The sequence below is a fragment of the Pleuronectes platessa genome, unplaced genomic scaffold (assembly GCF_947347685.1).
Source record: "Pleuronectes platessa unplaced genomic scaffold, fPlePla1.1 scaffold_50, whole genome shotgun sequence".
NCBI lineage: Eukaryota > Metazoa > Chordata > Actinopteri > Pleuronectiformes > Pleuronectidae > Pleuronectes > Pleuronectes platessa.
The window spans coordinates 294,875-366,963 of NW_026519049.1; the positions used below are offsets into that span (position 1 = coordinate 294,875).

Consider the following 72,089-nt stretch of genomic DNA (forward strand, 5'->3'; position numbering starts at 1 on the left):
TTAAGAGAAACGACAGTGAGGAGCTAGGTATACAAGCCTACAGTGATGCTGACTGGGCGGCTGATACAAGTGACAGACGCAGTACCACAGGATACTCTGTCAGTCTTAGTCAGAACAGCTCTCTAGTCTCGTGGAAGACTAGAAAACAACCCACAGTTGCGCTATCAACCTGCGAGGCAGAATATATGGCACTGGCTTCAACCATACAGGAGTGTCTATACCTGGAGCAGTTACTAGGGGGTATAGATAACTACAATTACACACAAACTATTGTACATGAGGACAATCAGGGGACAATAGCTCTTGCCAAAAACCCTGTACACAGACAGAGGTGTAAACACTTTGACATAAAGTACCACTTTATCAGGTCAACTGTGATTGAGGGAAGGGTGATTTTGATGTATTGTTCTACTGATGACATGGTTGCTGATGTAATGACCAAACCTGTAAATAAGTTGAAACTGAAGAAGTTTGCAAATGCTCTTTTTGGAGATTGATATGTGTATGACAGAGGTTCACATTCATTCTGTTTTCCTGTGTTTCTTTTGCTTGAAGTATAGCAACCTGAGTACAAGTGGGGGTGTTGAGATATATTCATTATGTACTCAGATGTATATGTAATGCTGTATTGTAATATGTATATATGGTTACGCCACAGGATGGCGCCAAGGTACAGGCTATAAGAGCCAACCTGCTATATGTTAGTGTGTCAGTTAAAGTAGCTCTGACCGTGAGACTGATGTGTCAGCAGCCTGTTAATAAATACGCCAACAACGGCTAAAGATAACGCCATCATTTATTCTTTCCTCCGAATGCAACGGTAGCTGCAGCAATAGTGCAACACAACTCAACAGAAACAAACATGTTGTATTTAGGTCATACAATTTGAACCAGTTTATCAAAATGTTTCAAAAACATTTACAAACATTAAACACATCATTATGTCATACCTTTAATTCATTCAAATAAAGCAGGGACCCACCCCGTCCTTATTGTCTTGAGAACAATTACTAAAACAGGAAAAGACAACTTAACTTAATGTCACGGACACAATAAGAGAGGGGGAGAAGGGAAGAGCTACGGTGTCCCTAAATAGACTGCGCCGACTTCCCGCAGCCTATAGGAATCACCGTCCTGTCAGGTAAATTAAAACATCAGCAGAACGGGGAAAATAATACTGCCAAAACTATAAAACTTTATTCAGAATTGACCCCGTAACATTCACGCCCGCCCCCATGTAACTCAGTGGCGCTGTTCACTTCGGCTGCGATCGCGTTCGGCACCGATGGTTTCGGGGCATAGTTCGGGGAAACACACTGGGAAATGATTTTAAACGATATTAATGACATATTATATTTAAATGTTAAAATATGTGTCCCGTACTTTAGAGTTCCCTGCGGTTCTCCTGGAGTTTCAATATCCCCGAGTGTTTCCCCGAACATGATTAAATGCTATGAAGATCATCATTTACCCCGAACCCCTTCATTGAACGGAGCATACACAACCAGCGGAGAAAGCAGAATCACGGGCTGACGGGCGCGGAGCAATGCGCTTCCGCTTTGCTCGTGTGTTCCCACAGGAGCTGATGTCCTGCGCGGATGCAACTTCCGTCCGTGCGCTCGCTTTATACTCCCCGTAGACCGGCGGCGAGGACACCGCATAAAACCCACAGCGCGAGTGTGACGCAGTCTGTTACAGTGTAACTTCCGCACTGTAAACAATTGTCATGTAAATTAACTTGTCTGTTTATTATTGTTTTAAATAAAATTCAACATAATCCCAAATACTGTACAATGTAATTTAAGGTAATAGCAGCATGATGACAGTCAGTTCCTATAAATTAAACTCCTCTTTACCAAAACCTTGGTTCCCTGTGTTGATGTGATATTCTGAACAACGTATACTGAATGATTACGGTAAATGAAATGCAGCTACTGAAATACTAATACTGGTTTTGTTGTCCATTACTGATGTAGATTTCAGAGCATGACAGTTATCAGTCGGTTCATTACATTAATATATCATACATTAAACAACCATAGCACACTTTAAGAATCGTAACAATGCAAGCATGTGTAGTGATTAAAAATGGTTCAGAGATGACAGTTAATGTCAATTCGGTTCAACAAGTATCCAGAATAAGACGGGACGGGAGGCTGAGATATCAATACAAAATACAATTTATTTAATAAATGCAAATGATTTAAAACAGACTGCTCAAACAGTAAAGTGACATGTGCAAAGGTTGGAAAGGCTGGCCTGGACTTGATATAAATGACAGTTTAAAATAGAGAGAAATTAGAGGCTCCAGACCCAATTGTACAATGCTGAAATATCATGCATTAAAAACCAAACACAACACACTTTAAGAAAATCACTGCAAACGATATACAACAACAAAATGACAAAAGAGGGCCTCTACTTTATGGAGCCAATAATTCACCACCATTAAAGTCACTACCGCTGAATTGCACAGTCCCAGTCAACCATATATATTGCACCTTGCAATAGAACAAAACAAAACACAAAGAAACAAATAATCAAACCAAATAATCTAAATAAAATCTAAAGTGGGAAAAAACCGTGACCGTAACTATTTAGCTGGAGGCAGCCCTATAAAACAAACATGTTATAGTTAGGTCACACAATTTAAACACATTTATAATATTTAAAAACATTTACAAACACAAAAACACATCCTTATCTCATACTTTTAATTCATTAAAATAAAGCAGGGACAGCGTGCATCCACGGTGACGCCGTCACAGTCGCACACAGACACAGCTTCACGCTGGGCTCTAAGGACAAACTTCAGTTACAATTTGCGGACACTTTCTCTGTGATCGCCGTTAACATTATATAACTTCCAGCAACTTACTGCGACAAACAATTGCGACCACACGTGCTGCGCTCACGCTAAACTTCCGCACACACCCACAGGACCGGCAGTGGGGAGAGAGAGAGAGAGGACAAGGGAGAGTGCTAAGGTGTCCCTAAATAAACTCCTCGGCCTCCTTGCAGCCTATAGGAGTTGCCGTCCTGTCAGGTGAATTAACACATCCAGAGCGGGGAAAATGACACTGCTAAAAGTATAAAACTTTATTAAGAACTGACCCGCTACACATGTAATAGCGACCCAGCGCGCAGAGCCACCCAGCGCAGAGCGCATAGAGCGCACAGGAGATGACTAACAAGAAATGTAGAAACTTTCCAAATAATATCCCAGAGTGGAGGCAAGGATCCACTGATGTGAGGGAATCGGTCCGATGCTCTAAATGGATAAATACTGCCGTGACACCGATGCGGGGTTCTGCACGATTTGTGCATGCGAATGGAAGGATGAGGAGGAGGAAGCGAGGGTTCAGCGATTTCTGATCTCCCACATTGTGTTATACACAGCAGCAGCGGCAGAGTATCAGTGTATTTTCTTTATTAGTGACATCACTGCTGTCCCATAAAGTCGCTCTTCACCTCCACCTCACTAACAAACAACTCGATGTCAGTGTCAGAAAGTTTCACTTCCTCTTCACATAGCTTGATGCCGTGCCTCGGTCAGGACTCACGGTGGAAACCCATTGGTCGGATTCATAATTTAATATTCGTGACGTGCTTTGCATTGACCATTTATAGTAGAAATTGGGGCTGTGGAGGGCGGATTTGGAGTTGAGGTTTTGCGTGCGCATGGTTTTGTAAATCGGAATTAGCTTTGGCGTACGCCATTTCATGCTTTTTTATTTAGAATGTGCACACTTTTTTTATTAATTTGATACAATTGTTTTTATTTTTTATGTTTTATTTTTAAATATATTTTTTATTTATGTGCGCCGCAGGATGTGCGCGCACAGTTTTTTTATTAATTTGATTTAATTGTATTTATTTTTTATTTATGTGCGCCGCAGGATGTGCGCGCGCAGTTTTTTTCATACCTTAAAGAGCTCATTATCATTCCTTATTAGCGTATGATAGCCTTTTTGTAACACTTCTGAATATAATTTATTTTTTAAGTTTCAGAAACGTCTTCTAGGATTTTTCACTCAAACCGTTATTAAGTTTGAATTTAATGAAACTTCTTTTACATTTAAAAAAAAAGAAGCATTTTCTGTATTATTATTTTTTACGTTATCAGGCTTTGTTCCTTTGACGTATGTCACTGCAGGTCACCAAGGCAACAGCCTTATACCTTTGAAGTCTGTCGTTACTTAAACGTCAGTTTTCATTTTTCACTCAGTTGTCTTCTCACTATTGGCTGGTTGCACCGGAACTTGTTTCCTGCTCCTGAACTTGTTTCTTGCTCCTGAACTTGTTTCTTGCTCCTGAACTTGTTTCTTGCACCGGAACTTGTTTCTTTGGATTTGCCTTGAAGACAACTTCGATTTATTGGAATCAACATGATCCCAAAACAAAATAAAAGCGTGGAATTAACTTGCAAGCCAGCTCCTCTTCTGCTGGGAGAGATGAGGAAGAAGTCCGTCAGCTGCTTCACCGAAAACTTTCAAGCTTTCATGACGGATCTGAGTCACGAGGAGTTGGACGGTGAGGAGTATGGAGCCAGAACAGTCTCAAAAGGATTAAATGCACACAGAAATGAATACATGCACAAAAAAGATCCACAAATACATTTTCAATGCACACACAAATGTTTCATTCCATATATAAGTAAAAAAAATTCACATGTAAAATATAAGATTCATAAACATATTTCCGATGCACACACAAATAGAAAAAAAATTCACAAATATATGCATGTAAAAGTATTTGCAATCTACATCAAATACATATTTGGAGCTTGTTACATTCATATATAAACTGTTGGACCTGCATTTACAAAGTGCTTTTAATTTGTAAACCTCGCTGCATTTGTGTGTGAGACTTTTGAGACTCCCCTGACGCGACTCTGTTTCACGAATGCATTTTTTCTAAGAGGGGATCGTCTGTAGCCAATCAGATGTCTCACTCCTGTACAGCCAATCACGTGAGTGCCATTACACGACGTCATTAAAACGCCCGCAGGCAGCCTGGAGGTTTTTAGCCCGCCAGCCAATAGACATAGAATTAGTAGACGCTGATCCCCGGCTCCTCACACACAGTGAACGATGACAACAGAAAAGGGCTGTTGATGACGCAACAGTTTTGCTGAAATAAAGTGACACCCAGCGGGTCAAAGTGCTTGTTATCGTGTCTTAACGCAGCGGTTCCCCGGTCTTGTTTCCAAACTGCGTTGCTAATTCAACAGCTGCAACAGCTTGAAGCTACACGGAGGCAGCTAGCTTCCCCCCCAGCTTCCACACACAGTCAGCACGGACACCCGATACTAACTACTACCAAGTGTTTGCTTCTAACCTGACGGTGTTTGAGAAACAGTGTCATGAGAGCCTTGGGATTAAGTCAGCGGGTTTTGGCGCTGTTCCCACCGCAGTTAGCATGGTGGCTAGCCCGCTATCCCCGTTATCAAAGTTCGTTATAACCGTATGTGACCGTACACACATGAAGTGCTCTAACCAGCCACAGTCAGCCGGACAACGCCGCTGATTAGTGTGACAAGTGTGTTGAGCCAGCGGCGTTGAAAATGTATTTGTGGATCTTTTTTGCGCATGTATTCATTTCTGTGTGCATTTAATCCTTTTGAGACTGTTCTGGCTCCATAGCGGAGCAGTTGCAGGAAATGGTTGAGCTCGTTTTCAAGAGGGCCGTGCAGAAGCCACACTCTGCTGCAGTCTTCGCCGAGCTGTGCCAGCACCTCTCAACAGTAAGTGATGCATCTAGATAGATAGATAGATAGATAGATAGATTACTTTATTCATCCCGAGGGGAAATTAAGTCGTCATAGCAGCCGGTACATTTGAATACAATAAAATACAATACAATAGAATAAAATATAAAATATAAAATATTGCGGTAGAAAGAATAAAAACAGAAACACAAGATAAAATAGGTAGATAAGGTGCAGTGGCAGATGATGGTAATAGTACTGATGATATGATGGTAATGTTATTGTTAGACAGTATATCAAAAATAGTACAGTATATATAGTATATAATATATATTTATATATGATAGTAATTATACCAATATAATAGCAGTATATAGTAATAATAGCAGCAACAGTATATATAATAATAATAATAGTAAAATATAATATTAATAACATGTACACATGTATAAATAAAATATGTGTATATAGACTTATATATACAAAGAATATACAAAGAGTATGATATAATATATGATATATAGTACGGGTATAAATATAAGTATTTGGCGATACAATAGATAATATAATATACTGTGAGTGTAAGAATATGTAGACAGAGTGTGCAAAAGACAATATTATTGTATAAAATGATGAATTGAGACAGGTATATTTAGTGCAGTTCTGTGATGGTGGCTCTGACAGAGGTAGATGAGTTGTATAGTCTTATTGCGGTTGGGAGGAACGATTTCCTGTATCGTTCCTTAGAGCAGCGGGGTTGAATGAGTCTGTGGCTGAAGCTGCTCCTTAGCTTGTCTAGTGTTTTGTGGAGGGGGTGAGAGGGATTGTCCATGATTGCCAGCAGTTTTGCCAGCATCCTGTCCTCCACCACCTCCTCCAGGGTGACAAGCTTAGAGCCAACCACAGACTCTGCCTTCCTAATCAGTTTTTTCAGTTTGTTGGCGTCCTTAGCCTTGATGCCCGCACCCCAGGACACCACAGCAAAGAAGATGGTGCTCGCCACAACAGACTTATAAAACATCTGCAGCATCTTGTTGCAGACGTTGAAGGACCTGAGCCTCCTCAGGAAATAAAGCCGGCTCAGGCCCTTCTTGTAGACGGCCTCTGTGTTGGTGGACCAGTCCAGTTTATTGTCTAGTGCAGTGGTTTTCAATAGGTGAGGCGCGCCTCCCCTGGGGGGCGCCAAAGAGCCAAAGGGGAGGCGCGACACGAGACACTCGCAAAAACAAAATACACATCTGTATGCAGCTCTAGTGATATCGATAATTGTGCGTGCGTGTATTAGTTTTAAAATGCATCGTTTCCCTGTCCCAAGTCAACAGGAGTCAGCATTAAGGGAGGAGACAGGACCCAGCAAAAAACGTAGGAAAAATGATCTTGAATGCGTTTCTGGTTGTCTGTGGAGAGCGAGTTCCCCCAGATCTCCAATAGGGCTATGGAAGTCTTAATCCCCTTTACCTCCACGTACTTGTGTGTGTGTGGGTTTTCCACACTGACCGTGATTAAAAACAAATACAGATCAAGGCTGCAGGTGGAGGACGACTTGTGTATATTTCTCTCTGCACTGCAGCCCCGCATCGAACACCTCTGTGCATCAAAAGCGAGGCCTCATTGTTCCCACTGATATGGACGATTCAATTGAAAGTCAATGTTGTGTTGTCTTGAATCCATGAATTGGGTGGGCCATAGGGTTGATGCCGCTCGTAGCGCAAATGATGTGAATTTGACGCATTTTGTTTGTTGTTTAAATTTGAGGTTGTACGTGGCTGAAATCGTTAACAAATTTCATGAAAATATGTGAATCTGTTCGATCTGATAATATGCCGTTGTCGTTCATTGATCAGAGAGTTGTCCATTGTGCAGATTCTTTTCGAGACGATGTGCATCTCCTTCAAATGTGCGCTTAAAGCCCGGTCACACAGCACCGATCAGCCGTCGGATGTCGTTGGTTGTAGCTTTGGCGCCGATTACACATGTTAAGCATGTTTTGTTGACTTGTGGATAGGCCTAATTTTAAAAGTAGCCTCAATTAGGCCTGCATGAAGTTGGAAATGATTTGCTGTTGCAAAGAATCGTTTATGAATGCACTTTTAAAAAAGTTGTGGAAATAAAATGTCTTCAACATTACATTTGATTAGTTATTGAAAATCATCATTGCCTGGAACACACAAAAGATGTCATTTACTGAAGAGGCGTGTGTGGGTTAGGTCAGGCGGACGGGATTCATTTTTTTGGAGGGGAGGCTCGGCTGTCCTTACCTACTCTAAGGGGAGGCTCACATTCACCCAATTTGAAAACCCCTGGTCTAGTGTGACACCCAGGTACTTGTAAGCAGGGACCACCTCCACAGCCGTCCCACCGATGCAGACAGGAGAGGGCAGGGGCTTGGTCCTCCTGAAATCCACCACCATCTCCCTCGTCTTCGCCACGTTGAGCTGCATGCGGTTCTCCCCACACCACTTCACAAAGCGGTCAACCAGGTCCCTGTACTCAGCCTCCCCTCCGCCCTCAACACACCCCACAATGGCCGTGTCATCAGAGAACTTCTGCAGATGACACGTCTCTGTGCAGTGCTTAAAGTCAGCAGTGTATGTGGTGAAGAGGAAGGGGGACAGCACAGTTCCCTGGGGGGCCCCGATGTTACTGATCAGATGATCAGACACACAGTTCTGTAATCTCACAAACTGTGGTCTGCCCGTCAGATAGTCATCGACCCAAGCGATGAGGGGAGCACTCACCTGCGTGCCCTCCAGTTTGGCCTTCAGCAGTGGGCTGGATGGTATTGAAGGCGCTGGAGAAGTCGAAAAACATGATCCGGACTGAGGTGTTGGGTCTGTCCAGGGAGGAGTAAGCCTTCTGCAGCAGGTAGATGATTGCATCATCAACCCCAACATGGGGCTGATATGCAAACTGCAGGGGGTCTTGTGATGGGCACACCAGCGGTCTGAGGTGGGCCAGGACCAGTCTTTCCATGACCTTCATGATGTGAGAGGTCAGTGCCACCGGCCTGTAGTCCTCCAGTGCAGCAGGACGTCCTTTTTTGGGCACTGGGACCAGGCAGGATGTTTTCCAGAGCACTGGCACTCTCTGAAGGTGTAGGCTCAGGTTGAAGAGGTGCTGGAGAACTCCACAGAGCTGGCTGGAACAGGCCTTCAGCAAACGAGGGCTGATGCGGTCCGGCCCCGCAGCTTTCCTCGGTTTGAGCCTCTCCAGCTCTCTCCTCACCTGGCTGGCTGTGATGTGGAGTCCAGACTGGGGGGTGGGGGATGTCAGCGATGGGTTTGAGGGTGGTGCAGAGATGTTTGTGTTGCAGGAGGTGGTGGGGGGCTGTGGGGGATGTGAGGATGTCCTGGGGGTGGGAGGTGTGAGAAGGTCTGTGGTAAAGGCCAGCGGGGGGGTGGGGGGAGATGGTGACTGGGGTGGTGGGGGGAGGTGGGGGGTTGTTGCTCAGAGACGCAGTAGAGGCAGTCGTAGAGTCAGTGGAGGCAGTGGATGGTCCGCTGGGGGCTGGGGGGTTGGAGTTGAACCTATTGAAGAACGTGTTCAGCTCATTCGCACGTCGTTCATCCCCAGCTGCTCCCCCATCTCTCCTCTTGAAACCAGTGATCTCCTTCATACCACTCCAGACGTCCCTGGTGTTGTTTTCCTCCAGTTTGTGCTCCAGTTTTCTTCTGAAGTTGTCCTTGCTCTCCCTGATGCTGCGCTTGAGCTCCCTTTGAACCCGTTTGAGTTCTGCTCTGTCCCGTGATCTAAAGGCCCTCTTCTTCTCATTGAGAAGGGCCTTCAGGTCGCTTGTAACCCACGGCTTGTTATTTGGGTAACAGCGGACCTCTTTAGTGGGGATGGTGTTATCGATGCAGAACCCAATGTACTCAGAGACACAGTCAGTCAGGCCATCAATGTCCTCACCATGTGGCTCATACAGAGCATCCCAGTCTGTGGCCTCCAGGGCCCCACGCAGTGTTTCCATGGCCTCATGAGACCATTTCCTCACTGTCCTCACTGTGACTGGGTGCTGCTGAATCACAGGCTTGTAAGATGGTGAGAGCAGGACTAGGTTGTGGTCTGACCTGCCCAGTGGTGGCAGGGCAGTGGAGCTGTATGCATCCTTAACATTTGCATATAGGTCCAAAGTCTTATTTTCCCGGGTGGCACATTTTACAAACTGGAAGAAGGTTGGGAGTGTGGATGAGAGGGAAGCATGTTTAAAGTCACCTGTGATGATGATGAAGGCCCCGGGGTGTTGTGTCTGTAATCCTGCAGTCACAGTGTGGATGACGTCACACGCTGCTTCTGCGTTCCCAGATGGAGGAATGTAAACATTGATGGCGAAAACACTGGTAAACTCCCTCGGCAAATAATATGGACGAAGTCCGACGGCGACGAGCTCGATGTCCGGGCTGCAGACACGATGTTTAACGGTGACGTGCCCGGGGTGACACCACCTGTTGTTCACGAGCACGGCGAGTCCCCCTCCTTTCTTCTTGCCGGTCGCGATGGTGTCTCTGTCGGCTCGAACCGTCTGGAAGCCAGGAATGGTGACGTTGGAGTCCGGTATCTGCTCGTGCAACCACGTTTCCGTGAGACACACAATACTGGACTCCCTGTACTCCCTCTGTGTCCTGATGAGCGCTTCCAGTTCGTCCACTTTATTTGCCAGCGACCTCACGTTTCCAGTGATTACTGCAGGGATGAAGGGCTTAAACTTCCTCTTCTCCTTCCTCCGTTTAAGCCCCGCTCTGCAGCCCCGCCGTCTCCTCTTTAGTTCCTCCGGGATGGTGGGTCTCTCTCCGGCCAAGAGGGTAGTGTGCCTCAGGGCGATCAGCTGGTCGCGGGTGTAAACAATGCCGGCGTGTGTTGCAGGCATTCTCCCAGTGATCCGAAGAGACCGAAGTGCGGTTAAAAGTTATAAAAAGTGTCCAATAAATTTCAAAAGCATCTCGTCATTGTGCGGGACGGAGATGCACAGAGCAGTGCAAAAATAAATATAAAAAACAAATCGCAAACGTTATAAAAACACAAAAAAACCGACAGTAGTACCAGGAGCTGCTACGACAGGCACCCGTTAGTACGGCGCCATGTTGCGTTGGAAGCTACTTTATCCTGTTTCTTAATTAGTTGGACAGCTTATCTTTTGTATGCAGGTTGTAACCTTAATTTAGCCTTTTGATAAACAAGCTATGCAAACCCCTTGGGTAAATTATAAATTATCTTTCTCACTAGTAATAGATTGTAAATAAGACTTAATAAGAATGTATTTTACAATACAACATTTTTGACCCATGTTGTGAATTAGAAGGGAAGTGAAAAAAACAGTTATTTGAAAAATACCTGAAATACTAAATGACGGAAATAATTTACTGCAAAGATATAAATAATAAATACTGAGTTGGGTCACTTTTGACCCATGTTGTCTTATTCAAATAATGAGTTCACTTATTTTCATTCATTTGTGTGCTGATTTAATCCTCAAATCAGAACACACTGATCACTATGTATGTATGTGAGTAGCATTAATGTTAATATTTCCTTATGGTTTTCTCCTCTTCAGGTGGAGGTCCAATCCTTGTCCGACTGGTCAGCCAGCGTCTCCTTCAGGTCTCTGCTGGTCAAACACTGCCAGGCAGAGTTCAGGAAGAACTTTGAAAGGGAGGGCATTTATCGGAAGAGTGGGTCCTGCCTGGAGCCAGTCAGGGACGTGAGGGTCATCGACCGGCTGAGGGAAGAGCAACTCAACGCAAAACCTTCCGGACGCCTCCTCAATAGCATCAAGTTTATTGGGGAGCTGTTCCTCTCAAAGGTTCTGGAGGAGAAAGCCATGTACTGCTGCATCAGGAGGCTGCTGCAGAACGGAGACGGGCCATCTCTGGAGAGCCTCTGTGAGCTCCTCCAGCTCATCTAGCAGGACCTGGAGGTGGTCACGTCTCTGGACTCCTACTATAACCAGCTGAGGTTCATCGCAGAGGAAGGGAAGAGGGCACCAAGGCTCTCCCTTTTGTTGAAGGACACAGTGGATGCACGGAAGAGGGCAGGCTCCACCCCCACTAAGTTTTTAATGAAAACTCATGTGGGAAATACAACTCATACACTTATAAAACTTATACAGAGATATTTGTAAATGGACAGAAACCCCCTACTGCAACCCCTGCTCCTACTCTGTATAATGTACACTGGGTGACATCATGCCCTGAACAAGTCTTTACTCTGTTAGGGGTTTATAATATGTTGTCGACTAATGAATAAAATGTTTTAAATTTTATTTGGGTGTTTTAATGTCTTGCATGCAGCTGCCCTCACATTTCAATTAAAACACATGTGGGAAATACAACTTATACATTTCCCCTTTTCCCAATAATCAATGATAAGCACAGATGACTGGAGAATTTCTGGGACAACATTTGACAAAAGTACTTCCTGAACTGAACATCAAATCTAAATGAGAATTCAGTAAAAAAAAAAAAACAAAAAAAAAAAAACATGTTTGATATACAGGAGCCAATTAGACTTAATTAATGAGAAGCTTTTACAAAAGAAGGCTTGTAAGTGTTACGATGAACTAAAGTAACTTGAATGTGCTGCCATGGCAGAGCATCATTAGTTTGGTTTATGAAAAAAACTTTGAACATTAGAATAGTTAACTCCATGGACATTCTGTAACCAGGTAAAGATCTCATTGAGTTAAATCTCTCACAAGACAGATGTGGCCAAGAAGGCAGTAACACATTGTTACAACAGACAGAATACGAACACACACATACAGCGGTCATACAAAACATACACAACACACATGCAATCTTCTGAGCATAATTAACGTGTTACGGATCATCATAACGTGAAATATGATCACGTTGTAATGTGAAAACTTTCCAGTTATCTTATCACCAGCCCTCGAGTGGTGGTACACCCCCCCCCCCCCCCCTTACATATTGTACACAGGTAAAGAGGAAACAACTCGGACAGAGTTTTATATATAGAAAACAGCCCATGTGTGAAGTCTGCGGAGATACAGAGATGACAAGTTGGCAACATCAAACAACGTACAGAGTGTAGATTTCCATGGGCTTTAATAGAACACAAAGCACTTGGGCCTACAGACAGAAGGAGGATTTGTCTAAGGCTGCTTTGATTCAGTCTCTACAGTGAGGGGGAAAGCAGTGGCTCTCTCATAGAAGCTGTGCTTTCATCTTATTTTGCCAGTTTGAATCTAGTTTACATGCTTGTTGCAGTTGTCATCTTATTTTTCAATTCTCTATCCCTCTGTCGGATCACCACTTGTCTCTTTTGGCATTTCAGAGATGATTTACATTAATGTCTGCATTTTGTCTCTGCTTTATTTAAACAGGTGATATTTCAGTTATTCCAGGCTAAGTCTCGTAAATTATATAAATTGTCCCTGTCAACCCATCAAAATTCAGACTCGTGTTTGAAAGGGAAAGTCCACTTGCTCCACAGGTTTCACACACAGGGTTTTATTGAGCAGAGGCCAATCAGGCTGTTTAAAGTGTGTTTGTTTGAAGGGACTGATCACAGCTGCAGCTCTGTGGAGATAAGATATATCTGAGGTCCAGATCAATACATGTGACTGCTGCAGCGACTGGAGGTCAAATGTACTGAAGTTAGACAGAATAATTACAATGTATAGAAGAAAAACACTGTGAAGGAAACTTTATTTTTTAATATATCTTATTCTAAGATTTAGAATCTGATAGATAGGTCAAATGACCAAAAGGAGAGAGTAAAGTGTTAAACATTTCTAAAATACAGTTTCTGTAATCCAACACCCACCTGTGAAAGTTTTCTCATGTTCAAAAAGCACTGAACAGAAAAAGAAAAGAGAGGAATAGAGGGTTCTGTTGGAAACTCCTTTTCACAAAATTACCAGATTATGATGGAACATGCCTACCCCCTAGTGGCCAAAAGAAGGAAAATCCAAAACTGATTTTGACCACTGTTGAAGTTTCTGACTGATGATGCTTTCAGAATAAAATCCAATTTCATGACTCACTAATGTGAAATACAATTTTTCCCATGTCAGATATTAATATTTTTTAATTTGCCAGTCTTATCTTTTACATGTGTAGATGAATTGTCTGTGATCTTTTGTTTTCTTTCCAGCTTGCTCTGAACTGCTGGCTTGGGAGACAAAATAATCATTTAGAAAATCCAGAAGCAAAAGCTTGTTGATTAAATTATCAATCAAGCATTTCGTTAGAATATTGAAAAGTGAAGAATTCCTGATCTCCTCTTAATGTCTGTTTATTTTCTAAATGATTCGTCTTTGAGTTTTGGATCACTGGTCAGTCTCAAAATAAGTTTAGAGATCATCTTGAGCTCTCAAAACTAAAATGTTACTTTATTGACTAAATAAATGTATATATTGATACAAATAAATGACATGACCAAGATTCTGACCATAGAAATAATATAATTTGCAGTTTAGTTATGACACGAGGAGGTGGCTCTATTGTGGCGAGCATAAAATCCACCTAATTAAGTATTATGATTAAAAGTCATAAATCATAACCAGCATTACTGCTCTATTACCAGCTAACGGAGGTCTTCACCTCCATATTCAACCTCTCCCTAAATCTCTCGACAGTCCCCTCCTGCTTCAAGCAGGCCACCATCATCCCCATACCTAAGAAATCATCCATCACCTGCTTAAACGACTACCGCCCTGTAGCACTGACCTCCACCATCATGAAGTGCTTCGAGCGGCTGGTCAAAAGCCACATCTGCTCACCGCCCAAACCGATCCACGGACGATGCCATCGCCCCGACAACACACACCACCCTCTCCCACCTGAAGAAGGCCAACACATATGTGAGGATCATGTTCGTGGACTACAGCTCCGCATTCAACACAATTGTGCCTGCTAAGCTCGTCCCCAAGCTCAGGAGCCTGGGTCTTAAAACCCCCCTGTGTAACTGGATCTTGGACTTCCTGACGAGCAGACCCCAGGTGGTGAGCTCCTCGGTGTGTTCATCACAGATGACCTGACCTGGTATCATCGGCTGCCATCTCCCTTCCGTGCAAGGCATCTACAGCACAAGATGCCTGAGAAGAGCACTGAAGATCATCAAGGACCAGAGCCACACAGGCTGTGGACTTCTCACACTGCTGCTGTCTGGCAGACGTTACCGGAGCATCCGAGCACGGACTACCAGACACACAAACAGCTTCTTCCTCCAGGCCAGTAGGCTTCTGAACAATCAACACTGACCCTCTGAACAGTCACCATATACATTCTGCTCCCCCACTCATACAAATACACTTACTTCACATATATTCATATTATTTAATTTAATATTCCCCACTCCTTCACCCTGTAAACTGCTGCTTCATTTGACTATGTTTTAAAGAGTAGAGTAGGAGCCAGAGCTTTCAGCCATCAAGCCCCTCTGCTGTGGAATAATCTACCACTTTCAGTTCGGGAAGCAGACACCATCTGTATGTTTAAAAGTAGGCTTAAAACCTTCCTATTTGATAAAGCTTATAGTTAGAGCTAATTAGTGCGGCAGAACGTTACTTGTCCTATGTTCTAAACTAGGAAGCATTTAGTTGCAGCAGGACTGCTTGACATATAGTTTTGAAGTTATCCTTCAAAATGTTTACCCTCACTAATGCTGCTAAAAACTTTAATCTTGATGATGTTTTCGTACACTTGACATCTATTGCCCTTCTGTCAGTCCTGGGAGAGGGATCCCTCACATGTGGCTCTCTCTGAGGTTTCTACGTATTTTTACCCTGTAAAAGGGTTTTAGTAGTTTTTCCTTACTCTTGCTGATGGTTAAGGACAGAGGATGTCAGACCATGTTGAAGCCCTATGAGACAAATTGTGATTTGTGAATATGGGATATACAAATAACGATTTTCAATTTCAATATTTAATAAAATCATATTTAGTGGCTTGTGTGTATATACACACAGTATATGCATATAGATCTATATATCTATATGTATATATATTCCCTGATGCTGTCAGAACACAAGAACCTGCTGAATGTTGCATCAGTAAATTCTGTTGTAATGTGCACGACTGGCAGATATGATATAGAAAGTCCCAGCAGCAACACGCACAGTATTGTAATCACACAAGAACACTTTGATGAATGTTTTGTTGTAATTTGAAATTAATCACAGGGCTTTTACATTTTGGTTTGAATCCAATCAATCATTGATTGTTAAGATATGACTCAATAATCTCATTATGTGTCTAAGACAACATTTGATGACTGAAAACCTTAATTCACCAAAGTGTCGTGTTTGATTTATAAGGAAAAGGTCTTTGTACAATGTACTCAGTACTTGTGTTAAATAAAAAAACGGTTCAATCACATGAACTGTGGCTTCAACATAACAGACAAATTCAGTAGTGATACAAGTCCTGTCCCGGTCTTCTACTTCACAAACTGACACACAACGCAGGTAGACCACAAAGGATAGACCGGTTACAAATAGAGCCAAATCCTAATATACATAATATCAAGGCTTTTTACTTAAAATGTCAAGACTTAAACAAATTATAGAGAAACACATTGAAAACAAACTCCTCATGAACTGAAAGAATCAGAGTCAGTGGTGACGTCTGCCTGCAGATGGCGGAAGAACTGTATATGAACATGAAAACAAGTAGAATAGAATAAAGAAGAAACGTGAGACAGAAGTTCTCTGTTGTACAGATTTTATAATAAGACCAGTGATCCTGGTGTAATGAGATAAAAACATGTGCATCAGTGTCTGTATCTTTACTGATGCAACATTCAGCAGGTTCATGTGTTCTGACAGCATCAGGGGATATATATATAGATATATAGATCTATATGCATATACCGTGTATATAAACACAAGCCTATATCTTAAGGGTTGTTTCAGTATCATTGAAGAACATTTTGGACAAGCTGCAGATTTTTTAACGACTTACTGCTGGAGCATGATAGTTATGAATTACAATAGTCCAGTCTGGATGTAACAAAGGCGTGGACTAGTTTTTCTGCATCTTTTTGCGAAGTACATGTCTGATTTTTTAGATATTACGCAAGTGGAAAAAGGCGGTCCTAGAAATTAGTTGTAGGTGAGAATTAAAGGACAAATCAGGATCGAAGATCACTCACCAGTTCCTGACTGTTTCATTGAAAGCAAGGGCAATGTCGTCTAAGATACAGGTTGTTGGTTTAGAACCTGAGATTATTTTGGTAAACTGATCCTGGGTGATCAGAGTACTGTTAAATGTTCAATTCCGACACCGTATGATAATACAAGGTCAAGTGTGTGGTTACAACAATGAGTAGGTTGGTGTACACACTGACTGAAACCAATTGAATCTAGTATCGAAATTAATGCTACACTAAGGCTATCTTTATTATTGTCAACATGAATATTAAAGTCACCAACAATAATTATGTTATAGGTCTTTCGGACTAGGTTTGAAAAAAACTCGGGGAATTCCGTAAATAATTCAGTTTAAGCCCCCGGAGCACGGTAAACTACAGCAAATATGATTGGCTGTTGGTGTTTCCTGGATTGGCGTGGAAGAACAAGACATTCAAATGAGTTATAGTTTAGTTTAGGATTAATTGATAGACTGGGGTTAAAAATAGCAGCAACTCCACCTCCTCGTCCGAATTCTCTGGGAACCTGTGAATTTATATGACTGGAGGGAGTAGATTCATTTAGACTGACATATTCATCAGGATGCAGCCACGTCTCAGTGAGGGATAATACATCTATGTTGTAGTCTGAGACTAGTTCATTAACTAAAATAGCCTTTGATGACAGTGATCTAATGTTTAAAAGACCACATTTCAAAGTCTTGGTTTCCTGTGTTGTTTCAGAGGTTGTGTTAATTTGTATTAGATTATTGTGTGGATTCGGACGGTGGACAGACACAATCTCTATGGGGTTGTGTGACTGTCCCAGAGGGAGCGCAGAGAAGTTTTTAGCACTGCAGCTCTGCTTCCTGGTCCCAACTCTGGGTTGTCATGTAATAGACTGAGTAATATTCCTAGATAAGAGAGCTGCTCCATCCCAAGTGGGATGAACGCCGTCTCTCCTAACAAGTCCAGGTTTCCTCCAAAAAGTTTGCCAGTCATCTACAAAGCCCACACCGTTTACAGGACACCTCGACAGCCAGAGGTTAAAAGACAACATGTCATCACCTGTTGTGTTAGGTAGAGGGCCAGAGAAAATTACTGTGTCCGACATCGTTTTTGCAAAAGCACACACCGACTCAACATTAACTTTAGTGACCTCCGACATGCGAAGCCGGGAGTCGTTGCTGCCGACGTGAATTACGATTTGAACAGTGTTGTGCACGTTCACACCTCTCATGAACTAGTTCAAAGTTCAGTTCATACAAGTAAACATGAATAGTTCACGTTCATAGTTCACCATTCAAAATCTGAACTACTTCATAGTTCAGTTCATTTCATCGTTTTTAGGTGGCTGTTCACACCGGATGTGCATTTCTCAGCGACGGTCAGCCCGCGATTCTGCTTTCTCCGCTTGCTGTTGAATGTAACCCGTTCAATGTACTCGTTTGGGGGTATATGATGATGGTCTCATAGCCCCCCCCCTCTATTTGTATCCATATGACTGCTTGTGTAGCTGTAGTGGATGGGCAGGGGGGAATTTAATTATGTGATTGGGAAAATTGGGGAAATTAAAACTCTAGGACAACAGATCGTTTAAAATCATTTTCAGTTTGTTTCTTGGCGCGTTACGCTCGCGGCGAGTGAAAAAAATAGACTCTACGCCGAAACCATTGGTTCAGGGCGCGAGTGAAGCAGCGCGGCGCAGCGCATCCGATGTGCACCGCACAAAGGTTTAACAGGGGGTGGATAGGAGGCGCTTGATTTCCTTGGCGCTGCACTGCGCTTCCACGCCCCGGGGTAAACTCGGCGTTAGACAGTGCCTCTCCTTTCTCAGAGTAAGGACTAAATCGCAGACCAAGATGCAAAAAAATACTTATTTATTTCCAAAAATAGAAAAAACAAGGATCCAAAAAGGCAAAAAACACAAGTGCAAAAAACAGAGAGTCCAATTCAAAAACAGAATTCCAAAAGGGAAAAACAGAGAGGATCAGAAATCTGAGTCTAGTACCATACCAGGTAAAACAAGGTTCAAACACGGCAGAATCTTTACATAGATTCTCACAAACAAACGATACAATCCGACAGGGGACAACAGGAAGACTGGGCTTAAATAGAAGGGGGAACAAAGACAAGAAACAGGTGAACAAATCAGGCAAACAATCAGGTTGATGACCGGGAACAGGTGAGGGACAAAAAGAGGAAGCAACAGAGGGCGGAGTCTCCGGACAATAACAGAACACACATGGCCTGACATTGGCGATTTCTTTACCTTCTCCAGATGTTGAGGGTCATTTGCAGAGCCGGTGGCAGATTCGTCATTTTCACAAAGCGCTTGTGAGTGAAGTGTGGTGACCTACTGAAGGTCTCGCTGAAATAAAAATCCTACAAAAACCCATCCCGAGTTAACGTGTCCGTGTCAGCATCACGTTGAGGCAGCAATATAAATGAAATGGTTTAAAAAAAACATAATATTACAAAACCCAGCCGACCACTGTGTTTATGCCAAAGAGTCAAATGAAGGGAAGGTGATCATAATCACATGGGTCGATGACTTGATCATTGCAGCAAGCAATGAAGAAAGACTGAAAAAGGTGAAAGAGATGCTCGCAGAAAAGTTTAAGATGAAAGATTTAGGCAAACTCAAACATTTTCTGGGTATTGATTTCAGTCAATCAGATGGATGTGTAAAGATGTCACAGGAAAGATACACTAACAAGATACTACAGCGTTTTAATATGCAAGATTGTAGGACCAGAGAAACACCCTGTGAGCAGAAGCTAGAGTATACTGAAGATGCAGTAAAGATGGAAGATGTCAGGATGTACAGGGAGGCTGTTGGTAGTCTTATATACTTGACTACTTGTACCAGACCGGATTTAAGTTTTGTGGTGAGCAGATTATCACAGTATTTTGCTGAGCCTACAGAGGAGCAGTGGGTCACTGTGAAGCATGTTTTAAGGTACAGTGCCTTGCATAAGTATTCACCCCCCTTGGACTTTTTCCCATTATGTACTGTTACTAACTGGAATTCAAATAGACTTAAATAAACTTTTTCCCGTTTGACCAACAAAACATGCATAGTACTTTGGAGGTGCAAAATAAATTTTATTGTGACACAAACAATAATGAGAACAAAAAAGTTGACATCTGTTGGGTGCATAAGTATTCACCCCCCTGTGTCAATACTTCGTAGAACCCCCTTTCGCTGCAATTACAGCTGCAAGTCTTTTGGGGTATGTCTCTACCAGCTTTGCACATCTAGAGATGGAAAGGTTTGTCCATTCTTCTTGGCAAAAAAGATAAAGCTCAGTCAGATTGGATGGAGACCGTCTGTGAACCGCAATCTTCAAGTCTTGCCATAGATTCTCTATTGGATTGAGGTCTGGGCTTTGACTGGGCCATTTTAAGACATTAACACTCTTTAATCCAAACCATTCCTTTGTAGCTCTGGCTGTATGTTTAGGGTCATTGTCCTGCTGGAAGATGAACCTCCGCCCCAGTCTCAAGTCTTTTGCAGACTGCATCAGATTTTCTTCAAGGATTTCCCTGTATTTGGCTCCATCCATCTTTCCCTCTATTCTGACCAGTTTCCCTGTACCTGCTGAAGAGAAGCATCCCCACAGCATGATGCTACCACCACCATGTTTCACTGTTGGGATGGTGTGCTCAGGGTGATGGGCAGTGTTGGGTTTTCGCCACACATAGCGTTTTGCATTGAGGCCAAAAAGTTCAATTTTGGTCTCATCTGACCAGAGCACCTTCTTCCACATGTTTGCTGTGTCTCCCACATGGCTTCTGGCAAACTCCAAACGGGATTTTTTATGGATCCCTTTCAACAATGGCTTTCTTCTTGCCACTCTTCCATAAAGGCCAGATTTGTGGAGTAGACGACTAATAGTTGTCCTGTGGACAGATTCTCCCACCTCAGCTGTGGATCTCTGCAACTCCTCCAGAGTAACCATGGGCCTCCTGGTTGCTTCTCTGATTAATTTTCTCCTTGTCCGACTCTTCAGTTTGGGTGGACGGCCTCCTCTTGGTAGGTTTGCGGTTGTGCCATATTCTTTCCATTTTCTTATGATGGATTTTATGGTGCTCAGAGAGATGTTCAAAGCTCTGGATATTTTTGTATAACCTAACCCTGCTTCATATTTCTCCACAACTTTATCCCTGACCTGTTTGGTGAGCTCCTTGGTCTTCATGATGCTGTTTGTTCAGTAATGATCTCCAACAAACTCTGAGTCCGTCACAGAACAGGTGTATTTATACTGAGATTAAATTGCAGACAGGTGGACCCTATTTACTAATTATGTGACTTGCAAATGTGACTTGTGAATGCAATTGGTCGCACCAGATCTTTGTTAGGGGTTTCACAGTAAAGGGGGTGAATACATATGCACTCAACACTTTTCAGATTTTTATTTGTAAATAATTGTGAAATCCATGTAATATTTCCCCCCACTTCCAAATGATGCACTATTTTGTGTTGGTCCATTACATAAACTCGCGATGAAATACATTTTAATCTGTGGTTATACCATGACAAAATGTAGAAAAGTCCAAAGGGGGTGAATACTTATGCAAGGCACTGTATCTCAAAGGCACTGCAGAGAAAGGGTTAAGCTTTAAGAGAAACGACAGTGAGGAGCTAGGTATACAAGCCTACAGTGATGCTGACTGGGCGGCTGATACAAGTGACAGACGCAGTACCACAGGATACTCTGTCAGTCTTAGTCAGAACAGCTCTCTAGTCTCGTGGAAGACTAGAAAACAACCCACAGTTGCGCTATCAACCTGCGAGGCAGAATATATGGCACTGGCTTCAACCATACAGGAGTGTCTATACCTGGAGCAGTTACTAGGGGGTATAGATAACTACAATTACACACAAACTATTGTACATGAGGACAATCAGGGGACAATAGCTCTTGCCAAAAACCCTGTACACAGACAGAGGTGTAAACACTTTGACATAAAGTACCACTTTATCAGGTCAACTGTGATTGAGGGAAGGGTGATTTTGATGTATTGTTCTACTGATGACATGGTTGCTGATGTAATGACCAAACCTGTAAATAAGTTGAAACTGAAGAAGTTTGCAAATGCTCTTTTTGGAGATTGATATGTGTATGACAGAGGTTCACATTCATTCTGTTTTCCTGTGTTTCTTTTGCTTGAAGTATAGCAACCTGAGTACAAGTGGGGGTGTTGAGATATATTCATTATGTACTCAGATGTATATGTAATGCTGTATTGTAATATGTATATATGGTTACGCCACAGGATGGCGCCAAGGTACAGGCTATAAGAGCCAACCTGCTATATGTTAGTGTGTCAGTTAAAGTAGCTCTGACCGTGAGACTGATGTGTCAGCAGCCTGTTAATAAATACGCCAACAACGGCTAAAGATAACGCCATCATTTATTCTTTCCTCCGAATGCAACGGTAGCTGCAGCAATAGTGCAACACAACTCAACAGAAACAAACATGTTGTATTTAGGTCATACAATTTGAACCAGTTTATCAAAATGTTTCAAAAACATTTACAAACATTAAACACATCATTATGTCATACCTTTAATTCATTCAAATAAAGCAGGGACCCACCCCGTCCTTATTGTCTTGAGAACAATTACTAAAACAGGAAAAGACAACTTAACTTAATGTCACGGACACAATAAGAGAGGGGGAGAAGGGAAGAGCTACGGTGTCCCTAAATAGACTGCGCCGACTTCCCGCAGCCTATAGGAATCACCGTCCTGTCAGGTAAATTAAAACATCAGCAGAACGGGGAAAATAATACTGCCAAAACTATAAAACTTTATTCAGAATTGACCCCGTAACATTCACGCCCGCACCCATGTAACTCAGTGGCGCTGTTCACTTCGGCTGCGATCGCGTTCGGCACCGATGGTTTCGGGGCATAGTTCGGGGAAACACACTGGGAAATGATTTTAAACGATATTAATGACATATTATATTTAAATGTTAAAATATGTGTCCCGTACTTTAGAGTTCCCTGCGGTTCTCCTGGAGTTTCAATATCCCCGAGTGTTTCCCCGAACATGATTAAATGCTATGAAGATCATCATTTACCCCGAACCCCTTCATTGAACGGAGCATACACAACCAGCGGAGAAAGCAGAATCACGGGCTGACGGGCGCGGAGCAATGCGCTTCCGCTTTGCTCGTGTGTTCCCACAGGAGCTGATGTCCTGCGCGGATGCAACTTCCGTCCGTGCGCTCGCTTTATACTCCCCGTAGACCGGCGGCGAGGACACCGCATAAAACCCACAGCGCGAGTGTGACGCAGTCTGTTACAGTGTAACTTCCGCACTGTAAACAATTGTCATGTAAATTAACTTGTCTGTTTATTATTGTTTTAAATAAAATTCAACATAATCCCAAATACTGTACAATGTAATTTAAGGTAATAGCAGCATGATGACAGTCAGTTCCTATAAATTAAACTCCTCTTTACCAAAACCTTGGTTCCCTGTGTTGATGTGATATTCTGAACAACGTATACTGAATGATTAAGGTAAATGAAATGCAGCTACTGAAATACTAATACTGGTTTTGTTGTCCATTACTGATGTAGATTTCAGAGCATGACAGTTATCAGTCGGTTCATTACATTAATATATCATACATTAAACAACCATAGCACACTTTAAGAATCGTAACAATGCAAGCATGTGTAGTGATTAAAAATGGTTCAGAGATGACAGTTAATGTCAATTCGGTTCAACAAGTATCCAGAATAAGACGGGACGGGAGGCTGAGATATCAATACAAAATACAATTTATTTAATAAATGCAAATGATTTAAAACAGACTGCTCAAACAGTAAAGTGACATGTGCAAAGGTTGGAAAGGCTGGCCTGGACTTGATATAAATGACAGTTTAAAATAGAGAGAAATTAGAGGCTCCAGACCCAATTGTACAATGCTGAAATATCATGCATTAAAAACCAAACACAACACACTTTAAGAAAATCACTGCAAACGATATACAACAACAAAATGACAAAAGAGGGCCTCTACTTTATGGAGCCAATAATTCACCACCATTAAAGTCACTACCGCTGAATTGCACAGTCCCAGTCAACCATATATATTGCACCTTGCAATAGAACAAAACAAAACACAAAGAAACAAATAATCAAACCAAATAATCTAAATAAAATCTAAAGTGGGAAAAAACCGTGACCGTAACTATTTAGCTGGAGGCAGCCCTATAAAACAAACATGTTATAGTTAGGTCACACAATTTAAACACATTTATAATATTTAAAAACATTTACAAACATAAAAACACATCCTTATCTCATACTTTTAATTCATTAAAATAAAGCAGGGACAGCGTGCATCCACGGTGACGCCGTCACAGTCGCACACAGACACAGCTTCACGCTGGGCTCTAAGGACAAACTTCAGTTACAATTTGCGGACACTTTCTCTGTGATCGCCGTTAACATTATATAACTTCCAGCAACTTACTGCGACAAACAATTGCGACCACACGTGCTGCGCTCACGCTAAACTTCCGCACACACCCACAGGACCGGCAGTGGGGAGAGAGAGAGAGAGGACAAGGGAGAGTGCTAAGGTGTCCCTAAATAAACTCCTCGGCCTCCTTGCAGCCTATAGGAGTTGCCGTCCTGTCAGGTGAATTAACACATCCAGAGCGGGGAAAATGACACTGCTAAAAGTATAAAACTTTATTAAGAACTGACCCGCTACACATGTAATAGCGACCCAGCGCGCAGAGCCACCCAGCGCAGAGCGCATAGAGCGCACAGGAGATCACTAACAAGAAATGTAGAAACTTTCCAAATAATATCCCAGAGTGGAGGCAAGGATCCACTGATGTGAGGGAATCGGTCCGATGCTCTAAATGGATAAATACTGCCGTGACACCGATGCGGGGTTCTGCACGATTTGTGCATGCGAATGGAAGGATGAGGAGGAAGCGAGGGTTCAGCGATTTCTGATCTCACACATTGTGTTATCCACAGCAGCAGCGGCAGAGTATCAGTGTATTTTCTTTATTAGTGACATCACTGCTGTCCTATAAAGTCGCTCTTCACCTCCACCTCACTAACAAACAACTCGATGTCAGTGTCAGAAAGTTTCACTTCCTCTTCACATCGCTTGATGCCGTGCCTCGGTCAGGACTCACGGTGGAAACCCATTGGTCGGATTCATAATTTAATATTCGTGACGTGCTTTGCATTGACCGTTTATAGTAGAAATTGGGGGGGTGGAGGGCGGATTTGGAGTTGAGGTTTTGCGTGTGCATGGTTTTATAAATCGGAATTAGCTTTGGCGTACTCAATTTCATGCTTTTTTATTTAGAATGTGCACCGCCCGCAGGATGTGCGCGCACAGTTTGTTTATTAATTTGATAAATTACATTTTTATGGTTTTTAAATATATTCTTTATTTATGTGCGCCGCAGGATTTGCGCGCACAGTTTTTTTTATTACTTTGATTTAATTAAATTATTATATATATATTTTTTTTTTTTTATGTGCGCCCCAGGACATGCGCCGCAGCACGCGTCCGTAGGATGTGCGCGCGCAGTTTTTATATAAATTTGATTTAATTTAATTTTTTTATTTTTTATTTAGGATTTGCGGCAGCCGCAGGATGTGCGCGCACAGTTTTTTTATTCATTTGATTTAATTAAATTGTTATATATTTGTTTTTATTTATGTGCGCCCCAGGATATGCGCCGCAGGACGCGCCCGTAGGATGTGCGGGCGCGTTTCCCGTTCTGCTGATATTTTAATTTACCTGACAGGACAGTGATTCTTATAGGCTGCAGGGCTTTGGCGACATCTATTTAGGGACACCGTAGCGCTCCCTCTCGCCCTCTCTCTCTCTCTCCACTGCCGTTTCTGTGTGTGTGAGTAAGTGCAGCGTGGCCGCAGCAGGTGAGGACGCAAATTGTTTGTTGCGAGCCAGCGTATAAATGAGCGCTGTAATCTTCAGTCGTACGAAAAACTATAGGCCCTCTTCTGTAATCCAGGAGAAAACATGGGTTCAACTCAGTTGATACCCACCCCCCAAATCGGGCTGGAACATCAACAAGAAGATCTTAAGACACTTTACAAGGAACAGTTCTGAACCGCAGTCTGACTTTTTGTAACGTGATGGTTTTCACGGAGACTTGGCTCGACCCCTGGATCCCGGACTCCGCCATGGTTCCCGAGGGGGTCTCCATTCAGCGTCAGGACCGGACAACACACTCTGGGAAGAGCAAGGGAGGAGGTGTCTGCTGCATGGAGAACAATGTGTGGTGCTCAGATGTGGAGATTATTTCTTCGGGCTGTTCTCCGGACCTGGAGCAGCTCGTGATCAGATGCCGACCTTATTACATCCCGAGGGAGTTTACATCGGTCGTTATAACAGCGGTGCACATTCCGCCACATGCCGACATCAGGCCCTGGACGAGCTGCATGAAGCTGATGTCCTGACTCCTGCGCGGATGCAACTTCCGTCCGTCCGCTCACTTTATACTCCCCGTAGACCGGCGGCGAGGACACGGTCTTATTAGTTTAATGTAATAGCAGCATGATGACTGTCAGTTCCTATAAATTAAACTCATCTTTACCAAAACCTTGGTTCCATGTGTTGATGTGATATTCTGAACAACGTATACTGAATGATTACGGTATGAAATGCAGCTACTGAAATACTTGCTGTTTTTTTGTTGTTAGAAACAAAGTTGTCCATTACTGATGTAGATTTCAGAACATGACAGTTATCAGTCTGTTCATTACATTTGATAAAACAAATGAACCTTGTAAAACACTTGGAGAAATGATGCAAGTATCAGGACAAAACATTAATCCCACAAAGAGAATGTATAACACGTGATAATTAAAAACAACATGAAATATTCCTTTCTTTATTCATTTTGAATGGTCCTGGTCAAATAAGACTGCCTCTATCAGACGAATCTCTTTAAAACTATTAATTCAACAACACAAGCTCTGCAACTTGATTACATGGAAGATCAACAAGTGACATTCATGAAGTAAATACATCCAATAACTGATCCTAATTTCTAACAGAGAGAAATAAAGAGATCAAATCCTACATTGGATTACGTGCCCTTGGACAAGGGAGCATGTTCCCTTTTGTGTACATGGAAAGGAAGCATACCCATATTTGGAAATGAATTGATTAATATTTAGTGGACAGGAGAAGAACAATATGATTACATGTACAAAATTAAAGAGACAAATTGACAAATGACCTAGGGAGAGAGCTCTCACTGACCTATATGAAACTCCACTCAAAGTCTACAAGGTTGATTGAGACAGATTTCTTGTGAATGTCTCTTCCTGTCCTCTTGGAGACGAGTCCCACAAACAGCTCTCGTTCCTCTTGATTCAGAAGAAGCTGCAGAACACAGGAATCTGAGATTAGAGGTTGAGAAGAAATAAAGTCTCTGATATATGATGTCTATACAAGTGTTTATGAAGTTAGGGTTGAAAATACATGGGAGAAAATCTACTCAGACTTGTGTTAAACAAATAAACGCTTCAATCACATAAACTGTGGCTTCAACATTTTAATATCAGAGGTTAAGCAGACACTTCCTCACGTATATCTTAGTCATACTTTTAAAGTGTGACTAAGTTATAACATTTGTTATAGAAGTCGTTTTAGGTTAGTTGTTTCATTTCATCATCAACGCGTCAGATACAGAGGAAGACGTAGCGGGTCTAGCCGCGCGTGTTGGTGTCTGCTCCTTCTGCTTCAGAGGAGAGGAGCGGAAGAGGATTGATATCAACAGACTGAGTTCACAACACTTCATGTCGTACTTGGTGACACGTGCTGAGAGACTGGATCCACTGATGTGAGGGAATCGGTCAGATGCTCTAAATGGATAAATACTGCCGTGACACCGATGCGGGGTTCTGCACGATTTGTGCATGCGAATGGAAGGATGAGGAGGAGGAAGCGAGGGTTCAGCGATTTCTGATCTCCCACATTGTGTTATACACAGCAGCAGCGGCAGAGTATCAGTGTATTTTCTTTATTAGTGACATCACTGCTGTCCCATAAAGTCGCTCTTCACCTCCACCTCACTAACAAACAACTCGATGTCAGTGTCAGAAAGTTTCACTTCCTCTTCACATAGCTTGATGCCGTGCCTCGGTCAGGACTCACGGTGGAAACCCATTGGTCGGATTCATAATTTAATATTCGTGACGTGCTTTGCATTGACCATTTATAGTAGAAATTGGGGCTGTGGAGGGCGGATTTGGAGTTGAGGTTTTGCGTGCGCATGGTTTTGTAAATCGGAATTAGCTTTGGCGTACGCCATTTCATGCTTTTTTATTTAGAATGTGCACACTTTTTTTATTAATTTGATACAATTGTTTTTATTTTTTATGTTTTATTTTTAAATATATTTTTTATTTATGTGCGCCGCAGGATGTGCGCGCACAGTTTTTTTATTAATTTGATTTAATTGTATTTATTTTTTATTTATGTGCGCCGCAGGATGTGCGCGCGCAGTTTTTTTCATACCTTAAAGAGCTCATTATCATTCCTTATTAGCGTATGATAGCCTTTTTGTAACACTTCTGAATATAATTTATTTTTTAAGTTTCAGAAACGTCTTCTAGGATTTTTCACTCAAACCGTTATTAAGTTTGAATTTAATGAAACTTCTTTTACATTTAAAAAAAAAGAAGCATTTTCTGTATTATTATTTTTTACGTTATCAGGCTTTGTTCCTTTGACGTATGTCACTGCAGGTCACCAAGGCAACAGCCTTATACCTTTGAAGTCTGTCGTTACTTAAACGTCAGTTTTCATTTTTCACTCAGTTGTCTTCTCACTATTGGCTGGTTGCACCGGAACTTGTTTCCTGCTCCTGAACTTGTTTCTTGCTCCTGAACTTGTTTCTTGCTCCTGAACTTGTTTCTTGCACCGGAACTTGTTTCTTTGGATTTGCCTTGAAGACAACTTCGATTTATTGGAATCAACATGATCCCAAAACAAAATAAAAGCGTGGAATTAACTTGCAAGCCAGCTCCTCTTCTGCTGGGAGAGATGAGGAAGAAGTCCGTCAGCTGCTTCACCGAAAACTTTCAAGCTTTCATGACGGATCTGAGTCACGAGGAGTTGGACGGTGAGGAGTATGGAGCCAGAACAGTCTCAAAAGGATTAAATGCACACAGAAATGAATACATGCACAAAAAAGATCCACAAATACATTTTCAATGCACACACAAATGTTTCATTCCATATATAAGTAAAAAAAATTCACATGTAAAATATAAGATTCATAAGCATATTTCCGATGCACACACAAATAGAAAAAAAATTCACAAATATATGCATGTAAAAGTATTTGCAATCTTCATCAAATACATATTTGGAGCTTGTTACATTCATATATAAACTGTTGGACCTGCATTTACAAAGTGCTTTTAATTTGTAAACCTCGCTGCATTTGTGTGTGAGACTTTTGAGACTCCCCTGACGCGACTCTGTTTCACGAATGCATTTTTTCTAAGAGGGGATCGTCTGTAGCCAATCAGATGTCTCACTCCTGTACAGCCAATCACGTGAGTGCCATTACACGACGTCATTAAAACGCCCGCAGGCAGCCTGGAGGTTTTTAGCCCGCCAGCCAATAGACATAGAATTAGTAGACGCTGATCCCCGGCTCCTCACACACAGTGAACGATGACAACAGAAAAGGGCTGTTGATGACGCGACAGTTTTGCTGAAATAAAGTGACACCCAGCGGGTCAAAGTGCTTATGTTATCGTGTCTTAACGCAGCGGTTCCCCGGTCTTGTTTCCAAACTGCGTTGCTAATTCAACAGCTGCAACAGCTTGAAGCTACACGGAGGCAGCTAGCTTCCCCCCCAGCTTCCACACACAGTCAGCACGGACACCCGATACTAACTACTACCAAGTGTTTGCTTCTAACCTGACGGTGTTTGAGAAACAGTGTCATGAGAGCCTTGGGATTAAGTCAGCGGGTTTTGGCGCTGTTCCCACCGCAGTTAGCATGGTGGCTAGCCCGCTATCCCCGTTATCAAAGTTCGTTATAACCGTATGTGACCGTACACACATGAAGTGCTCTAACCAGCCACAGTCAGCCGGACAACGCCGCTGATTAGTGTGACAAGTGTGTTGAGCCAGCGGCGTTGAAAATGTATTTGTGGATCTTTTTTGCGCATGTATTCATTTCTGTGTGCATTTAATCCTTTTGAGACTGTTCTGGCTCCATAGCGGAGCAGTTGCAGGAAAAGGTTGAGCTCGTTTTCAAGAGGGCCGTGCAGAAGCCACACTCTGCTGCAGTCTTCGCCGAGCTGTGCCAGCACCTCTCAACAGTAAGTGATGCATCTAGATAGATAGATAGATAGATAGATTACTTTATTCATCCCGAGGGGAAATTAAGTCGTCATAGCAGCCGGTACATTTGAATACAATAAAATACAATACAATAGAATAAAATATAAAATATAAAATATTGCGGTAGAAAGAATAAAAACAGAAACACAAGATAAAATAGGTAGATAAGGTGCAGTGGCAGATGATGGTAATAGTACTGATGATATGATGGTAATGTTATTGTTAGACAGTATATCAAAAATAGTACAGTATATATAGTATATAATATATATTTATATATGATAGTAATTATACCAATATAATAGCAGTATATAGTAATAATAGCAGCAACAGTATATATAATAATAATAATAGTAAAATATAATATTAATAACATGTACACATGTATAAATAAAATATGTGTATATAGACTTATATATACAAAGAATATACAAAGAGTATGATATAATATATGATATATAGTACGGGTATAAATATAAGTATTTGGCGATACAATAGATAATATAATATACTGTGAGTGTAAGAATATGTAGACAGAGTGTGCAAAAGACAATATTATTGTATAAAATGATGAATTGAGACAGGTATATTTAGTGCAGTTCTGTGATGGTGGCTCTGACAGAGGTAGATGAGTTGTATAGTCTTATTGCGGTTGGGAGGAACGATTTCCTGTATCGTTCCTTAGAGCAGCGGGGTTGAATGAGTCTGTGGCTGAAGCTGCTCCTTAGCTTGTCTAGTGTTTTGTGGAGGGGGTGAGAGGGATTGTCCATGATTGCCAGCAGTTTTGCCAGCATCCTGTCCTCCACCACCTCCTCCAGGGTGACAAGCTTAGAGCCAACCACAGACTCTGCCTTCCTAATCAGTTTTTTCAGTTTGTTGGCGTCCTTAGCCTTGATGCCCGCACCCCAGGACACCACAGCAAAGAAGATGGTGCTCGCCACAACAGACTTATAAAACATCTGCAGCATCTTGTTGCAGACGTTGAAGGACCTGAGCCTCCTCAGGAAATAAAGCCGGCTCAGGCCCTTCTTGTAGACGGCCTCTGTGTTGGTGGACCAGTCCAGTTTATTGTCTAGTGTGACACCCAGGTACTTGTAAGCAGGGACCACCTCCACAGCCGTCCCACCGATGCAGACAGGAGAGGGCAGGGGCTTGGTCCTCCTGAAATCCACCACCATCTCCCTCGTCTTCGCCACGTTGAGCTGCATGCGGTTCTCCCCACACCACTTCACAAAGCGGTCAACCAGGTCCCTGTACTCAGCCTCCCCTCTGCCCTCAACACACCCCACAATGGCCGTGTCATCAGAGAACTTCTGCAGATGACACGTCTCTGTGCAGTGCTTAAAGTCAGCAGTGTATGTGGTGAAGAGGAAGGGGGACAGCACAGTTCCCTGGGGGGCCCCGATGTTACTGATCAGATGATCAGACACACAGTTCTGTAATCTCACAAACTGTGGTCTGCCCGTCAGATAGTCATCGACCCAAGCGATGAGGGGAGCACTCACCTGCGTGCCCTCCAGTTTGGCCTTCAGCAGTGGGCTGGATGGTATTGAAGGCGCTGGAGAAGTCGAAAAACATGATCCGGACTGAGGTGTTGGGTCTGTCCAGGGAGGAGTAAGCCTTCTGCAGCAGGTAGATGATTGCATCATCAACCCCAACATGGGGCTGATATGCAAACTGCAGGGGGTCTTGTGATGGGCACACCAGCGGTCTGAGGTGGGCCAGGACCAGTCTTTCCATGACCTTCATGATGTGAGAGGTCAGTGCCACCGGCCTGTAGTCCTCCAGTGCAGCAGGACGTCCTTTTTTGGGCACTGGGACCAGGCAGGATGTTTTCCAGAGCACTGGCACTCTCTGAAGGTGTAGGCTCAGGTTGAAGAGGTGCTGGAGAACTCCACAGAGCTGGCTGGAACAGGCCTTCAGCAAACGAGGGCTGATGCGGTCCGGCCCCGCAGCTTTCCTCGGTTTGAGCCTCTCCAGCTCTCTCCTCACCTGGCTGGCTGTGATGTGGAGTCCAGACTGGGGGGTGGGGGATGTCAGCGATGGGTTTGAGGGTGGTGCAGAGATGTTTGTGTTGCAGGAGGTGGTGGGGGGCTGTGGGGGATGTGAGGATGTCCTGGGGGTGGGAGGTGTGAGAAGGTCTGTGGTAAAGGCCAGCGGGGGGGTGGGGGGAGATGGTGACTGGGGTGGTGGGGGGAGGTGGGGGGTTGTTGCTCAGAGACGCAGTAGAGGCAGTCGTAGAGTCAGTGGAGGCAGTGGATGGTCCGCTGGGGGCTGGGGGGTTGGAGTTGAACCTATTGAAGAACGTGTTCAGCTCATTCGCACGTCGTTCATCCCCAGCTGCTCCCCCATCTCTCCTCTTGAAACCAGTGATCTCCTTCATACCACTCCAGACGTCCCTGGTGTTGTTTTCCTCCAGTTTGTGCTCCAGTTTTCTTCTGAAGTTGTCCTTGCTCTCCCTGATGCTGCGCTTGAGCTCCCTTTGAACCCGTTTGAGTTCTGCTCTGTCCCGTGATCTAAAGGCCCTCTTCTTCTCATTGAGAAGGGCCTTCAGGTCGCTTGTAACCCACGGCTTGTTATTTGGGTAACAGCGGACCTCTTTAGTGGGGATGGTGTTATCGATGCAGAACCCAATGTACTCAGAGACACAGTCAGTCAGGCCATCAATGTCCTCACCATGTGGCTCATACAGAGCATCCCAGTCTGTGGCCTCCAGGGCCCCACGCAGTGTTTCCATGGCCTCATGAGACCATTTCCTCACTGTCCTCACTGTGACTGGGTGCTGCTGAATCACAGGCTTGTAAGATGGTGAGAGCAGGACTAGGTTGTGGTCTGACCTGCCCAGTGGTGGCAGGGCAGTGGAGCTGTATGCATCCTTAACATTTGCATATAGGTCCAAAGTCTTATTTTCCCGGGTGGCACATTTTACAAACTGGAAGAAGGTTGGGAGTGTGGATGAGAGGGAAGCATGTTTAAAGTCACCTGTGATGATGATGAAGGCCCCGGGGTGTTGTGTCTGACGTCACATGCTGCTTCAGCGTTCCCAGATGGAGGAATGTAAACATTGATGGCGAAAACACTGGTAAACTCCCTCGGCAAATAATATGGACGAAGTCCGACGGCGACGAGCTCGATGTCCGGGCTGCAGACACGATGTTTAACGGTGACGTGCCCGGGGTGACACCACCTGTTGTTCACGAGCACGGCGAGTCCCCCTCCTTTCTTCTTGCCGGTCGCGATGGTGTCTCTGTCGGCTCGAACCGTCTGGAAGCCAGGAATGGTGACGTTGGAGTCCGGTATCTGCTCGTGCAACCACGTTTCCGTGAGACACACAATACTGGACTCCCTGTACTCCCTCTGTGTCCTGATGAGCGCTTCCAGTTCGTCCACTTTATTTGCCAGCGACCTCACGTTTCCAGTGATTACTGCAGGGATGAAGGGCTTAAACTTCCTCTTCTCCTTCCTCCGTTTAAGCCCCGCTCTGCAGCCCCGCCGTCTCCTCTTTAGTTCCTCCGGGATGGTGGGTCTCTCTCCGGCCAAGAGGGTAGTGTGCCTCAGGGCGATCAGCTGGTCGCGGGTGTAAACAATGCCGGCGTGTGTTGCAGGCATTCTCCCAGTGATCCGAAGAGACCGAAGTGCGGTTAAAAGTTATAAAAAGTGTCCAATAAATTTCAAAAGCATCTCGTCATTGTGCGGGACGGAGATGCACAGAGCAGTGCAAAAATAAATATAAAAAACAAATCGCAAACGTTATAAAAACACAAAAAAACCGACAGTAGTACCAGGAGCTGCTACGACAGGCACCCGTTAGTACGGCGCCATGTTGCGTTGGAAGCTACTTTATCCTGTTTCTTAATTAGTTGGACAGCTTATCTTTTGTATGCAGGTTGTAACCTTAATTTAGCCTTTTGATAAACAAGCTATGCAAACCCCTTGGGTAAATTATAAATTATCTTTCTCACTAGTAATAGATTGTAAATAAGACTTAATAAGAATGTATTTTACAATACAACATTTTTGACCCATGTTGTGAATTAGAAGGGAAGTGAAAAAAACAGTTATTTGAAAAATACCTGAAATACTAAATGACGGAAATAATTTACTGCAAAGATATAAATAATAAATACTGAGTGGGGTCACTTTTGACCCATGTTGTCTTATTCAAATAATGAGTTCACTTATTTTCATTCATTTGTGTGCTGATTTAATCCTCAAATCAGAACACACTGATCACTATGTATGTATGTGAGTAGCATTAATGTTAATATTTCCTTATGGTTTTCTCCTCTTCAGGTGGAGGTCCAATCCTTGTCCGACTGGTCAGCCAGCGTCTCCTTCAGGTCTCTGCTGGTCAAACACTGCCAGGCAGAGTTCAGGAAGAACTTTGAAAGGGAGGGCATTTATCGGAAGAGTGGGTCCTGCCTGGAGCCAGTCAGGGACGTGAGGGTCATCGACCGGCTGAGGGAAGAGCAACTCAACGCAAAACCTTCCGGACGCCTCCTCAATAGCATCAAGTTTATTGGGGAGCTGTTCCTCTCAAAGGTTCTGGAGGAGAAAGCCATGTACTGCTGCATCAGGAGGCTGCTGCAGAACGGAGACGGGCCATCTCTGGAGAGCCTCTGTGAGCTCCTCCAGCTCATCTAGCAGGACCTGGAGGTGGTCACGTCTCTGGACTCCTACTATAACCAGCTGAGGTTCATCGCAGAGGAAGGGAAGAGGGCACCAAGGCTCTCCCTTTTGTTGAAGGACACAGTGGATGCACGGAAGAGGGCAGGCTCCACCCCCACTAAGTTTTTAATGAAAACTCATGTGGGAAATACAACTCATACACTTATAAAACTTATACAGAGATATTTGTAAATGGACAGAAACCCCCTACTGCAACCCCTGCTCCTACTCTGTATAATGTACACTGGGTGACATCATGCCCTGAACAAGTCTTTACTCTGTTAGGGGTTTATAATATGTTGTCGACTAATGAATAAAATGTTTTAAATTTTATTTGGGTGTTTTAATGTCTTGCATGCAGCTGCCCTCACATTTCAATTAAAACACATGTGGGAAATACAACTTATACATTTCCCCTTTTCCCAATAATCAATGATAAGCACAGATGACTGGAGAATTTCTGGGACAACATTTGACAAAAGTACTTCCTGAACTGAACATCAAATCTAAATGAGAATTCAGTAAAAAAAAAAACAAAAAAAAAAAAACATGTTTGATATACAGGAGCCAATTAGACTTAATTAATGAGAAGCTTTTACAAAAGAAGGCTTGTAAGTGTTACGATGAACTAAAGTAACTTGAATGTGCTGCCATGGCAGAGCATCATTAGTTTGGTTTATGAAAAAAACTTTGAACATTAGAATAGTTAACTCCATGGACATTCTGTAACCAGGTAAAGATCTCATTGAGTTAAATCTCTCACAAGACAGATGTGGCCAAGAAGGCAGTAACACATTGTTACAACAGACAGAATACGAACACACACATACAGCGGTCATACAAAACATACACAACACACATGCAATCTTCTGAGCATAATTAACGTGTTACGGATCATCATAACGTGAAATATGATCACGTTGTAATGTGAAAACTTTCCAGTTATCTTATCACCAGCCCTCGAGTGGTGGTACACCCCCCCCCCCCCCCCTTACATATACATGTATGTACACAGGTAAAGAGGAAACAACTCGGACAGAGTTTTATATATAGAAAACAGCCCATGTGTGAAGTCTGCGGAGATACAGAGATGACAAGTTGGCAACATCAAACAACGTACAGAGTGTAGATTTCCATGGGCTTTAATAGAACACAAAGCACTTGGGCCTACAGACAGAAGGAGGATTTGTCTAAGGCTGCTTTGATTCAGTCTCTACAGTGAGGGGGAAAGCAGTGGCTCTCTCATAGAAGCTGTGCTTTCATCTTATTTTGCCAGTTTGAATCTAGTTTACATGCTTGTTGCAGTTGTCATCTTATTTTTCAATTCTCTATCCCTCTGTCGGATCACCACTTGTCTCTTTTGGCATTTCAGAGATGATTTACATTAATGTCTGCATTTTGTCTCTGCTTTATTTAAACAGGTGATATTTCAGTTATTCCAGGCTAAGTCTCGTAAATTATATAAATTGTCCCTGTCAACCCATCAAAATTCAGACTCGTGTTTGAAAGGGAAAGTCCACTTGCTCCACAGGTTTCACACACAGGGTTTTATTGAGCAGAGGCCAATCAGGCTGTTTAAAGTGTGTTTGTTTGAAGGGACTGATCACAGCTGCAGCTCTGTGGAGATAAGATATATCTGAGGTCCAGATCAATACATGTGACTGCTGCAGCGACTGGAGGTCAAATGTACTGAAGTTAGACAGAATAATTACAATGTATAGAAGAAAAACACTGTGAAGGAAACTTTATTTTTTAATATATCTTATTCTAAGATTTAGAATCTGATAGATAGGTCAAATGACCAAAAGGAGAGAGTAAAGTGTTAAACATTTCTAAAATACAGTTTCTGTAATCCAACACCCACCTGTGAAAGTTTTCTCATGTTCAAAAAGCACTGAACAGAAAAAGAAAAGAGAGGAATAGAGGGTTCTGTTGGAAACTCCTTTTCACAAAATTACCAGATTATGATGGAACATGCCTACCCCCTAGTGGCCAAAAGAAGGAAAATCCAAAACTGATTTTGACCACTGTTGAAGTTTCTGACTGATGATGCTTTCAGAATAAAATCCAATTTCATGACTCACTAATGTGAAATACAATTTTTCCCATGTCAGATATTAATATTTTTTAATTTGCCAGTCTTATCTTTTACATGTGTAGATGAATTGTCTGTGATCTTTTGTTTTCTTTCCAGCTTGCTCTGAACTGCTGGCTTGGGAGACAAAATAATCATTTAGAAAATCCAGAAGCAAAAGCTTGTTGATTAAATTATCAATCAAGCATTTCGTTAGAATATTGAAAAGTGAAGAATTCCTGATCTCCTCTTAATGTCTGTTTATTTTCTAAATGATTCGTCTTTGAGTTTTGGATCACTGGTCAGTCTCAAAATAAGTTTAGAGATCATCTTGAGCTCTCAAAACTAAAATGTTACTTTATTGACTAAATAAATGTATATATTGATACAAATAAATGACATGACCAAGATTCTGACCATAGAAATAATATAATTTGCAGTTTAGTTATGACACGAGGAGGTGGCTCTATTGTGGCGAGCATAAAATCCACCTAATTAAGTATTATGATTAAAAGTCATAAATCATAACCAGCATTACTGCTCTATTACCAGCTAACGGAGGTCTTCACCTCCATATTCAACCTCTCCCTAAATCTCTCGACAGTCCCCTCCTGCTTCAAGCAGGCCACCATCATCCCCATACCTAAGAAATCATCCATCACCTGCTTAAACGACTACCGCCCTGTAGCACTGACCTCCACCATCATGAAGTGCTTCGAGCGGCTGGTCAAAAGCCACATCTGCTCACCGCCCAAACCGATCCACGGACGATGCCATCGCCCCGACAACACACACCACCCTCTCCCACCTGAAGAAGGCCAACACATATGTGAGGATCATGTTCGTGGACTACAGCTCCGCATTCAACACAATTGTGCCTGCCAAGCTCGTCCCCAAGCTCAGGAGCCTGGGTCTTAAAACCCCCCTGTGTAACTGGATCTTGGACTTCCTGACGAGCAGACCCCAGGTGGTGAGCTCCTCGGTGTGTTCATCACAGATGACCTGACCTGGTATCATCGGCTGCCATCTCCCTTCCGTGCAAGGCATCTACAGCACAAGATGCCTGAGAAGAGCACTGAAGATCATCAAGGACCAGAGCCACACAGGCTGTGGACTTCTCACACTGCTGCTGTCTGGCAGACGTTACCGGAGCATCCGAGCACGGACTACCAGACACACAAACAGCTTCTTCCTCCAGGCCATTAGGCTTCTGAACAATCAACACTGACCCTCTGAACAGTCACCATATACATTCTGCTCCCCCACTCATACAAATACACTTACTTCACATATATTCATATTATTTAATTTAATATTCCCCACTCCTTCACCCTGTAAACTGCTGCTTCATTTGACTATGTTTTAAAGAGTAGAGTAGGAGCCAGAGCTTTCAGCCATCAAGCCCCTCTGCTGTGGAATAATCTACCACTTTCAGTTCGGGAAGCAGACACCATCTGTATGTTTAAAAGTAGGCTTAAAACCTTCCTATTTGATAAAGCTTATAGTTAGAGCTAATTAGTGCGGCAGAACGTTACTTGTCCTATGTTCTAAACTAGGAAGCATTTAGTTGCAGCAGGACTGCTTGACATATAGTTTTGAAGTTATCCTTCAAAATGTTTACCCTCACTAATGCTGCTAAAAACTTTAATCTTGATGATGTTTTCGTACACTTGACATCTATTGCCCTTCTGTCAGTCCTGGGAGAGGGATCCCTCACATGTGGCTCTCTCTGAGGTTTCTACGTATTTTTACCCTGTAAAAGGGTTTTAGTAGTTTTTCCTTACTCTTGCTGATGGTTAAGGACAGAGGATGTCAGACCATGTTGAAGCCCTATGAGACAAATTGTGATTTGTGAATATGGGATATACAAATAACGATTTTCAATTTCAATATTTAATAAAATCATATTTAGTGGCTTGTGTGTATATACACACAGTATATGCATATAGATCTATATATCTATATGTATATATATTCCCTGATGCTGTCAGAACACAAGAACCTGCTGAATGTTGCATCAGTAAATTCTGTTGTAATGTGCACGACTGGCAGATATGATATAGAAAGTCCCAGCAGCAACACGCACAGTATTGTAATCACACAAGAACACTTTGATGAATGTTTTGTTGTAATTTGAAATTAATCACAGGGCTTTTACATTTTGGTTTGAATCCAATCAATCATTGATTGTTAAGATATGAGTCAATAATCTCATTATGTGTCTAAGACAACATTTGATGACTGAAAACCTTAATTCACCAAAGTGTCGTGTTTGATTTATAAGGAAAAAGGTCTTTGTACAATGTACTCAGTACTTGTGTTAAATAAAAAAACGGTTCAATCACATGAACTGTGGCTTCAACATAACAGACAAATTCAGTAGTGATACAAGTCCTGTCCCGGTCTTCTACTTCACAAACTGACACACAACGCAGGTAGACCACAAAGGATAGACCGGTTACAAATAGAGCCAAATCCTAATATACATAATATCAAGGCTTTTTACTTAAAATGTCAAGACTTAAACAAATTATAGAGAAACACATTGAAAACAAACTCCTCATGAACTGAAAGAATCAGAGTCAGTGGTGACGTCTGCCTGCAGATGGCGGAAGAACTGTATATGAACATGAAAACAAGTAGAATAGAATAAAGAAGAAACGTGAGACAGAAGTTCTCTGTTGTACAGATTTTATAATAAGACCAGTGATCCTGGTGTAATGAGATAAAAACATGTGCATCAGTGTCTGTATCTTTACTGATGCAACATTCAGCAGGTTCATGTGTTCTGACAGCATCAGGGGATATATATATAGATATATAGATCTATATGCATATACCGTGTATATAAACACAAGCCTATATCTTAAGGGTTGTTTCAGTATCATTGAAGAACATTTTGGACAAGCTGCAGATTTTTTAACGACTTACTGCTGGAGCATGATAGTTATGAATTACAATAGTCCAGTCTGGATGTAACAAAGGCGTGGACTAGTTTTTCTGCATCTTTTTGCGAAGTACATGTCTGATTTTTTAGATATTACGCAAGTGGAAAAAGGCGGTCCTAGAAATTAGTTGTAGGTGAGAATTAAAGGACAAATCAGGATCGAAGATCACTCACCAGTTCCTGACTGTTTCATTGAAAGCAAGGGCAATGTCGTCTAAGATACAGGTTGTAACTGCCGCACATTGGCAGTTTGTTTAGTTGGTTAACCTCCCGTTTTTGGTTCCTACTGGTTATAATGGCACTGGGGCGGAACTAATTGCCGCCGTCATATGTTTCCTACACCACACCTTTAAGCGACGTACCTAGCCAAACAGCGCGAAAGAAGCAGCACAATCAATAAGCTATAAATTAAAGTTAAAAGTAAAAGCACATAAGAAGAAGAAGAAAAAACTATAAAGGACAAGCAATAAGATAAGATTCCCTCAAGTAGTAAGCAGTGGACGAGGTATGTTTATCATTTATTTATATCTAAGAAGAATGTGAACGATTTTATTGTGTTGCTTTCAATTGCATGGTTGTGCGTGATAGTGATTTGCATACTATGTAAAGTTGTGAATATGTTTATGTAAGTTAATTTTGTAAATGTGCAAGTTAATATTGAGCTGCGGGCTGTATGTGAGGTGTGTGTGAAGTGTTTTTTGGTGTAATGTAACACCTGTTGTGCTGCTGTAAAAACGGACATTTGCATATTGTGAATTTGTATTTATTTTCATTTATTTTTCTCTCTAAACCCAGTTCTCACGGGTTGGTTCGACCTGGAAATAAAACCCCGTTTTCTAACAAAGACCTCTGGCCTCGTGTGAACTACTTGGGAGCTACAGTGAGAACTCGACTGCTCTGCATGAGTAGCCGAGGAAGACGCAACCAGACAGCAGCGGCCATCTCCATGCCGCGTGTGTATCCTTTACCACCAGGACGGCGTGAACATGGCTGCAAATAAAAGACTTAAGTGTTTTGCACTGAGAGACTGAGATCATTTGTGCATTTTTCAGTACAGTTTATTTAAACCATTGACTTTAAGTGCACAAGAGACTGAAACTTTATTTTCATTTTCATATAACAAGTTGATGTTTACCTACCTTTTATTTGATTATTTGAAGCGCATTGATACTCACATTGTGTTGATATTGAGATTGTGTATATTGGTGGTTACACTGTAAAATTTCTGTTAAACCAATGACACTAAATTAAGAGACAACTGTATTACTGTGAATTTAAAAGTGTATTGCTGTTACTTAGCAAGTGTTTAATATGTCTGTAGCTTACCTTTTGAAAGAGGCAATGTCTTTGTGTTTATTTTTCACTCTGAGTGATTTAAGTTAAACACAGCTGTAAACAAATACCTAAAAAATATTGTAAGCTACCCTGAACCCAACTTTACTACTGAGTTAATTACTAAGCTAAAGATAATTTTGGATTTAAACCAAACTAAAGTAACCCAAGTAAAATGTCAGAGTTTGAGCTAGCCCCTGAGAGTGACGAAGAACGTGTCAGTGATGATGACATGAAGCAGCACTGCACAGAAGCACAACCACAAACGACCGAAGGCACTGAAGCTGATAACCCCACTACCTCACAAGAGCCACAAAGAGGCCAAAGAGTTCGTAAATTGACGGAGAAGGGCCAAGAACTGCACGATGAGCAAGTAAGAAAGGTTGCACACCGTTTCAGCCTGAGCTACGAGAAGTGGAAGACTATCATTAAGGACGCCAAAGGTACGCTGAGTGGTCAATGCTCAAACAACCTGCTGCATGAACACATTACCAAGGTCAGCAATGCCTCAAATAATCTAAATGATGTTTATGAAGAGCTAAGACACATCAAAATTCCAGACCAAGACACACGTCGCAGAGTAGACACCTGTGAAGCAGTAACAAAGAAGATAATCAAAACTGCAAGAGGTTATCTAAAAACTGAAAGGGGTGAATGTCAAGTGGATGATAAACAAGGTGTTGAAGAAACAGGATCTGTGAGCAAGTCTGTAGTCTCAGATAATATAAGCATTAAGTCTCAACACACCAAGTCCTCCAAGTTCTCTGCCCAAAGCTCTCGAAGCAGCTCAAAAATCACATCCAGACGTTCAAGTCAGTCTTCTTCACACAGGCAATACGCCGCTGCCGAAGCTGCTGCCAATGAAGCCGAATTTCAAGTTCTGCTCGAAAAGGAACGACATATCGAAGAACTTGAAAAACTTGAAGCCGAAGAATCAGAGAGGAAGAGGGTTCTTGAAGCCGAAGAATCAGAGAGGAAGAGGGTTCTTGAAGCCGAAGAATCAGAAAGGAAGAGGGTTCTAGAGGCCAAGCGCAGGCAAATAGAGCGAATGGATACATTAAAGAATCTAAAGGCTGCCAAGGCCCGACTGCAAGTATATGAGCAGAATGAAGGCTCAGATGAAGAAGTGGAACCGCTGCTCCATCAACATGTCCCCTTGAAGGAGGAAAGGAAGGAGGTCAAACAGGAACGTAACCTGTCAAAGCATCACCCTCAACCACAAGCTATGCCACTTCTGAACAAAGAAGATACCACTGCAGCCCTCGTGAAAGTGTTTGCAGACTCCATCAGCGCGAGTCGTCTTCCCATACCTGAACCATCAATGTTCAACGGCGATCCACTCAGATTCAACGACTGGAAGGTTTCATTTAAGACACTTATTGACCGGAAAAACATACCAGGTGACGAGAAGATATATTACTTGCGAAGGTATGTGGGTGGAGTTGCAAAAAGGGCCATAGAGAGTAATTTCCTTCTAGGCACAGAGTCCGCCTATTGCGCAGCGTGGACCATCTTAGAAGAGAGATATGGCAATCCATTCCTCATAGCCAAAGCCTTCAGAGACAAGCTTGATTCATGGCCCAAGATAAGCTCCAAAGGAAGCTCAGAACTCCGAGAACTTGCTGACTTCCTCCGTGGCTGTGAAGCCGCCATGTCTCAGATTGAGGGTCTTGAGATACTCAATGACTGCAATGAAAATCAGAAAATACTTGCTAAACTTCCAGACTGGCTGAGCTCAAGATGGAATAGGAAGGTTATGGAAGAGGAAGAACATAGTCGCAGGTACCCAAGCTTCAGTCAGTTTGTCATGTTCGTTACACGTGAAGCAAAAATCGCTTGCAACCCGATATCATCCCTCCACGCTCTAAAACCAGTTGAATGTGAGAAGAGCAAGGATCCAAGGAACAGAGGTCCTGGAGCAAAGGTATTGGCGACAAATTCAGACGAAAAGGCTGCCGCCACAAGCTGTGTGTTCTGTGAAAGGACAGGGCACAGTCTTCACCAGTGTTATAAATTCAAAGATGAAACCGTCTCTGACCGGGTCAAGTTTGTGCAAGAAAATAAGTTGTGCTTTGGCTGTCTGAAGTCTGGCCACCGCTCAAAGGACTGCGAAAACAGAATGATCTGCAAAACGTGTGAGAAAAAACACCCGACTTGCCTCCATGATAATCGCACCAAGGAAGGAAGGAGGTCAACAATGCCTGATGCAGCAAGAGACATGTCAAATGGACGCAAAATTGAACGGTCACAGGATAGGGCAACAAGAACCTCACTTGAAGCAACATCCAATAGAGTCCTCCAGCATGTCAAAGGCACTCATACATCCACCATCATCCCAGTGTGGGTGTCGGCCTCAAGTGAGCCTGATCGTGAAGTTCTTGTGTATGCACTTCTTGATACACAGAGTGACACAACCTTTCTCCTGGACGACACTGCAAAGGCTCTACATGCGAAGAACGAACCAGTTCAGCTAAAACTCTCAACAATGGCTTCAAGAAACACTGTTGTGTCCTGTAGGAAACTGACTGGTCTGCAAGTAAGAGGAATGCATTCGGACAAGATAATTCCCCTGCCAGTGACCTATACAAGAGAATTCATACCTGCAAACAGAGATCATATTCCCACACCAGAGACGGCGAAAGTATGGCCACATCTCGAACACATCGCAGATGAGATAGCTCCGCACCAAAGCTGCGACGTAGGCTTGCTAATTGGCTACAACTGTACTCAAGCACTCGTCCCAAGACAAGTGGTTTCTGGGGAAGAAAATCAGCCCTTTGCACTGAGAACTGACTTGGGCTGGAGTGTAGTTGGCTACGGCAACCTATCACTCGACTATGGAGACGCGATTGGAGTGAGTCACCAGGTCATCGTTAAGCAAGTGATACCAGGTAATCCATCCTTTTCAAACCTCACAAGCGAAGTGCACTACGTCTGTAGAACACAAATCCAGGAAGTTGTCTCGCCTTCAGCTGTCATCAAGGTGCTGGAATCTGACTTTGTGGAAAAAGCTTCAGAGGACGGCAACATATCTCAAGAAGACCTCAGATTCCTGTCAAGGATGGAAAAAGGCATCAGGCTCAAGGAGGATGGTCATTACGAAATGCCACTGCCATTCAAGAAAGACAGACCTAACTTACCAGATAACAAGATATGTGCTATCCACCGTCTCAGATGCCTAGAAAGGAAGCTGAAGAGAAACAAGCAGTACTACCAAGACTACAAGACCTTCATGGACGAGACCATAACCCGTGGAGATGCAGAAAAGGTCCCACAAGAAGATATCAGCAAAGCCCCAGCATGGTACATTCCCCACCACGGGGTGTATCATCCGCAAAAGCCTGGGAAAATTCGAGTCGTCTTTGACTGCTCTGCAAGATTTAAAGAGACATGCCTGAATGATCATCTCCTGACAGGCCCAGAGTTGACAAACACCTTGATCGGAGTCCTCTGTCGGTTTCGTCGAGGTCCTGTGGCAATCATGTGCGATATTGAGCGCATGTTTCACCAGTTCCACGTGAATGCAGAAGATCAAGATTACCTACGTTTCCTATGGTGGGAGAATGGAAATCTCGAAGCAGAACCCTCCATCTACCGGATGAAAGTCCACCTGTTTGGTGCAGCCTCCTCACCTGGCTGCGCCAACTTTGGACTCAAACACCTCGCTGCTGAAGGACGTGGACGCTTCAGTGAAGACACCATCCGCTTCATCCAGAATAATTTCTATGTTGATGATGGGTTGGCAAGTGTAACATCTGAAAGGCAAGCGATCCAACTAGTGAAAGAGGCAAGAGAACTATGTAGCACAGGCAAACTCCGGCTGCATAAGTTCATCTCTACCAGCAAGGAAGTCCTAGCCACAATCCCTAAAGAGGAATGTGCTAAAGTTGCCAAGGACTTGGACATGGCACTCGGAGAGCAACACATGGATAGAGCACTCGGTGTTCAGTGGTACGTGTCTTCTGACCAGTTCCAGTTCAGAGTGCTTGTCAAAGAAAATCCATTTACCCGAAGAGGAGTCTTGTCCACGGTTGCCTCAGTATATGACCCGCTTGGGTTCGTGGCACCCTTCATCCTGGTTGGAAAGCAGATACTGCAGCAGATGTGTCGTGACAAGCTCAGTTGGGATGACCCCTTGCCTGATGACCTTCGACCCTTGTGGGAATATTGGCTCAAAGACCTGAAAAACCTGGCTGGTGTGAAGATCCAGAGATGCTACACTCCACCAAGCTTCAACGTCCAGCACTATGAGCTCCACCATTTTTCGGACGCCAGTATGTCAGGCTACGGAGAGTGCTCATACCTCAGAGCGGTCAGTACATCAGGTGAAGTCCACTGTACCTTAGTCATGGGAAAGTCAAGAGTCACCCCTTCTAAGGTCACGACCATACCAAGACTAGAGCTGTCAGCAGCAGTGGTAGCTGTCCGCATCAGTGACCTGCTCAAGAAAGAGCTCGAAGTAGAATGCCTACAAGAAGTATTTTGGACTGATTCTATGGTTGTACTTGGATACATCAGTAATGAAGCCAGAAGATTTCATGTGTTCGTAGCAAACCGTGTAGAACGCATCAAGCGAAGCACAGAGTCAGCGCAGTGGAGGTATGTGACTACTGAGGAGAACCCAGCAGATCACGCCTCAAGAGGTCTCACGGCAGAACAGCTTGTAGCCTCTAACTGGTTCACAGGCCCAGCCTTTCTGTGGCAGAAAGAGCTACCAAGTGGAGATGTAAAGGTGGGAGATATCTCAATTAGTGACCCAGAGCTCAAGAAGGCCCAGGTTCATGATACTCAGGCAAAGGAGGTGAGGTCGCTTTTAGATCGCCTACACAAGTTCTCAGACTGGTTAAGAGTGGTAAAAGCTATTGCCAGGCTCCAGCGCCGTGCAAAGGAGGTCAAAGGTCTCGAGCCGAAGTCCTGTGAAGCCAGCAGTCTAGAGGAAAGAAGAGAAGCAGAGATGACCATAATCAAGATGGTTCAACATGCAACCCTATCTCAAGAAGTCCAGTGCCTCCAGCATCACAAGGAGATAGGTCGCAAGTCCAAGTTGAACAAGCTAAGTCCATTCCTGGATAACAAAGGAATCATCAGAGTGGGAGGCCGCTTAACTCATGCTGCCCTACATCCACATGTGAAGCATCCAGCAGTTCTTACAAAGGACAGTCATGTGTCAGCATTGTTGGTCAAGCACTATCACGAGAGAGTGCACCATCAGGGCCGAGGAATGACTATGAACGAGCTCCGCTCGAATGGCATATGGATCCTTGGATGCAGCAAGACAGTGTCATCCCATATTTACAAGTGCACTAAGTGCAGGAAGTTCAGAAGAGGCACTGAACAACAAAAGATGGCAGACCTCCCGGAAGATAGGATGGACACTACTCCTCCGTTCACTTACTGCGGGATGGACTGCTTTGGACCATTCCACATCAAAGAAGGAAGGAAAGAGCTAAAGCGTTACGGGCTATTACTTACCTGCATGTGTTCTAGAGCAGTACACATAGAGATGCTTGATAGCATGACCACCGATGCCTTCATTAACGCTCTGCGCTCCTTCATCGCTATTCGGGGAATGGTACGGCAGATAAGATGTGATAGAGGGACAAACTTCGCTGGTGCAAGGCGTGAGTTTGATGAGGCATTGAGAGAGATGGATCAAGAGGAGCTCAAGGAACTGGGATGTGAGTTCATCATGAACACCCCAGCTTCAAGTCACATGGGTGGTGTCTGGGAAAGACAAATCCGCACCATCAGGAGTGTTTTGACGTCTATTCTAGAACAGTCAGCCAAACAACTTGACTGTTCCTCTCTACGAACATTCTTATACGAAGTCATGGCGATCGTGAATAGTCGACCTCTGACTACTGATAACCTGAATGATTCATCTAGTCCAGAGCCTTTGACACCGAACCACATACTGACCATGAAGTCTACGATTATATCCCCTCCTCCTGGAAAGTTCGTTAAGGAAGATATTTACATCCGCAAGAGATGGCGTCGGGTTCAACTCCTAGCCAACAACTTCTGGTCACGATGGAAGAAGGAGTACCTCTTAAATCTCCAGCACAGACAGAAGTGGGTCAAAGACTGCAGAAACGCGAAGGTTGATGACATCGTTCTACTAAAGGATGAGCTGACGCCGAGAAACCAGTGGAAGTTAGCTAAGATTATCGAAGTCTATCCCGGGAAGGATGAGAGAGTAAGGAAGCTCAAGCTGCTCATCGGCGACTCAACTCTGGATGTAATGGGAAGGCGCACCTCCAAGCCGGTTCACCTCGAGAGACCCATTCATAAAACAGTCACACTGTTGGAAGCAGACTGAAGACCACAGGGTTTTAAGCCTACTCTGTTTATTAGTGACCAAATTTACTTTATTTGATGTTTTATATGCAGTATATGTCCTTAAGATGTTTAAGTAATCACAAGTGATTGGTGGGAGTGTAACTGCCGCACATTGGCAGTTTGTTTAGTTGGTTAACCTCCCGTTTTTGGTTCCTACTGGTTATAATGGCACTGGGGCGGAACTAATTGCCGCCGTCATATGTTTCCTACACCACACCTTTAAGCGACGTACCTAGCCAAACAGCGCGAAAGAAGCAGCACAATCAATAAGCTATAAATTAAAGTTAAAAGTAAAAGCACATAAGAAGAAGAAGAAAAAACTATAAAGGACAAGCAATAAGATAAGATTCCCTCAAGTAGTAAGCAGTGGACGAGGTATGTTTATCATTTATTTATATCTAAGAAGAATGTGAACGATTTTATTGTGTTGCTTTCAATTGCATGGTTGTGCGTGATAGTGATTTGCATACTATGTAAAGTTGTGAATATGTTTATGTAAGTTAATTTTGTAAATGTGCAAGTTAATATTGAGCTGCGGGCTGTATGTGAGGTGTGTGTGAAGTGTTTTTTGGTGTAATGTAACACCTGTTGTGCTGCTGTAAAAACGGACATTTGCATATTGTGAATTTGTATTTATTTTCATTTATTTTTCTCTCTAAACCCAGTTCTCACGGGTTGGTTCGACCTGGAAATAAAACCCCGTTTTCTAACAAAGACCTCTGGCCTCGTGTGAACTACTTGGGAGCTACACAGGTTGTTGGTTTAGAACCTGAGATTATTTTGGTAAACTGATCCTGGGTGATCAGAGTACTGTTAAATGTTCAATTCCGACACCGTATGATAATACAAGGTCAAGTGTGTGGTTACAACAATGAGTAGGTTGGTGTACTCACTGACTGAAACCAATTGAATCTAGTATCGAAATTAATGCTACACTAAGGCTATCTTTATTATTGTCAACATGAATATTAAAGTCACCAACAATAATTATGTTATAGGTCTTTCGGACTAGGTTTGAAAAAAACTCGGGGAATTCCGTAAATAATTCAGTTTAAGCCCCCGGAGCACGGTAAACTACAGCAAATATGATTGGCTGTTGGTGTTTCCTGGATTGGCGTGGAAGAACAAGACATTCAAATGAGTTATAGTTTAGTTTAGGATTAATTGATAGACTGGGGTTAAAAATAGCAGCAACTCCACCTCCTCGTCCGAATTCTCTGGGAACCTGTGAATTTATATGACTGGAGGGAGTAGATTCATTTAGACTGACATATTCATCAGGATGCAGCCACGTCTCAGTGAGGGATAATACATCTATGTTGTAGTCTGAGACTAGTTCATTAACTAAAATAGCCTTTGATGACAGTGATCTAATGTTTAAAAGACCACATTTCAAAGTCTTGGTTTCCTGTGTTGTTTCAGAGGTTGTGTTAATTTGTATTAGATTATTGTGTGGATTCGGACGGTGGACAGACACAATCTCTATGGGGTTGTGTGACTGTCCCAGAGGGAGCGCAGAGAAGTTTTTAGCACTGCAGCTCTGCTTCCTGGTCCCAACTCTGGGTTGTCATGTAATAGACTGAGTAATATTCCTAGATAAGAGAGCTGCTCCATCCCAAGTGGGATGAACGCCGTCTCTCCTAACAAGTCCAGGTTTCCTCCAAAAAGTTTGCCAGTCATCTACAAAGCCCACACCGTTTACAGGACACCTCGACAGCCAGAGGTTAAAAGACAACATGTCATCACCTGTTGTGTTAGGTAGAGGGCCAGAGAAAATTACTGTGTCCGACATCGTTTTTGCAAAAGCACACACCGACTCAACATTAACTTTAGTGACCTCCGACATGCGAAGCCGGGAGTCGTTGCTGCCGACGTGAATTACGATTTGAACAGTGTTGTGCACGTTCACACCTCTCATGAACTAGTTCAAAGTTCAGTTCATACAAGTAAACATGAATAGTTCACGTTCATAGTTCACCATTCAAAATCTGAACTACTTCATAGTTCAGTTCATTTCATCGTTTTTAGGTGGCTGTTCACACCGGATGTGCATTTCTCAGCGACGGTCAGCCCGCGATTCTGCTTTCTCCGCTTGCTGTTGAATGTAACCCGTTCAATGTACTCGTTTGGGGGTATATGATGATGGTCTCATAGCCCCCCCCCCTCTATTTGTATCCATATGACTGCTTGTGTAGCTGTAGTGGATGGGCAGGGGGGAATTTAATTATGTGATTGGGAAAATTGGGGAAATTAAAACTCTAGGACAACAGATCGTTTAAAATCATTTTCAGTTTGTTTCTTGGCGCGTTACGCTCGCGGCGAGTGAAAAAAATAGACTCTACGCCGAAACCATTGGTTCAGGGCGCGAGTGAAGCAGCGCGACGCAGCGCATCCGATGTGCACCGCACAAAGGTTTAACAGGGGGTGGATAGGAGGCGCTTGATTTCCTTGGCGCTGCACTGCGCTTCCACGCCCCGGGGTAAACTCGGCGTTAGACAGTGCCTCTCCTTTCTCAGAGTAAGGACTAAATCGCAGACCAAGATGCAAAAAAATACTTATTTATTTCCAAAAATAGAAAAAACAAGGATCCAAAAAGGCAAAAAACACAAGTGCAAAAAACAGAGAGTCCAATTCAAAAACAGAATTCCAAAAGGGAAAAACAGAGAGGATCAGAAATCTGAGTCTAGTACCATACCAGGTAAAACAAGGTTCAAACACGGCAGAATCTTTACATAGATTCTCACAAACAAACGATACAATCCGACAGGGGACAACAGGAAGACTGGGCTTAAATAGAAGGGGGAACAAAGACAAGAAACAGGTGAACAAATCAGGCAAACAATCAGGTTGATGACCGGGAACAGGTGAGGGACAAAAAGAGGAAGCAACAGAGGGCGGAGTCTCCGGACAATAACAGAACACACATGGCCTGACATTGGCGATTTCTTTACCTTCTCCAGATGTTGAGGGTCATTTGCAGAGCCGGTGGCAGATTCGTCATTTTCACAAAGCGCTTGTGAGTGAAGTGTGGTGATCTACTGAAGGTCTCGCTGAAATAAAAATCCTACAAAAACCCATCCCGAGTTAACGTGTCCGTGTCAGCATCACGTTGAGGCAGCAATATAAATGAAATGGTTTAAAAAAAACATAATATTACAAAACCCAGCCGACCACTGTGTTTATGCCAAAGAGTCAAATGAAGGGAAGGTGATCATAATCACATGGGTCGATGACTTGATCATTGCAGCAAGCAATGAAGAAAGACTGAAAAAGGTGAAAGAGATGCTCGCAGAAAAGTTTAAGATGAAAGATTTAGGCAAACTCAAACATTTTCTGGGTATTGATTTCAGTCAATCAGATGGATGTGTAAAGATGTCACAGGAAAGATACACTAACAAGATACTACAGCGTTTTAATATGCAAGATTGTAGGACCAGAGAAACACCCTGTGAGCAGAAGCTAGAGTATACTGAAGATGCAGTAAAGATGGAAGATGTCAGGATGTACAGGGAGGCTGTTGGTAGTCTTATATACTTGACTACTTGTACCAGACCGGATTTAAGTTTTGTGGTGAGCAGATTATCACAGTATTTTGCTGAGCCTACAGAGGAGCAGTGGGTCACTGTGAAGCATGTTTTAAGGTACAGTGCCTTGCATAAGTATTCACCCCCCTTGGACTTTTTCCCATTATGTACTGTTACTAACTGGAATTCAAATAGACTTAAATAAACTTTTTCCCGTTTGACCAACAAAACATGCATAGTACTTTGGAGGTGCAAAATAAATTTTATTGTGACACAAACAATAATGAGAACAAAAAAGTTGACATCTGTTGGGTGCATAAGTATTCACCCCCCTGTGTCAATACTTCGTAGAACCCCCTTTCGCTGCAATTACAGCTGCAAGTCTTTTGGGGTATGTCTCTACCAGCTTTGCACATCTAGAGATGGAAAGGTTTGTCCATTCTTCTTGGCAAAAAAGATAAAGCTCAGTCAGATTGGATGGAGACCGTCTGTGAACCGCAATCTTCAAGTCTTGCCATAGATTCTCTATTGGATTGAGGTCTGGGCTTTGACTGGGCCATTTTAAGACATTAACATTCTTTAATCCAAACCATTCCTTTGTAGCTCTGGCTGTATGTTTAGGGTCATTGTCCTGCTGGAAGATGAACCTCCGCCCCAGTCTCAAGTCTTTTGCAGACTGCATCAGATTTTCTTCAAGGATTTCCCTGTATTTGGCTCCATCCATCTTTCCCTCTATTCTGACCAGTTTCCCTGTACCTGCTGAAGAGAAGCATCCCCACAGCATGATGCTACCACCACCATGTTTCACTGTTGGGATGGTGTGCTCAGGGTGATGGGCAGTGTTGGGTTTTCGCCACACATAGCGTTTTGCATTGAGGCCAAAAAGTTCAATTTTGGTCTCATCTGACCAGAGCACCTTCTTCCACATGTTTGCTGTGTCTCCCACATGGCTTCTGGCAAACTCCAAACGGGATTTTTTATGGATCCCTTTCAACAATGGCTTTCTTCTTGCCACTCTTCCATAAAGGCCAGATTTGTGGAGTAGACGACTAATAGTTGTCCTGTGGACAGATTCTCCCACCTCAGCTGTGGATCTCTGCAACTCCTCCAGAGTAACCATGGGCCTCCTGGTTGCTTCTCTGATTAATTTTCTCCTTGTCCGACTCTTCAGTTTGGGTGGACGGCCTCCTCTTGGTAGGTTTGCGGTTGTGCCATATTCTTTCCATTTTCTTATGATGGATTTTATGGTGCTCAGAGAGATGTTCAAAGCTCTGGATATTTTTGTATAACCTAACCCTGCTTCATATTTCTCCACAACTTTATCCCTGACCTGTTTGGTGAGCTCCTTGGTCTTCATGATGCTGTTTGTTCAGTAATGATCTCCAACAAACTCTGAGTCCGTCACAGAACAGGTGTATTTATACTGAGATTAAATTGCAGACAGGTGGACCCTATTTACTAATTATGTGACTTGCAAATGTGACTTGTGAATGCAATTGGTCGCACCAGATCTTTGTTAGGGGTTTCACAGTAAAGGGGGTGAATACATATGCACTCAACACTTTTCAGATTTTTATTTGTAAATAATTGTGAAATCCATGTAATATTTCCCCCCACTTCCAAATGATGCACTATTTTGTGTTGGTCCATTACATAAACTCGCGATGAAATACATTTTAATCTGTGGTTATACCATGACAAAATGTAGAAAAGTCCAAAGGGGGTGAATACTTATGCAAGGCACTGTATCTCAAAGGCACTGCAGAGAAAGGGTTAAGCTTTAAGAGAAACGACAGTGAGGAGCTAGGTATACAAGCCTACAGTGATGCTGACTGGGCGGCTGATACAAGTGACAGACGCAGTACCACAGGATACTCTGTCAGTCTTAGTCAGAACAGCTCTCTAGTCTCGTGGAAGACTAGAAAACAACCCACAGTTGCGCTATCAACCTGCGAGGCAGAATATATGGCACTGGCTTCAACCATACAGGAGTGTCTATACCTGGAGCAGTTACTAGGGGGTATAGATAACTACAATTACACACAAACTATTGTACATGAGGACAATCAGGGGACAATAGCTCTTGCCAAAAACCCTGTACACAGACAGAGGTGTAAACACTTTGACATAAAGTACCACTTTATCAGGTCAACTGTGATTGAGGGAAGGGTGATTTTGATGTATTGTTCTACTGATGACATGGTTGCTGATGTAATGACCAAACCTGTAAATAAGTTGAAACTGAAGAAGTTTGCAAATGCTCTTTTTGGAGATTGATATGTGTATGACAGAGGTTCACATTCATTCTGTTTTCCTGTGTTTCTTTTGCTTGAAGTATAGCAACCTGAGTACAAGTGGGGGTGTTGAGATATATTCATTATGTACTCAGATGTATATGTAATGCTGTATTGTAATATGTATATATGGTTACGCCACAGGATGGCGCCAAGGTACAGGCTATAAGAGCCAACCTGCTATATGTTAGTGTGTCAGTTAAAGTAGCTCTGACCGTGAGACTGATGTGTCAGCAGCCTGTTAATAAATACGCCAACAACGGCTAAAGATAACGCCATCATTTATTCTTTCCTCCGAATGCAACGGTAGCTGCAGCAATAGTGCAACACAACTCAACAGAAACAAACATGTTGTATTTAGGTCATACAATTTGAACCAGTTTATCAAAATGTTTCAAAAACATTTACAAACATTAAACACATCATTATGTCATACCTTTAATTCATTCAAATAAAGCAGGGACCCACCCCGTCCTTATTGTCTTGAGAACAATTACTAAAACAGGAAAAGACAACTTAACTTAATGTCACGGACACAATAAGAGAGGGGGAGAAGGGAAGAGCTACGGTGTCCCTAAATAGACTGCGCCGACTTCCCGCAGCCTATAGGAATCACCGTCCTGTCAGGTAAATTAAAACATCAGCAGAACGGGGAAAATAATACTGCCAAAACTATAAAACTTTATTCAGAATTGACCCCGTAACATTCACGCCCGCACCCATGTAACTCAGTGGCGCTGTTCACTTCGGCTGCGATCGCGTTCGGCACCGATGGTTTCGGGGCATAGTTCGGGGAAACACACTGGGAAATGATTTTAAACGATATTAATGACATATTATATTTAAATGTTAAAATATGTGTCCCGTACTTTAGAGTTCCCTGCGGTTCTCCTGGAGTTTCAATATCCCCGAGTGTTTCCCCGAACATGATTAAATGCTATGAAGATCATCATTTACCCCGAACCCCTTCATTGAACGGAGCATACACAACCAGCGGAGAAAGCAGAATCACGGGCTGACGGGCGCGGAGCAATGCGCTTCCGCTTTGCTCGTGTGTTCCCACAGGAGCTGATGTCCTGCGCGGATGCAACTTCCGTCCGTGCGCTCGCTTTATACTCCCCGTAGACCGGCGGCGAGGACACCGCATAAAACCCACAGCGCGAGTGTGACGCAGTCTGTTACAGTGTAACTTCCGCACTGTAAACAATTGTCATGTAAATTAACTTGTCTGTTTATTATTGTTTTAAATAAAATTCAACATAATCCCAAATACTGTACAATGTAATTTAAGGTAATAGCAGCATGATGACAGTCAGTTCCTATAAATTAAACTCCTCTTTACCAAAACCTTGGTTCCCTGTGTTGATGTGATATTCTGAACAACGTATACTGAATGATTAAGGTAAATGAAATGCAGCTACTGAAATACTAATACTGGTTTTGTTGTCCATTACTGATGTAGATTTCAGAGCATGACAGTTATCAGTCGGTTCATTACATTAATATATCATACATTAAACAACCATAGCACACTTTAAGAATCGTAACAATGCAAGCATGTGTAGTGATTAAAAATGGTTCAGAGATGACAGTTAATGTCAATTCGGTTCAACAAGTATCCAGAATAAGACGGGACGGGAGGCTGAGATACCAATACAAAATACAATTTATTTAATAAATGCAAATGATTTAAAACAGACTGCTCAAACAGTAAAGTGACATGTGCAAAGGTTGGAAAGGCTGGCCTGGACTTGATATAAATGACAGTTTAAAATAGAGAGAAATTAGAGGCTCCAGACCCAATTGTACAATGCTGAAATATCATGCATTAAAAACCAAACACAACACACTTTAAGAAAATCACTGCAAACGATATACAACAACAAAATGACAAAAGAGGGCCTCTACTTTATGGAGCCAATAATTCACCACCATTAAAGTCACTACCGCTGAATTGCACAGTCCCAGTCAACCATATATATTGCACCTTGCAATAGAACAAAACAAAACACAAAGAAACAAATAATCAAACCAAATAATCTAAATAAAATCTAAAGTGGGAAAAAACCGTGACCGTAACTATTTAGCTGGAGGCAGCCCTATAAAACAAACATGTTATAGTTAGGTCACACAATTTAAACACATTTATAATATTTAAAAACATTTACAAACATAAAAACACATCCTTATCTCATACTTTTAATTCATTAAAATAAAGCAGGGACAGCGTGCATCCACGGTGACGCCGTCACAGTCGCACACAGACACAGCTTCACGCTGGGCTCTAAGGACAAACTTCAGTTACAATTTGCGGACACTTTCTCTGTGATCGCCGTTAACATTATATAACTTCCAGCAACTTACTGCGACAAACAATTGCGACCACACGTGCTGCGCTCACGCTAAACTTCCGCACACACCCACAGGACCGGCAGTGGGGAGAGAGAGAGAGAGGACAAGGGAGAGTGCTAAGGTGTCCCTAAATAAACTCCTCGGCCTCCTTGCAGCCTATAGGAGTTGCCGTCCTGTCAGGTGAATTAACACATCCAGAGCGGGGAAAATGACACTGCTAAAAGTATAAAACTTTATTAAGAACTGACCCGCTACACATGTAATAGCGACCCAGCGCGCAGAGCCACCCAGCGCAGAGCGCATAGAGCGCACAGGAGATCACTAACAAGAAATGTAGAAACTTTCCAAATAATATCCCAGAGTGGAGGCAAGGATCCACTGATGTGAGGGAATCGGTCCGATGCTCTAAATGGATAAATACTGCCGTGACACCGATGCGGGGTTCTGCACGATTTGTGCATGCGAATGGAAGGATGAGGAGGAAGCGAGGGTTCAGCGATTTCTGATCTCACACATTGTGTTATCCACAGCAGCAGCGGCAGAGTATCAGTGTATTTTCTTTATTAGTGACATCACTGCTGTCCTATAAAGTCGCTCTTCACCTCCACCTCACTAACAAACAACTCGATGTCAGTGTCAGAAAGTTTCACTTCCTCTTCACATCGCTTGATGCCGTGCCTCGGTCAGGACTCACGGTGGAAACCCATTGGTCGGATTCATAATTTAATATTCGTGACGTGCTTTGCATTGACCGTTTATAGTAGAAATTGGGGGGGTGGAGGGCGGATTTGGAGTTGAGGTTTTGCGTGTGCATGGTTTTATAAATCGGAATTAGCTTTGGCGTACTCAATTTCATGCTTTTTTATTTAGAATGTGCACCGCCCGCAGGATGTGCGCGCACAGTTTGTTTATTAATTTGATAAATTACATTTTTATGGTTTTTATTTTTAAATATATTCTTTATTTATGTGCGCCGCAGGATTTGCGCGCACAGTTTTTTTTATTACTTTGATTTAATTAAATTATTATATATATATTTTTTTTTTTTTATGTGCGCCCCAGGACATGCGCCGCAGCACGCGTCCGTAGGATGTGCGCGCGCAGTTTTTATATAAATTTGATTTAATTTAATTTTTTTATTTTTTATTTAGGATTTGCGGCAGCCGCAGGATGTGCGCGCACAGTTTTTTTATTCATTTGATTTAATTAAATTGTTATATATTTGTTTTTATTTATGTGCGCCCCAGGATATGCGCCGCAGGACGCGCCCGTAGGATGTGCGGGCGCGTTTCCCGTTCTGCTGATATTTTAATTTACCTGACAGGACAGTGATTCTTATAGGCTGCAGGGCTTTGGCGACATCTATTTAGGGACACCGTAGCGCTCCCTCTCGCCCTCTCTCTCTCTCTCCACTGCCGTTTCTGTGTGTGTGAGTAAGTGCAGCGTGGCCGCAGCAGGTGAGGACGCAAATTGTTTGTTGCGAGCCAGCGTATAAATGAGCGCTGTAATCTTCAGTCATACGAAAAACTATAGGCCCTCTTCTGTAATCCAGGAGAAAACATGGGTTCAACTCAGTTGATACCCACCCCCCAAATCGGGCTGGAACATCAACAAGAAGATCTTAAGACACTTTACAAGGAACAGTTCTGAACCGCAGTCTGACTTTTTGTAACGTGATGGTTTTCACGGAGACTTGGCTCGACCCCTGGATCCCGGACTCCGCCATGGTTCCCGAGGGGGTCTCCATTCAGCGTCAGGACCGGACAACACACTCTGGGAAGAGCAAGGGAGGAGGTGTCTGCTGCATGGAGAACAATGTGTGGTGCTCAGATGTGGAGATTATTTCTTCGGGCTGTTCTCCGGACCTGGAGCAGCTCGTGATCAGATGCCGACCTTATTACATCCCGAGGGAGTTTACATCGGTCGTTATAACAGCGGTGCACATTCCGCCACATGCCGACATCAGGCCCTGGACGAGCTGCATGAAGCTGATGTCCTGACTCCTGCGCGGATGCAACTTCCGTCCGTCCGCTCACTTTATACTCCCCGTAGACCGGCGGCGAGGACACGGTCTTATTAATTTAATGTAATAGCAGCATGATGACTGTCAGTTCCTATAAATTAAACTCATCTTTACCAAAACCTTGGTTCCATGTGTTGATGTGATATTCTGAACAACGTATACTGAATGATTACGGTATGAAATGCAGCTACTGAAATACTTGCTGTTTTTTTGTTGTTAGAAACAAAGTTGTCCATTACTGATGTAGATTTCAGAACATGACAGTTATCAGTCTGTTCATTACATTTGATAAAACAAATGAACCTTGTAAAACACTTGGAGAAATGATGCAAGTATCAGGACAAAACATTAATCCCACAAAGAGAATGTATAACACGTGATAATTAAAAACAACATGAAATATTCCTTTCTTTATTCATTTTGAATGGTCCTGGTCAAATAAGACTGCCTCTATCAGACGAATCTCTTTAAAACTATTAATTCAACAACACAAGCTCTGCAACTTGATTACATGGAAGATCAACAAGTGACATTCATGAAGTAAATACATCCAATAACTGATCCTAATTTCTAACAGAGAGAAATAAAGAGATCAAATCCTACATTGGATTACGTGCCCTTGGACAAGGGAGCATGTTCCCTTTTGTGTACATGGAAAGGAAGCATACCCATATTTGGAAATGAATTGATTAATATTTAGTGGACAGGAGAAGAACAATATGATTACATGTACAAAATTAAAGAGACAAATTGACAAATGACCTAGGGAGAGAGCTCTCACTGACCTATATGAAACTCCACTCAAAGTCTACAAGGTTGATTGAGACAGATTTCTTCTGAATGTCTCTTCCTGTCCTCTTGGAGACGAGTCCCACAAACAGCTCTCGTTCCTCTTGATTCAGAAGAAGCTGCAGAACACAGGAATCTGAGATTAGAGGTTGAGAAGAAATAAAGTCTCTGATATATGATGTCTATACAAGTGTTTATGAAGTTAGGGTTGAAAATACATGGGAGAAAATCTACTCAGACTTGTGTTAAACAAATAAACGCTTCAATCACATAAACTGTGGCTTCAACATTTTAATATCAGAGGTTAAGCAGACACTTCCTCACGTATATCTTAGTCATACTTTTAAAGTGTGACTAAGTTATAACATTTGTTATAGAAGTCGTTTTAGGTTAGTTGTTTCATTTCATCATCAACGCGTCAGATACAGAGGAAGACGTAGCGGGTCTAGCCGCGCGTGTTGGTGTCTGCTCCTTCTGCTTCAGAGGAGAGGAGCGGAAGAGGATTGATATCAACAGACTGAGTTCACAACACTTCATGTCGTACTTGGTGACACGTGCTGAGAGACTGGATCCACTGATGTGAGGGAATCGGTCAGATGCTCTAAATGGATAAATACTGCCGTGACACCGATGCGGGGTTCTGCACGATTTGTGCATGCGAATGGAAGGATGAGGAGGAGGAAGCGAGGGTTCAGCGATTTCTGATCTCCCACATTGTGTTATACACAGCAGCAGCGGCAGAGTATCAGTGTATTTTCTTTATTAGTGACATCACTGCTGTCCCATAAAGTCGCTCTTCACCTCCACCTCACTAACAAACAACTCGATGTCAGTGTCAGAAAGTTTCACTTCCTCTTCACATAGCTTGATGCCGTGCCTCGGTCAGGACTCACGGTGGAAACCCATTGGTCGGATTCATAATTTAATATTCGTGACGTGCTTTGCATTGACCATTTATAGTAGAAATTGGGGCTGTGGAGGGCGGATTTGGAGTTGAGGTTTTGCGTGCGCATGGTTTTGTAAATCGGAATTAGCTTTGGCGTACGCCATTTCATGCTTTTTTATTTAGAATGTGCACACTTTTTTTATTAATTTGATACAATTGTTTTTATTTTTTATGTTTTATTTTTAAATATATTTTTTATTTATGTGCGCCGCAGGATGTGCGCGCACAGTTTTTTTATTAATTTGATTTAATTGTATTTATTTTTTATTTATGTGCGCCGCAGGATGTGCGCGCGCAGTTTTTTTCATACCTTAAAGAGCTCATTATCATTCCTTATTAGCGTATGATAGCCTTTTTGTAACACTTCTGAATATAATTTATTTTTTAAGTTTCAGAAACGTCTTCAAGGATTTTTCACTCAAACCGTTATTAAGTTTGAATTTAATGAAACTTCTTTTACATTTAAAAAAAAAGAAGCATTTTCTGTATTATTATTTTTTACGTTATCAGGCTTTGTTCCTTTGACGTATGTCACTGCAGGTCACCAAGGCAACAGCCTTATACCTTTGAAGTCTGTCGTTACTTAAACGTCAGTTTTCATTTTTCACTCAGTTGTCTTCTCACTATTGGCTGGTTGCACCGGAACTTGTTTCCTGCTCCTGAACTTGTTTCTTGCTCCTGAACTTGTTTCTTGCTCCTGAACTTGTTTCTTGCACCGGAACTTGTTTCTTTGGATTTGCCTTGAAGACAACTTCGATTTATTGGAATCAACATGATCCCAAAACAAAATAAAAGCGTGGAATTAACTTGCAAGCCAGCTCCTCTTCTGCTGGGAGAGATGAGGAAGAAGTCCGTCAGCTGCTTCACCGAAAACTTTCAAGCTTTCATGACGGATCTGAGTCACGAGGAGTTGGACGGTGAGGAGTATGGAGCCAGAACAGTCTCAAAAGGATTAAATGCACACAGAAATGAATACATGCACAAAAAAGATCCACAAATACATTTTCAATGCACACACAAATGTTTCATTCCATATATAAGTAAAAAAAATTCACATGTAAAATATAAGATTCATAAACATATTTCCGATGCACACACAAATAGAAAAAAAATTCACAAATATATGCATGTAAAAGTATTTGCAATCTTCATCAAATACATATTTGGAGCTTGTTACATTCATATATAAACTGTTGGACCTGCATTTACAAAGTGCTTTTAATTTGTAAACCTCGCTGCATTTGTGTGTGAGACTTTTGAGACTCCCCTGACGCGACTCTGTTTCACGAATGCATTTTTTCTAAGAGGGGATCGTCTGTAGCCAATCAGATGTCTCACTCCTGTACAGCCAATCACGTGAGTGCCATTACACGACGTCATTAAAACGCCCGCAGGCAGCCTGGAGGTTTTTAGCCCGCCAGCCAATAGACATAGAATTAGTAGACGCTGATCCCCGGCTCCTCACACACAGTGAACGATGACAACAGAAAAGGGCTGTTGATGACGCGACAGTTTTGCTGAAATAAAGTGACACCCAGCGGGTCAAAGTGCTTATGTTATCGTGTCTTAACGCAGCGGTTCCCCGGTCTTGTTTCCAAACTGCGTTGCTAATTCAACAGCTGCAACAGCTTGAAGCTACACGGAGGCAGCTAGCTTCCCCCCCAGCTTCCACACACAGTCAGCACGGACACCCGATACTAACTACTACCAAGTGTTTGCTTCTAACCTGACGGTGTTTGAGAAACAGTGTCATGAGAGCCTTGGGATTAAGTCAGCGGGTTTTGGCGCTGTTCCCACCGCAGTTAGCATGGTGGCTAGCCCGCTATCCCCGTTATCAAAGTTCGTTATAACCGTATGTGACCGTACACACATGAAGTGCTCTAACCAGCCACAGTCAGCCGGACAACGCCGCTGATTAGTGTGACAAGTGTGTTGAGCCAGCGGCGTTGAAAATGTATTTGTGGATCTTTTTTGCGCATGTATTCATTTCTGTGTGCATTTAATCCTTTTGAGACTGTTCTGGCTCCATAGCGGAGCAGTTGCAGGAAATGGTTGAGCTCGTTTTCAAGAGGGCCGTGCAGAAGCCACACTCTGCTGCAGTCTTCGCCGAGCTGTGCCAGCACCTCTCAACAGTAAGTGATGCATCTAGATAGATAGATAGATAGATAGATTACTTTATTCATCCCGAGGGGAAATTAAGTCGTCATAGCAGCCGGTACATTTGAATACAATAAAATACAATACAATAGAATAAAATATAAAATATAAAATATTGCGGTAGAAAGAATAAAAACAGAAACACAAGATAAAATAGGTAGATAAGGTGCAGTGGCAGATGATGGTAATAGTACTGATGATATGATGGTAATGTTATTGTTAGACAGTATATCAAAAATAGTACAGTATATATAGTATATAATATATATTTATATATGATAGTAATTATACCAATATAATAGCAGTATATAGTAATAATAGCAGCAACAGTATATATAATAATAATAATAGTAAAATATAATATTAATAACATGTACACATGTATAAATAAAATATGTGTATATAGACTTATATATACAAAGAATATACAAAGAGTATGATATAATATATGATATATAGTACGGGTATAAATATAAGTATTTGGCGATACAATAGATAATATAATATACTGTGAGTGTAAGAATATGTAGACAGAGTGTGCAAAAGACAATATTATTGTATAAAATGATGAATTGAGACAGGTATATTTAGTGCAGTTCTGTGATGGTGGCTCTGACAGAGGTAGATGAGTTGTATAGTCTTATTGCGGTTGGGAGGAACGATTTCCTGTATCGTTCCTTAGAGCAGCGGGGTTGAATGAGTCTGTGGCTGAAGCTGCTCCTTAGCTTGTCTAGTGTTTTGTGGAGGGGGTGAGAGGGATTGTCCATGATTGCCAGCAGTTTTGCCAGCATCCTGTCCTCCACCACCTCCTCCAGGGTGACAAGCTTAGAGCCAACCACAGACTCTGCCTTCCTAATCAGTTTTTTCAGTTTGTTGGCGTCCTTAGCCTTGATGCCCGCACCCCAGGACACCACAGCAAAGAAGATGGTGCTCGCCACAACAGACTTATAAAACATCTGCAGCATCTTGTTGCAGACGTTGAAGGACCTGAGCCTCCTCAGGAAATAAAGCCGGCTCAGGCCCTTCTTGTAGACGGCCTCTGTGTTGGTGGACCAGTCCAGTTTATTGTCTAGTGTGACACCCAGGTACTTGTAAGCAGGGACCACCTCCACAGCCGTCCCACCGATGCAGACAGGAGAGGGCAGGGGCTTGGTCCTCCTGAAATCCACCACCATCTCCCTCGTCTTCGCCACGTTGAGCTGCATGCGGTTCTCCCCACACCACTTCACAAAGCGGTCAACCAGGTCCCTGTACTCAGCCTCCCCTCCGCCCTCAACACACCCCACAATGGCCGTGTCATCAGAGAACTTCTGCAGATGACACGTCTCTGTGCAGTGCTTAAAGTCAGCAGTGTATGTGGTGAAGAGGAAGGGGGACAGCACAGTTCCCTGGGGGGCCCCGATGTTACTGATCAGATGATCAGACACACAGTTCTGTAATCTCACAAACTGTGGTCTGCCCGTCAGATAGTCATCGACCCAAGCGATGAGGGGAGCACTCACCTGCGTGCCCTCCAGTTTGGCCTTCAGCAGTGGGCTGGATGGTATTGAAGGCGCTGGAGAAGTCGAAAAACATGATCCGGACTGAGGTGTTGGGTCTGTCCAGGGAGGAGTAAGCCTTCTGCAGCAGGTAGATGATTGCATCATCAACCCCAACATGGGGCTGATATGCAAACTGCAGGGGGTCTTGTGATGGGCACACCAGCGGTCTGAGGTGGGCCAGGACCAGTCTTTCCATGACCTTCATGATGTGAGAGGTCAGTGCCACCGGCCTGTAGTCCTCCAGTGCAGCAGGACGTCCTTTTTTGGGCACTGGGACCAGGCAGGATGTTTTCCAGAGCACTGGCACTCTCTGAAGGTGTAGGCTCAGGTTGAAGAGGTGCTGGAGAACTCCACAGAGCTGGCTGGAACAGGCCTTCAGCAAACGAGGGCTGATGCGGTCCGGCCCCGCAGCTTTCCTCGGTTTGAGCCTCTCCAGCTCTCTCCTCACCTGGCTGGCTGTGATGTGGAGTCCAGACTGGGGGGTGGGGGATGTCAGCGATGGGTTTGAGGGTGGTGCAGAGATGTTTGTGTTGCAGGAGGTGGTGGGGGGCTGTGGGGGATGTGAGGATGTCCTGGGGGTGGGAGGTGTGAGAAGGTCTGTGGTAAAGGCCAGCGGGGGGGTGGGGGGAGATGGTGACTGGGGTGGTGGGGGGCAGGGGGTGATGGGGGGAGGTGGGGGGTTGTTGCTCAGAGACGCAGTAGAGGCAGTCGTAGAGTCAGTGGAGGCAGTGGATGGTCCGCTGGGGGCTGGGGGGTTGGAGTTGAACCTATTGAAGAACGTGTTCAGCTCATTCGCACGTCGTTCATCCCCAGCTGCTCCCCCATCTCTCCTCTTGAAACCAGTGATCTCCTTCATACCACTCCAGACGTCCCTGGTGTTGTTTTCCTCCAGTTTGTGCTCCAGTTTTCTTCTGAAGTTGTCCTTGCTCTCCCTGATGCTGCGCTTGAGCTCCCTTTGAACCCGTTTGAGTTCTGCTCTGTCCCGTGATCTAAAGGCCCTCTTCTTCTCATTGAGAAGGGCCTTCAGGTCGCTTGTAACCCACGGCTTGTTATTTGGGTAACAGCGGACCTCTTTAGTGGGGATGGTGTTATCGATGCAGAACCCAATGTACTCAGAGACACAGTCAGTCAGGCCATCAATGTCCTCACCATGTGGCTCATACAGAGCATCCCAGTCTGTGGCCTCCAGGGCCCCACGCAGTGTTTCCATGGCCTCATGAGACCATTTCCTCACTGTCCTCACTGTGACTGGGTGCTGCTGAATCACAGGCTTGTAAGATGGTGAGAGCAGGACTAGGTTGTGGTCTGACCTGCCCAGTGGTGGCAGGGCAGTGGAGCTGTATGCATCCTTAACATTTGCATATAGGTCCAAAGTCTTATTTTCCCGGGTGGCACATTTTACAAACTGGAAGAAGGTTGGGAGTGTGGATGAGAGGGAAGCATGTTTAAAGTCACCTGTGATGATGATGAAGGCCCCGGGGTGTTGTGTCTGTAATCCTGCAGTCACAGTGTGGATGACGTCACACGCTGCTTCTGCGTTCCCAGATGGAGGAATGTAAACATTGATGGCGAAAACACTGGTAAACTCCCTCGGCAAATAATATGGACGAAGTCCGACGGCGACGAGCTCGATGTCCGGGCTGCAGACACGATGTTTAACGGTGACGTGCCCGGGGTGACACCACCTGTTGTTCACGAGCACGGCGAGTCCCCCTCCTTTCTTCTTGCCGGTCGCGATGGTGTCTCTGTCGGCTCGAACCGTCTGGAAGCCAGGAATGGTGACGTTGGAGTCCGGTATCTGCTCGTGCAACCACTTTTCCGTGAGACACACAATACTGGACTCCCTGTACTCCCTCTGTGTCCTGATGAGCGCTTCCAGTTCGTCCACTTTATTTGCCAGCGACCTCACGTTTCCAGTGATTACTGCAGGGATGAAGGGCTTAAACTTCCTCTTCTCCTTCCTCCGTTTAAGCCCCGCTCTGCAGCCCCGCCGTCTCCTCTTTAGTTCCTCCGGGATGGTGGGTCTCTCTCCGGCCAAGAGGGTAGTGTGCCTCAGGGCGATCAGCTGGTCGCGGGTGTAAACAATGCCGGCGTGTGTTGCAGGCATTCTCCCAGTGATCCGAAGAGACCGAAGTGCGGTTAAAAGTTATAAAAAGTGTCCAATAAATTTCAAAAGCATCTCGTCATTGTGCGGGACGGAGATGCACAGAGCAGTGCAAAAATAAATATAAAAAACAAATCGCAAACGTTATAAAAACACAAAAAAACCGACAGTAGTACCAGGAGCTGCTACGACAGGCACCCGTTAGTACGGCGCCATGTTGCGTTGGAAGCTACTTTATCCTGTTTCTTAATTAGTTGGACAGCTTATCTTTTGTATGCAGGTTGTAACCTTAATTTAGCCTTTTGATAAACAAGCTATGCAAACCCCTTGGGTAAATTATAAATTATCTTTCTCACTAGTAATAGATTGTAAATAAGACTTAATAAGAATGTATTTTACAATACAACATTTTTGACCCATGTTGTGAATTAGAAGGGAAGTGAAAAAAACAGTTATTTGAAAAATACCTGAAATACTAAATGACGGAAATAATTTACTGCAAAGATATAAATAATAAATACTGAGTGGGGTCACTTTTGACCCATGTTGTCTTATTCAAATAATGAGTTCACTTATTTTCATTCATTTGTGTGCTGATTTAATCCTCAAATCAGAACACACTGATCACTATGTATGTATGTGAGTAGCATTAATGTTAATATTTCCTTATGGTTTTCTCCTCTTCAGGTGGAGGTCCAATCCTTGTCCGACTGGTCAGCCAGCGTCTCCTTCAGGTCTCTGCTGGTCAAACACTGCCAGGCAGAGTTCAGGAAGAACTTTGAAAGGGAGGGCATTTATCGGAAGAGTGGGTCCTGCCTGGAGCCAGTCAGGGACGTGAGGGTCATCGACCGGCTGAGGGAAGAGCAACTCAACGCAAAACCTTCCGGACGCCTCCTCAATAGCATCAAGTTTATTGGGGAGCTGTTCCTCTCAAAGGTTCTGGAGGAGAAAGCCATGTACTGCTGCATCAGGAGGCTGCTGCAGAACGGAGACGGGCCATCTCTGGAGAGCCTCTGTGAGCTCCTCCAGCTCATCTAGCAGGACCTGGAGGTGGTCACGTCTCTGGACTCCTACTATAACCAGCTGAGGTTCATCGCAGAGGAAGGGAAGAGGGCACCAAGGCTCTCCCTTTTGTTGAAGGACACAGTGGATGCACGGAAGAGGGCAGGCTCCACCCCCACTAAGTTTTTAATGAAAACTCATGTGGGAAATACAACTCATACACTTATAAAACTTATACAGAGATATTTGTAAATGGACAGAAACCCCCTACTGCAACCCCTGCTCCTACTCTGTATAATGTACACTGGGTGACATCATGCCCTGAACAAGTCTTTACTCTGTTAGGGGTTTATAATATGTTGTCGACTAATGAATAAAATGTTTTAAATTTTATTTGGGTGTTTTAATGTCTTGCATGCAGCTGCCCTCACATTTCAATTAAAACACATGTGGGAAATACAACTTATACATTTCCCCTTTTCCCAATAATCAATGATAAGCACAGATGACTGGAGAATTTCTGGGACAACATTTGACAAAAGTACTTCCTGAACTGAACATCAAATCTAAATGAGAATTCAGTAAAAAAAAAAAAAAAAAAAAAAAACATGTTTGATATACAGGAGCCAATTAGACTTAATTAATGAGAAGCTTTTACAAAAGAAGGCTTGTAAGTGTTACGATGAACTAAAGTAACTTGAATGTGCTGCCATGGCAGAGCATCATTAGTTTGGTTTATGAAAAAAACTTTGAACATTAGAATAGTTAACTCCATGGACATTCTGTAACCAGGTAAAGATCTCATTGAGTTAAATCTCTCACAAGACAGATGTGGCCAAGAAGGCAGTAACACATTGTTACAACAGACAGAATACGAACACACACATACAGCGGTCATACAAAACATACACAACACACATGCAATCTTCTGAGCATAATTAACGTGTTACGGATCATCATAACGTGAAATATGATCACGTTGTAATGTGAAAACTTTCCAGTTATCTTATCACCAGCCCTCGAGTGGTGGTACACCCCCCCCCCCCCCTTACATATACATGTATGTACACAGGTAAAGAGGAAACAACTCGGACAGAGTTTTATATATAGAAAACAGCCCATGTGTGAAGTCTGCGGAGATACAGAGATGACAAGTTGGCAACATCAAACAACGTACAGAGTGTAGATTTCCATGGGCTTTAATAGAACACAAAGCACTTGGGCCTACAGACAGAAGGAGGATTTGTCTAAGGCTGCTTTGATTCAGTCTCTACAGTGAGGGGGAAAGCAGTGGCTCTCTCATAGAAGCTGTGCTTTCATCTTATTTTGCCAGTTTGAATCTAGTTTACATGCTTGTTGCAGTTGTCATCTTATTTTTCAATTCTCTATCCCTCTGTCGGATCACCACTTGTCTCTTTTGGCATTTCAGAGATGATTTACATTAATGTCTGCATTTTGTCTCTGCTTTATTTAAACAGGTGATATTTCAGTTATTCCAGGCTAAGTCTCGTAAATTATATAAATTGTCCCTGTCAACCCATCAAAATTCAGACTCGTGTTTGAAAGGGAAAGTCCACTTGCTCCACAGGTTTCACACACAGGGTTTTATTGAGCAGAGGCCAATCAGGCTGTTTAAAGTGTGTTTGTTTGAAGGGACTGATCACAGCTGCAGCTCTGTGGAGATAAGATATATCTGAGGTCCAGATCAATACATGTGACTGCTGCAGCGACTGGAGGTCAAATGTACTGAAGTTAGACAGAATAATTACAATGTATAGAAGAAAAACACTGTGAAGGAAACTTTATTTTTTAATATATCTTATTCTAAGATTTAGAATCTGATAGATAGGTCAAATGACCAAAAGGAGAGAGTAAAGTGTTAAACATTTCTAAAATACAGTTTCTGTAATCCAACACCCACCTGTGAAAGTTTTCTCATGTTCAAAAAGCACTGAACAGAAAAAGAAAAGAGAGGAATAGAGGGTTCTGTTGGAAACTCCTTTTCACAAAATTACCAGATTATGATGGAACATGCCTACCCCCTAGTGGCCAAAAGAAGGAAAATCCAAAACTGATTTTGACCACTGTTGAAGTTTCTGACTGATGATGCTTTCAGAATAAAATCCAATTTCATGACTCACTAATGTGAAATACAATTTTTCCCATGTCAGATATTAATATTTTTTAATTTGCCAGTCTTATCTTTTACATGTGTAGATGAATTGTCTGTGATCTTTTGTTTTCTTTCCAGCTTGCTCTGAACTGCTGGCTTGGGAGACAAAATAATCATTTAGAAAATCCAGAAGCAAAAGCTTGTTGATTAAATTATCAATCAAGCATTTCGTTAGAATATTGAAAAGTGAAGAATTCCTGATCTCCTCTTAATGTCTGTTTATTTTCTAAATGATTCGTCTTTGAGTTTTGGATCACTGGTCAGTCTCAAAATAAGTTTAGAGATCATCTTGAGCTCTCAAAACTAAAATGTTACTTTATTGACTAAATAAATGTATATATTGATACAAATAAATGACATGACCAAGATTCTGACCATAGAAATAATATAATTTGCAGTTTAGTTATGACACGAGGAGGTGGCTCTATTGTGGCGAGCATAAAATCCACCTAATTAAGTATTATGATTAAAAGTCATAAATCATAACCAGCATTACTGCTCTATTACCAGCTAACGGAGGTCTTCACCTCCATATTCAACCTCTCCCTAAATCTCTCGACAGTCCCCTCCTGCTTCAAGCAGGCCACCATCATCCCCATACCTAAGAAATCATCCATCACCTGCTTAAACGACTACCGCCCTGTAGCACTGACCTCCACCATCATGAAGTGCTTCGAGCGGCTGGTCAAAAGCCACATCTGCTCACCGCCCAAACCGATCCACGGACGATGCCATCGCCCCGACAACACACACCACCCTCTCCCACCTGAAGAAGGCCAACACATATGTGAGGATCATGTTCGTGGACTACAGCTCCGCATTCAACACAATTGTGCCTGCCAAGCTCGTCCCCAAGCTCAGGAGCCTGGGTCTTAAAACCCCCCTGTGTAACTGGATCTTGGACTTCCTGACGAGCAGACCCCAGGTGGTGAGCTCCTCGGTGTGTTCATCACAGATGACCTGACCTGGTATCATCGGCTGCCATCTCCCTTCCGTGCAAGGCATCTACAGCACAAGATGCCTGAGAAGAGCACTGAAGATCATCAAGGACCAGAGCCACACAGGCTGTGGACTTCTCACACTGCTGCTGTCTGGCAGACGTTACCGGAGCATCCGAGCACGGACTACCAGACACACAAACAGCTTCTTCCTCCAGGCCATTAGGCTTCTGAACAATCAACACTGACCCTCTGAACAGTCACCATATACATTCTGCTCCCCCACTCATACAAATACACTTACTTCACATATATTCATATTATTTAATTTAATATTCCCCACTCCTTCACCCTGTAAACTGCTGCTTCATTTGACTATGTTTTAAAGAGTAGAGTAGGAGCCAGAGCTTTCAGCCATCAAGCCCCTCTGCTGTGGAATAATCTACCACTTTCAGTTCGGGAAGCAGACACCATCTGTATGTTTAAAAGTAGGCTTAAAACCTTCCTATTTGATAAAGCTTATAGTTAGAGCTAATTAGTGCGGCAGAACGTTACTTGTCCTATGTTCTAAACTAGGAAGCATTTAGTTGCAGCAGGACTGCTTGACATATAGTTTTGAAGTTATCCTTCAAAATGTTTACCCTCACTAATGCTGCTAAAAACTTTAATCTTGATGATGTTTTCGTACACTTGACATCTATTGCCCTTCTGTCAGTCCTGGGAGAGGGATCCCTCACATGTGGCTCTCTCTGAGGTTTCTACGTATTTTTACCCTGTAAAAGGGTTTTAGTAGTTTTTCCTTACTCTTGCTGATGGTTAAGGACAGAGGATGTCAGACCATGTTGAAGCCCTATGAGACAAATTGTGATTTGTGAATATGGGATATACAAATAACGATTTTCAATTTCAATATTTAATAAAATCATATTTAGTGGCTTGTGTGTATATACACACAGTATATGCATATAGATCTATATATCTATATGTATATATATTCCCTGATGCTGTCAGAACACAAGAACCTGCTGAATGTTGCATCAGTAAATTCTGTTGTAATGTGCACGACTGGCAGATATGATATAGAAAGTCCCAGCAGCAACACGCACAGTATTGTAATCACACATGAACACTTTGATGAATGTTTTGTTGTAATTTGAAATTAATCACAGGGCTTTTACATTTTGGTTTGAATCCAATCAATCATTGATTGTTAAGATATGAGTCAATAATCTCATTATGTGTCTAAGACAACATTTGATGACTGAAAACCTTAATTCACCAAAGTGTCGTGTTTGATTTATAAGGAAAAGGTCTTTGTACAATGTACTCAGTACTTGTGTTAAATAAAAAAACGGTTCAATCACATGAACTGTGGCTTCAACATAACAGACAAATTCAGTAGTGATACAAGTCCTGTCCCGGTCTTCTACTTCACAAACTGACACACAACGCAGGTAGACCACAAAGGATAGACCGGTTACAAATAGAGCCAAATCCTAATATACATAATATCAAGGCTTTTTACTTAAAATGTCAAGACTTAAACAAATTATAGAGAAACACATTGAAAACAAACTCCTCATGAACTGAAAGAATCAGAGTCAGTGGTGACGTCTGCCTGCAGATGGCGGAAGAACTGTATATGAACATGAAAACAAGTAGAATAGAATAAAGAAGAAACGTGAGACAGAAGTTCTCTGTTGTACAGATTTTATAATAAGACCAGTGATCCTGGTGTAATGAGATAAAAACATGTGCATCAGTGTCTGTATCTTTACTGATGCAACATTCAGCAGGTTCATGTGTTCTGACAGCATCAGGGGATATATATATAGATATATAGATCTATATGCATATACCGTGTATATAAACACAAGCCACTAAATATGATTCCATTAAATATTGATATGTTAAAGGGGTGGATACCTCCTCTTACTCCTAAAGGGGACACAAATATACATTTACATGTATTCAAAGATAAATAACTTAAGGGTTGTTTCAGTATCATTGAAGAACATTTTGGACAAGCTGCAGATTTTTTAACGACTTACTGCTGGAGCATGATAGTTATGAATTACAATAGTCCAGTCTGGATGTAACAAAGGCGTGGACTAGTTTTTCTGCATCTTTTTGCGAAGTACATGTCTGATTTTTTAGATATTACGCAAGTGGAAAAAGGCGGTCCTAGAAATTAGTTGTAGGTGAGAATTAAAGGACAAATCAGGATCGAAGATCACTCACCAGTTCCTGACTGTTTCATTGAAAGCAAGGGCAATGTCGTCTAAGATACAGGTTGTTGGTTTAGAACCTGAGATTATTTTGGTAAACTGATCCTGGGTGATCAGAGTACTGTTAAATGTTCAATTCCGACACCGTATGATAATACAAGGTCAAGTGTGTGGTTACAACAATGAGTAGGTTGGTGTACACACTGACTGAAACCAATTGAATCTAGTATCGAAATTAATGCTACACTAAGGCTATCTTTATTATTGTCAACATGAATATTAAAGTCACCAACAATAATTATGTTATAGGTCTTTCGGACTAGGTTTGAAAAAAACTCGGGGAATTCCGTAAATAATTCAGTTTAAGCCCCCGGAGCACGGTAAACTACAGCAAATATGATTGGCTGTTGGTGTTTCCTGGATTGGCGTGGAAGAACAAGACATTCAAATGAGTTATAGT

The 72,089-nt window shown here is 42.9% G+C and overlaps 1 protein-coding gene across 2 annotated transcripts; it reads left to right on the forward strand.

The window, feature by feature from the left end:
• Positions 1–40,121: 40,121 nt before the first annotated feature.
• Positions 40,122–48,274, forward strand: LOC128436385 (uncharacterized). 2 transcript variants are annotated; one of them, XR_008338052.1, is made up of 2 exons: positions 40,122–47,933; positions 48,224–48,274. XR_008338052.1 is itself a non-coding variant. In XM_053418147.1 (2 exons), the coding sequence occupies exon 2, from the start codon at positions 41,395–41,397 to the stop codon at positions 47,536–47,538; it is 6,144 nt and encodes a 2,047-aa protein (XP_053274122.1). In that variant the 5' UTR covers positions 40,122–40,392; positions 40,683–41,394; the 3' UTR covers positions 47,539–48,274. The 2 variants fall into 2 exon arrangements, 1 of the variants encoding a protein (XP_053274122.1); XM_053418147.1 differs by having other exon boundaries at positions 40,122–40,392; positions 40,683–48,274.
• Positions 48,275–72,089: the final 23,815 nt, after the last annotated feature.

Bases quoted from the DNA above. Each gene is read 5' to 3' on its own strand.
- LOC128436385 (XM_053418147.1), top strand. From the start codon at position 41,395: ATGTCAGAGTTTGAGCTAGCCCCTGAGAGTGACGAAGAACGTGTCAGT.